At 36.6% G+C, this 72089-nt stretch overlaps 1 protein-coding gene, 1 long non-coding RNA gene and 1 other non-coding gene across 3 annotated transcripts; 1 reads left to right on the top strand and 2 right to left on the bottom strand.

Annotated features, from left to right (window-relative positions):
* Positions 1-28895: 28895 nt before the first annotated feature.
* On the bottom strand, positions 28896-31551 carry LOC133807254 (uncharacterized). The gene is made up of 3 exons (XR_009879230.1): positions 31321-31551; positions 29574-29615; positions 28896-29061 (listed from the first exon to the last, which is right to left on the bottom strand). It is a non-coding gene; the product is annotated as an uncharacterized LOC133807254 (long non-coding RNA).
* A 1460-nt stretch (positions 31552-33011) lies between these two features.
* On the bottom strand, positions 33012-33404 carry LOC133806793 (uncharacterized). The gene has a single exon (XM_062244882.1). The coding sequence runs from the start codon at positions 33402-33404 to the stop codon at positions 33012-33014; it is 393 nt and encodes a 130-aa protein (XP_062100866.1).
* A 25225-nt stretch (positions 33405-58629) lies between these two features.
* LOC133807883 (small nucleolar RNA R71) lies at positions 58630-58736 on the top strand. The gene has a single exon (XR_009879769.1). It is a non-coding gene; the product is annotated as a small nucleolar RNA R71 (small nucleolar RNA).
* Positions 58737-72089: the final 13353 nt, after the last annotated feature.

Below are 72089 nucleotides of genomic sequence, written 5' to 3' on the forward strand. Positions count from 1 at the left end.
CACTGTCCTAGGCAAACCTCCCACAAAGTCCATAGTAATATCTTCCCATTTCCACTCGGGAATGCCTAACGGCTGTAACAACCCTATTGGCCGCTGGTGTTCAGCCTTAACATGCTGACAGGTTAGACACTTTGCCACATAGTCGACCAGATCCTTCTTCATCCCAAGCCACAAATACAATGACCTTTGATCCTGATACATCTTCGTGGTTCTTGGATGTAATGAATATGGTGTGGTATGAGATTCATCAAGGACCTCTCATCTAATACCCATGTCCATTGGAACACAAATCTGATCCTTGTATCTCAGCAAACTCGTCTCTATAATGGAATAGTTCTTAGCTACTCTAGCTGGGACATCCCCTCTAAGCATCATCAAACGTGAATCACTCATCTGACCCTCGACTATTCTCTCCAAAAGAGTGGACTTCAAAGTAATATTGGCCAATTGTCCCACTACCAACTCAATCTTTTCTCTAGTCATGTCTTCTACAATTTCCTTGGATATTTTCTTCGAACTGAACAACTGTCATGGGCCCCTCCAACTCAAAGCGTCCGCCACCACATTGGCTTTCCCTGGTGATAGAGGATCTAACAGTCATAATCCTTTACCAACTCTAGACAACGTCTCTTTCTCATGTTTAGGTCCTTCTGGGTGAAGAAATACTTCAAGCTTATGATCGGTGTATATCTCACACTTCTCTCCATATAAATAGTGTTGCCACACTTTTAGTGCAAATACCACCGCCACTAACTCCAAATCTTGAGTAGGGTATCGCTGCTCATATTCCTTCAGCTATCGCGATGCATAGGCATTGACCTTCCCACTCTACATCAGCATACATCCTAACTCCAATCTCGATGTGTCACAATATACCACAAACTTATACCCATCTGAAAGGAGACTAAGCACCGGAGCAGTAATCAACCTTCGCTTCAATTCCTAGAATCTATTATCACATCTGTCTGACCATACAAACTTCTGGTTCTTCTATGTCAATTCTGTCAATGGTGTAGCGATCTTTGAGAATCCTTTCACGAATTGTCGATAATATCCTGCCAACCCAAGGAAACTCCTAACCTCCAAGGCATTCCTTGGCCTTGGCCAATCCCTAACTGCGTCAACCTTGGCCAAATCTACCTTAATCCCATCTCCACTGACGAAAGATAAGTTTAATCACTGGTTTTCTGATAGTTTTAGATTCTCTCTGAATACAAGTCCTTTTCTAAGCCTCTTTGTTATTTTCTCTTCTTCTCTCTATATCTATCTCATGTGTTGATAATTTCCCACACTAGTCTAGGTGGTTCTAAGGATACATTGGAAGATTGTGAAGAAAATAGAAGATCAGTTTAGTTTCTTGATAATACTCTACGACAGAGAGGATACAAGAGTTAGAGAAACTGAAGGAAGGACTCTTTAATTCCACTGTGTATAATGTAAGTATTATATTCATTGTTTTTCTTTGAATTCAATTTTAGAAACATGTTTTAGGCTATCTCGTATTAATTTGTTTAATATTAGATATAAATGAAAATAAATAAAGATCATGTAAAAGCTATCCCCAACAACTGGCCTTAGTGCCTTTGGTAATCTTTATTTTCATGCATGAACATGTTTAAAATTGAATTATTTGATATGTTTGAATAATTGGATGGTTTTCATGTTTTTATGAAGCATATTGATTTTATGTGAATTTTAGAAATTTTTAGGTTATTTTGTTGTGTTTTTTATGCTATTAATTTTATATATGCTTTATTTTGTGTAAAACATGTTAAAATTGAATTAGAAAATAGTTTTGGTTTGAAAAATTGCTCAAAATTTTTTTTTGCAATGGCTCCCGTGCGCGCACCCCTGCCCCGTGCGCGCGCCAGCCCAGCCACCATGCTCGGGTGAACGGGTACTGTTCATCCAGTTTTTTTTTTTTTTGAGAAATAAAAAAAATTAAAATTATGAAAATACATTATTTATTATCAAAACCAAAAATATCTTTTTTCTTGTTTTATCATTTAATTTTTTAAAAAATAAGATATTTTTGTTAGTTGGGATTTAAATAATTAGATATTTTCTACAAACATTCAAATTCAAATTTAAAAATAGACTAACAACTTAATTTTAAATCTTTTAATATATTAAAATATTAGAATTATGATATCAGATATTTAAGATATTTTCATTTAAATTCTTGATATTTTTATTAAATCTTTATTTGAAAATATAAATATATTTTTATTCTATAGTTTTTAATATTTAAATTATTTGAAATTTGAACATTGTTAGTTAGATATTTTTATAGATATTTGAATTTGTTTAACTATTTTGAGATATTTTAGGGTTGTTATAACTATTTATATTTTATTTTTTTAAATGATTAAAATATTAGCTAATAGTTGTAACAACACAATATATTTTTGGAAAATTGTTAAGATGTTGATTTTAAAATTTAAAATTGGTTAAAATTTGAAAAATATCATTTTTTTCAACCAATTAATAAAATATTTTTTAATAAATGGGATTTAAATTAACTTTGGTTAATTGTTGATAAATCCTATTTAAATTAAATTAATATTTTTTTTCAAATGAACCTAAACCAAGGTAATTGTTGATAAATGAAATTTAAATTAACTATTGTTAGTTGTTGATAAATTTCATTTAAATTGACTTATCTTTTGTACAATTTTAATTAATTTGAATTTTTTGATAAATTCTAGATAATTAATTGTGGTATTTTTGCAAATGAAATAAATTGTGGTATGTTTGCATAAATTCATAGAATTGCTCATATAGTGTAGTGCACCAAAATTTTTATTTTTTTTTAGATTATTTAAAATTTTTGTGCTTTATTTGATTTAAATGTTAAGTGTGATGAATTGTTTTATTTAAGTGTTGTTATTTTATTTAATTGTTTATTTGTTATATTTGATTGTTTGTTATTTTATTTAATTGTTAGAAATGTTTTGGTTAATTAATTTAATAAGTGAATAATTGTGTAACATGTTATTTTACTATTAGTGTTACATTTTTTTTAAGTGTGACAAATGAGGTAATTATGTGAGCTATGGTGGAATGCACTAAGGTGCATGATAGATAGTAATGCACCCTAGTGATTTAGTGTGTGCTAGTGCATGGTAGCATGGTGCACATGTGTAGATTTTCTACACATTTTATGTTTCCTTATTTTAGATTTATTTGGGTAATTTATTTATAAAAAAAAAAGGGGAAAAGAAGAGGGAAATAGGAAGTGGGCGTGTGACCTAGTGGGAAAGGAATACTTTCCTTAAGATGGTAAAAATCAAAAATTGAAGACCATGATCATTTGGGGATAGGCATGATCACATTTTATTCCTTTGTATCTTTTTGAAATAAAGAGAAATTAAGAAAAATAAAAGAGAAATGGAAACTTACCTTATTGTCTTTGGGGAGACTTTATGGGGGGATTTGTGATAAAGGGGCTATGAAAGGAGAGAAGAGCCATTGCTCTTGTGTATGTGTGTGGCTGCCGTGACCTAGAGAGAGAGAAAGAGAGAGAGTGGCGTGTAGAGAGAGAGAGAGAGAGAGAGAGAGAGAGGAAGAAAGAAAGAAAGGAAGAAGGAAGGAGAAAGTGAAGAGGAACCCCCTAGAGTATGTCTTCTTGTTTTTCTCTTTGCATAATCTTTTTTTTGATAATATGATTTTGATTTGTGTTATTTTCTTGTGTGTGTTTGGGTTCTTCCTCCTCCTCATGGTGGCTTTCCCATAAAAACCCTAGGCTTGAACAAGGGTGTGGAGTTTGGGGTATTGATCTTTTGTGTTCTTGATTTTTACAATCAAGAGAGGTAATGGTCTTTTCCTTAGCCTTATATTGTTTTTGGTGGGTTGTATATGAGGTTTTGCTAATGGTGCTAATGGTTGATTTTGGTAGGATTGATGTATAGGATTTGGATTTTGTGAGAGTATGATTTGTGTTTAAGGGTTGTGATGTTGATTTTGCTATGCATAAAAAAAAAATTGTAATAATCTATGAATACTTGTATGGTGATTTCGGCCTAGGTACACCCAAGGGTGTTCTTGATATGTTGTGTGATTTACAATATAATTGATCCATGTTTTAGGACCTATGATATGTGGGTAAGAGAATAAGTGGTAATCTTGATATTTTGATCATGAAATTTTGTTAGATGCATGTTATATTTTGAATGATTAAATTATGAGATGCATGAAAATAATGATAGAAATATGCTAGGTTAATATAAGGCATATGTGAATATGGTGCTTATAAATTTACTATATGCTATTTTATTGATAATGTTTTGTTGGTTTTCATGGAATTGCAACAAATGATTTTTAAAAGGATTCATGTGATTATGTTAGTGATATTAGAATCATGCATATTATAAGAGCATAATGAGATTTTAGGCATGAATGATTTTATGTAATTTTTAAGACAAAAATTGAGTTTTACAAAGAATTAAGCTTGCTGTTTTTTTCAAAATAATTGGGTAAAAGTTGATAAAAAGATGAGTTGCATGCATAAATAATGTTCTTGATGAATGTGTTAATTTTTATGAAATTAAAAGAGGATTTTTAAGTCTCATGTTATGATATTTTACCCAATTAATTTCCTACATAATTTTTATTGAATTTTGAGAAAAAAATGAGTTTATAAAATTGAATATGGTGATTTTAATGATAAAAAAATAGATGCTGGAATTTTGTAATAAAATATGAAGTAAGTTTCACTAAAAATGAATTTGAGTAATTTTTGGAATAAATTATTTTTCCTAAGTTATGGTAATATTGAAAAATGATATTTTAATGGTATGAATGCATATTTTGATAAATAATGATTTTTCTTTATTTTGATTGAGAAAAATATTTAGACTCTATTTATTTGTGATTTTTGAATAAAATAAATAGTGGCTGAAAGTTTGTTTTAAAAAGATTAGCAATTGTTATTAAATTGTCACATATGGGTTTTTACTACTTAAAAACTAAGTCTTAAATAAATTAAATCAAAATGTATTTTTCCACACTTAAAATATATTTTTCACATCATTTTTGTAACACAATAATAAAATATATTTTTAAAGAAACATGTTAAAATAGGTATTTTAATTAAATCCAAGCTTGTTGGTTAATTCTTGGTAAATTAATATTTATTTAATGAAAATGTCACATATTTTATTTTGAGCTAAAATAAAATAAATTTTTGAGAAATTTAATCAACTTAGAGATTTTAAAGAAACATAAAGCATGTAATATGGCTATTGATTTTCAAACAATAAAAGCAAGAAATGTAGAATTATCGTTTTTGAAAACGTCTTTATTACGCAACATTCCCACGTATGCATGTTACATGCAAATAAACTTTTACGTCCAGAATCATGATTATTATTCAACTATGTAATTTTTATAAAGCAATCATGTTAGTAAAATGAGTAGAACGAGCATTATTCTTTTTGGCGATAATTGCATGTTTAGTGTAACTGTTATCATGAGTGCATGGCCCATGCACACATGAGTTGTATGGAAGGGCAAAATAGTAATTTTATGAACCTAAGAAACGTTATTTTGATTATGATATAGGCTCGTTGAAAGATTGTGAAATTCTTAGCTTGGACCTGAGGTAAGGAAGTAAGATAGATTTTTTATGATTTTATGCTATGAATGGTAAGGCTGTTATATGAATGAACTGTTATGAAATTATGAATGCCTTAATATGATTATCTGTTGAATGTGATATGTGTATGGATGTTAGATACATCAAACAGAATGCAATGTTAGATACATCAAACAGATTTCGATGTCAGATACATCGAACGAGTTACTAAGGACATTGAGACGTGACTCTTAGGGCGGACGCGCCGAGGTTATTCAAGGACCAGTGATCTCCTGTTTACCTCATAGGGTGACATGGACAACTAGCGTTCCATGCTCATCATGTATGCAGTATGATTGTGATATGATGATATGTCACATTTGTGTTATGATATGTTGATATGTCACATTTATGTTATGATATGTTGGTATGTCACATTTATGTTATGATATAATGATATGCCACATTTATGTTATGATATGTTGATATGTCACATTTATGTTATGATATGTTGATATGTCACATTTATGTTATGATATGTTGATATGTCACATTGATGTTATGATATGATGAAATGTTACGATTATGTTATGATATACCATGATGTTTTTAGATGAACGTTAGTGTTTGGTTGTTTGTTGTTATTTCTTACTTGCTTATTTGCTTGTACTTCCTTACTGGGCTTTTATCTCACCCCCTTACTTTCCTTCCAAGTAGCAAATAGGATTTCTCTATGGCACGCGTGGTGACGTGAGGAATTCTTCATCATGGGGTGTATGGCGTGGGGCAATCCTATGGACGATAAAACGATCAACGTAGAACGCCATTTAAATTATGTTTTGTTTTTTTAAGAGACTTTCCTAAATTATCAGCGGGACTCTGTTATTTAAATTATTTGGTTTTTCTTTGAACTTTGCATAAAAACCTATGTTTTATTTTAAACTTATGGCGCCAACTTGCATGATTTTAAATAAGTCCCCCTGAGACTTTAATAATGGATGGTATTCTTTTATAAACTATGTTAAGCGAACGTTTTGTAAGTATTAGTCTAGGGCGTTCTTTACATATAGTAACATGATTAGGTCCATCCAATTATAACATGTTTGTTTGTACTATATGTGGTATTTTTGCAATTGAGCTTAGATGCATATAGTGGCCCATATGTTTGTTTGATATATGGTATTTTGCTAAATAAAATAATCATAAAATGATAGGTTTTATTTGGGCCCATTAGAAAATGTAAAGTTTAAATTCCACTCTTGTGGGTGTTTCCACTTATGAAGGTCCATTTGCTTTGCATGACTATAGTGGGCCTAATCAATTAATAACAATTAATAAAACGAAGGTTTAAATTCCTGTCTTTTGGCCCTTGTATGGAAGATAGGGGGCCTTTGTAGTGGGAATGACATACTGGATCAAGCCCTCATCCATACAAGCCCAATTGTTAAGGCCCATTTACCTGAGTTGGACTTAATTGTATAGGTTCATTATTTTAGTTAAACCTAAATATTGATTGGTAACAAATTAATTCTAAATTAATTGAATTTGTTTCAATGTGACACTTTATAATTAATAAGAAATTATAGGTCTTTGGTTTTAAAAAAAAATTATCTGTTTAATTTTTTTATTTTGGAAAACCATAGTCATTAATTTTCTAAAAATAAATAATAAAAATACTATTTTTAATTTTATAATGAGCTTATTTTAAGAATTTTATTCGATCTCCACCGTTGGTTTAACAAGTCAATAGCTTAATGGGGCCTCGAGGCGCTTTGATTCGTCCCCCTATGGAAGGTGTTCATTAGCTATTTTGACAAGGTTAGATTTCGAAAGATAGATAATTATAGGTCAAATTCTACTAGACTCACCCCTACGGTGACTACTAGGACTAAATCTATGATTATTGAAACCGGGTCTAGCTCATAAAATAAGAGATTTTTTTTTCTTATTTTGATCGAATAGTAGGTTGTTAATAATGGTGTCCATTATTAAATGAGTTTACAACTCTATTTAACTAGTGGTATTTTTTACTCTCGCCAACCGGGACAAGGATATCATAGATTAGTTAAAAACCTAAAGAAATAGAGATATGATTGTTTTTGGTATTTTTTATCATATCTTACATATTTTTGGTATATGTTGTACTATTTCTTGAAACATGTGTGAATAGAAGCTTTATTGAGCAAAGTGATTGACCAAGTCAAAAAAATGATTTCTATTCTTTTATTGATAATGAAATGAGATTACAAGGAATTTGGGTTTTAATTAGGGCATAAAACCCCAACAAACTCCAAGACGAGGGCACAAAACAACAACCCTAAGCCTGCAATGGCTGCAAAGACGAGTGCAAAACCAAGTGCACAGACGCCTAAGGGGAAGAACAAGAAAAACAAGAAAGGTAAAGGTAAGTGTTTTCACTTCAAAGAGAAGGGGCATTGGAAACGAGATTGCCCCAAGTTTCTAGCATCGAAAAACAAAGGTAATGATTATAGTTCATTTATCTTGGAAACATGTGTTTTAGAGAATGATAATCCATTTGGATTATTCATTCTGGATCTACTAACCATGTTTGTAATTCTTTATAGCTTCTTGAATCGTGGGAGGAAATGGACGAAGGCGGCTTAAAGCTTAGAGTTGCGAACGGAGCGTTTGTTAAGGTCCAAGCTAGAGGAATAGCTCGTCTGAAGTTCGGAAATTAATACTTAACTTTAAAAGATGTATTTTTTATTTCAGATTATAGTAGAAATTTAATTTCAGTTTCCATGTTGCATTTAGAACAATTTTTTATGACTTTCACAAGTTCTAATATATATATTTCCTTCAATGGATCACAATTGTGTATTGCATGTTTGGAAAACGGGCTTTATATTCTGCGACCTAATGAACCTCTCGCTCTTAACAATGATTTATTCAAAGTAGCTAAACCTAGGACCAATAAATGTCAAAAGACAGATAATGATAATATGACGTATTTATGGCACTTGAGACTAGGTCACATTGGCTATGATAAGATTCAAAGACTTACAAAGGATGGACCTTTGAGGGAACTCGCCTTAGGTGAATTACCTGTCTATGAATCTTGTCTATAAGGCAAACTTACCAAGCGTCCATTCTCTGCAAAGGGTGATAGGGCCAAAGAACCACTTGGTCTTGTGCATTCAGATGTTTGTGGACCTTTGAATGTACAAGCCAGGGGTGGTTTTGAGTATTTTGTCACTTTCATTGACGATTACTCTAGATACTCATGTCTTTCCTAATGCATAGGAAATCAGAAACATTTTCAAAGTTTCAGGAATTCCTAGCAATGGCTCAGAACCAATTAGGTAAAACGTTAAAGATCTTGTGATCTGATAGGGGTGGAGAATATTTGGATATGCAGTTCCAAGAACATTTAATTGAACTTGGGATTTTATCACAACTTACTGCCCCAGGTACTCCACAACAAAATGGTGTAGCGGAACGCCGAAACAGAACTTTATTGGAAATTGTTAGATGCATGCTTAGTTACTCAACTCTACCAACTTCGTTCTGGGGACATGCAATTGAAACCACGAACGACATTCTCAATGTCGTGCCGTCTAAATCAATCCCCAAAATACCTTTAGAACACTGGAATGGTCGTGAACCTAGTTTACGCCACTATAGAATCTGGGGGTGTCCCGCTCACGTCTTGAGGAAAAAGGAGGGAAAGCTAGAACCACGAACTAAAGTTTGCATGTTTTTTGGCTATCCTAAAGGTACTCGGGGTGGAATTTTCTATATTCATTCAGAAAAGAAAGTGTTTACTTCTACAAATGCTACTTTTCTGGAAAATGACTATGTCCAGAACATTAAACCTCGCAGCAAAGTAGTTTTAGAGGAGATGGTTAAAGAATTGACTCCAACCAATGTTCCATCGTCATCAAAGCAAGTCGATGATGAAATTCCCACTCTTCATGTACAACTGACGCAAGTCGATTTAAATGAAGAAAGTATCACTTTCTTGAGCAAACAGTCACGAAACCTCGTCGTAGTGGGAGAGTTTCTAGGAACCCAGTTCGCTATGGTTTGGATGGTGAAACCAATATGGTTGTTGGTGACACTAGTGATGATGATCTGTTGTCTTTTAAATAGGCAATGGCTAGCCCTGAAAAGGAACTATGGCTCGAAGCCATGAAACAGGAAATGGAGTCCATGTGCTCAAATTCCGTCTGGGATCTTGTGGAAGCACCTAGTTACTTTAGGGCCATTGGGTGCAAGTGTATCTACAAGAAGAAACGAGGTATTGATGGAAATATCGAGACTTATAAAGCTCGATTAGTGGCAAAGGGTTATACCCAAAGAGAAGGCGTGGACTATGAGGAAACTTTTAGTCCGGTAGCCATGCCCAAATCCATTTGCATCCTCCTATCCATAGTAGTCGCTCTCGACTATGAGATCTGGCAAATGGACGTCAAGACAACTTTTCTTAATGGAAAGCTTGACAAAGTCATTTATATGGATCAGCTAGAAGGATTTAAAGTATCTGGACAAGAAGGAAAAGTTTGCAAGTTGAATAGGTCCATCAATGGACTTAAGCAAGCTTCTCGTTCCTGGAATCTTAGGTTTGATGAAATAATCAACACCTATGGCTTTGAACAAAATATTGATGAGCCCTGTGTTTACCAACTGAAGGAAAATCAAATAGTGGTATTCCTGATTCTTTATGTAAATGATATCTTACTCATTGGAAACAATGTTAAGAAATTATCAGATGTGAAGAATTGGTTGAGCACTCAATTCCATATGAAGGATTCGGGTGAAGCAAGTTATGTTCTAGGTATCCAGATCATCAGGGATAGAAAGAACAAACTTTTAGCTCTATCTTAAGCATCTTACATTGATAAAGTGCTTGACCGTTTCTCAATGACAAATTCCAAGAAAGGGCGTCTACCGTCCCGCCATGGAATTCATCTTTCAAAGAAGCAGTCTCCCCAGACTCCTGAAGAGGAAGATGCAATGAGAAAAGTTCCTTACGCATCTGTAATTGGAAGTCTGATGTATGCCATGTTGTGTACTATACCAGATATCTGCTATGCAGGGGGAGAAGTGAGCAGGTATCAGTCAAACCCAAGACCGAAACATTGGATAGTAGTTAAGAATATCCTAAAGTATTGGAGACAGACTAGGGATTATTTGTTAGGAAGTCTACTTCTGGAATGGTGTTTACTCTTGGGGGTGGAGCTGTGATTTGGAGAAGCGTAAAGCAATCTGAAATCTCAGATTCCACCATGGAGGCTGAGTACATAGCCGCATCAGAAGCAGCTAAGGAAATAGTCTGGCTAAAGAAGTTCTATTCGGATCTTGGTGTTATTCCATAAATGGATAAACCGCTTGTGTTGTTTTGTGACAATACAGGAGCGATAGCCAACTCGAAAGAACCTCGAAGTCACAAGAGGAGTAAGCATATAGAAAGGAAGTATCACATTATTCGAGAATATGTGGCCAGGGGAGATGTGAAGGTTATGAAGATTGCATTTGAAGACAATCTTGCGGATCTGTTTACAAAGACACTACCAGAAGCTACATTTGATAAGCATATCAAGGAAATGGGATTAGTAGAATTAAGGCATTAGTTTCAATTAGTGCAAGTGGGAGTTTGTTGGGGTTTTATGCCCTAATTAAAACCCAAATTCTTTGTCATCTCATTTTATTATCAATAAAAGAATAGAAATTATTTTTTTGACTTGGTTAATCACTTTGCTCACATGTTTTATTTTCATGATTATTTGTTTAATATAAACTTCTATTAAATCCCGAGCATATAGCTAATCTTATTTATAGTGACGTAATCACAGTGGAATATAAATATGATTATATGTTCAAAATAATTTAGTCCTAAGATTAGTCAGTGCACCGGATTTACATTGACTTGCCAATCTACGATATGATCTACTTACACATTACAGTGTTATGTTCTTTCCAGAACATTAGCAAAGTAGATAAGATCTGTTGTATTTGTTACATCGGACTGGACCGATATTGACGGTTGATAAGATAAGTAAACATACCATTATTATTTGTTCTAGTCATATCATATAGTTGACCATAGGTCAATTCAATCTCAATTCTGAGTGGTTAGTATTCTAACTGATTGTATTATTTGAGTTCTTTGACTTGTTCGTTACCAGCTTACCCTATGGACTATACTTACATCTTGGGAACTCGGTAGTATAATTGAGTGGGAGTGTTAATCATAGATATGAACATCTATAGCTTTTGATGAAGAAGTGAAATGATGGTCACCTTTTAGTTTGGTTCAAAGTGTTAAATGATAGAGATCTCATTTCAGTAATTATATTAGTTTACTAAAATATCAATTACAAGGAACTAAGTGTTTTAAGGATAAAATACAATGAGGGGTAAAACGGTATTTTAGTCCTATCTCTTTGTAGATCGTCTATAGAGGATTGAGTGACAATTATGGTTGTAACAATGGATAATTAATAGAGTATCTATATTTGTTATAGAGCGTTCTTTGAATTCAAGAGTGCAATTCTGAGTCTATAGTGGAGTCACGAGGAATTAATAAGTTAGTAAATTTATTTGTTAGATTTATGATAACTTATTGGAGCTTGATTTCATAGGCCCATGGTCCCCATTGTACCTTGGATAAAATCATCTAGATAGTCTCAATTAATTGATTTAATCATCAATTAGAATTATCAAAGTTGACCAGGTCAATTTTGGATAGTTTCACAGAGTTGTGTAATTTTGAGAAGAAAAGAGGAATTATGGCAGATTTATTAATTAAGATAAATTGGTATCTAAATTAATAAATAAGTTTAAATCAAGGTTCAAATTATAAATAATTAATTTGATAAAGGATTTAACTAATTATTTAATTAATTAAATCAATAGAAAATAATACAGGCCTTGATTTTAAGTCCAATGGGCTTATAATCAAATGAGAAATTTCACGAGCCTATAGCCCGTGATAATTTCGACCTAGGGCTTCAAAATGGCTATTATTTTATTAATTTAGTAATTAAATTAAATGGCCTAATTGAGTCTATAAAAGGAGTTCTTAGAGAGAAGTAAAAACATAAGTTTAATCACTGGTTTTCTGATAGTTTCAGATTCTCTCTAAACACAAGTCATTTTCTAAGCCTCTTTGTTATTTTCTCTTCTTCTCTCTATATCTATCTCATGTGTTGAGAATTGCCCACACTAGTCTAGGTGGTTCTAAGGATACATTGGAAGATTGTGAAGAAAATAGAAGATCGGTTCAGTTTCTTGATAATACTCTGCGACAGAGAGGATACAAGAGTTAGAAAAACTGAAGGAAGGAGTCTTTAATTCCGCTGCGTATAATGTAAGTATTATATTCATTGTTTCTCTTTGAATTAAATTTTAGAAACATGTTTTAGGCTATCTCGCATTAATTTGTTTAATATTAGATATACATGAAAATAAATAAAGATCCTGTATAAGTTTTCCTAACATGGAGTGCCAGCACTAGAAAGCTGTAACGACCCAAAAATATTAATAGGATTTAGTGCCTTGATTAGCATGCCAGAAGGGCATAATTGGATATATGTGTGTTTATTTGGTTAGATGTGTGACTATGTGGCATGCATGATTTATACGATTATTTGAATATGTTATATGCATGTTTATGAGTATTAGATATGCATGTGGGCCATTTACTGTTTATAAGGGCCTATTTGTAATTTTGGCCGGCATACATGTGATTATATGTGATAAATAAATGAGACCACATTATTATTTGGATATATTGGTAGTTTATGGCTCGAGACAATCCTAGTGAGCAGATTAGTGAAATAGTCACAGTGGGGTCTAATACCCGACTTGGCGTGAGCTTAGGGGTATTTTGGAAACTTGGAATATGTTTTGGGATTTATTGAATAATGAATAAGTATTTGGTAATTAATTGGACACGACGAGATTAATTGGTGAATGGTAGGAACACTTGAGGAATTAGCGGGGTTCCAGATAAATGACCATTATGCCTTTTGAAGCAATAGGAAGGGTTGTGCTAAATAAGGGGCATTTTAGTCTTTGTTTAGATAAAGGATGAGTTTAGCTAAGGCTTTAAGAATGATCAAAACCCACTAGAATCATTAGGATGACCTCAAACACTCTCACCATTTCCTCTTACACGAATTCTCTCTCTCTCTCTCTTATGTTAAAGGCTTTGAAGTGATGAAGGAGGAGCTAGATTTTAAGCTGTGGGAAATCTGGAATTGAAGCTTAAGGATTCAGGAATTGAAGCTGGTAGAGGGTGGGAAGTCTCTGAGGATTCAAGCTACAATTGAGGTAAGTATCGTGTTTCTGTTTTATTGAGAACATTGATGATTAGGATGAATTTGGCTAGATTTTTTAGGGATACTTTGTAGCTATTTTAGGGAGGTAACTCAGTAGAATTTTGTGGTGATCTAGTGTACTTAAACTTTGTAGTTGAGAGTCCTAGACTCGATTCTGATATTGGTTGGAGCTGGGAGTATAATTGGATGGGATTTTTGAGGTTGTGGCTGGGTGAAATGCTGAGAAAACCTACGGTATTCTTGGTTCACGGAGGCGCACCGCGACCCAGCTCATGGGTGGCACGGCCTGCATGCCCAGAATGCCCTAGGAGAGCTTGCTGACTTGAGGGTGCGCCGCGACCCTAGGGGGCAAATCGCGGCCTGTCTCCCCCATATGCAAGACATCGTGCCTCTTACTTGACGCGCGCCGCGACCCCCAAGACCAAGTCGCAGCCCGCCTAGAAAAATTTGGCCTAGGCTAGTTTTTCGGCTCAGGGATTCAAACCCAAGCTTTCGGGATGAATTCTACTACCTGGTTTGGTAGAATTTGAGGTCCCGAAGGCTAATATTTGTTCCCTAAACATTTATTTTGATTAGATATTGATAGCTACCCATTGTTAATGTGACTAGGGTTATCGCTAAGGCTCAACATTGAGGATTGTGCTCAAGACCGCTCTTAATTTATTGCTCGGAATTCGAGGTAAGAAAACTGAACCCATATGGTTGTGAATGGGACTGAGGTTCCCAGTAATTGAATATATGTACTATGTGATTATATGGTTGTTAATAATTATGTGAATGTACGGCCTAAGGGTGCTAGGGCTGATAATAAGCGTACTGAACACACCTTGGCCCAAGCAAGCCGGGGTCAGCTAGATAAACAGAGGGCTTGGCCTAAGGACGCCAACCCTGAACATTTATGTTGCTGATTGAGATGTATGCTTGAGAATATATGTTTACCATTGTTTAGATTAATGCTTGTGCTCTACTGAATAATTGAACTGGTTGGATTATGGTTGATTAAATGGTCCTACTGCTATATGTGTTTGCTATTTATGGTTTTCTTGCTGGGCCTTGGCTCACGGGTGCTATGTGGTGCAGGTAAAGGCAAAGGGACGCTGGACCAACCACGAGTTGGAGAGTTCTGGGGGAAAAGTGTACATCATCATTTGCTCGACCACCACCGCCGAGGGGAAGTTACAGGAATAGAGATCTAAATTTGTATTTTTCCATTAGACTGGTTTTTGTTGTATCAGCTTTTGGGAGTGGTATTTACCACTTATACCCTGATTTTGGTATCCCATGTATCAAACATTTATTTTAATGAAAATTAATCATTTATGATCAAAATCTTTTAACCATGACCTGTTAGTTGACTTTAGAATCACATTTATGTTCAAACAACTTGATTAGCATGTCTTGCACCATTTTAAATACATAGTCTAACAGTCTTGGTTACCCAGGGCATTACAACTTGGTATCAGAACGGTCTAGGTTTAAGGGTTTCTGAAGACTGACTGGGCATGTACACTCGCCGCTAAAGACAAACTCGACTCAAGGTTTTGTAACTATATATATGTGTTTACATGCTTAAATGTTTAAATGAAATATAAAGGCTTCGTTGCATAATTAATAGGGAGCATGAGAAACTGATAGGGCCTGCCCCTTGACTACTAAGTGAATATGTTAAGGCATGCGTATTAGCATTGCTACTGTATGTGAATGAATGTTTAAATGTTTATTTGCAACCTGATTGCATGTTGTTGGTTGAGTTTTGATGATGGACCATGGAAAGAATGTTAACCTGCCATCATTGCCTGAATGCCGAGTCATTGATTGCAGATAAATTTGGATAGTTATGCATCCAAGGTGATCAATACGACTAGCCGGCATAGGGGTCAAGGCTAGAGATGATGAGCAGGGCTAGAACCTTCTGCCAGTCCTTGAGTACTGACACAATACTTGCTGATATGCAAGCCAAGTTACAAAGTCAGGAATAGCAGATTCATCTTTTGAGACAGTAGGCTCCATCAGGGAGTGCTACTCCTATTGTGCCATCGTTGTGGCACCAATTGTACAGCCACTTGAGGTTGGGAACAGGTGGGAGCCACTTTATGAACGGTTCAGCAGACAGCATCCTCCAACTTTGAGGGAGGACCAGATCCATTGAAGGACGAATAATGGATGAGTATGATCACCTCCATCTTGGATTTTATGAGGGTGGAAGGTAATGACAGGGTGGCCTGTGCCACCTATATGCTTAGAGAGGATGCCCGTATTTGGTGGGAGGTGGGAGGTGGGAGGTGGCATCACAGACTTAGGATGTTTCTACTTTGAGTTGGGATGGGTTCAGAGATCTATTCAACTAGAAGTATTACAACGTTGCCATCAGGGCAGCAAAGGTGAATAAGTTTATGGGGTTGGTACAGGGAAGTATGACGGTTACTGAGTATGTGCTGAAGTTTGATAGGCTGGCAAAGTTTGCACCAGACTTAGTGCCTACAAATACAGCCAAACAGGACAGGTTCGTTCGAGGGCTTAATGCTATGGTAGCCCGAAATGCGAGGATCACATCAGTTCCTGGACAGACGACTTATGCCCAGGCTGTTGAGAAGGCTCTTACCACTGAAGAGGCAAAGAATAAGATCTGGAAGGAGAACGCTGCGAGATGGGAAGTCCCCAAGGCAGTGCCTCCATATACAGGCTCTAGTAGGGGCAGAGGCCCCAGTGATCTGAAAAGGAAGATCCCTGACACCTGGACCACTGCTGGCCCTGATAGGATTGGTCAGGGTGCTCGGGGTGGCCGCCAAGGAGGTGGTGAAACATGGAGAAGTTATCCAGAGTGCATTAGATGCAGGAAGCACCATCCGGGTGAATGTCAAGCAAAGGCTTGTTACCTGTGCAGGGTGGTTGGACACCTCAAGAAAGATTTCCCAACATCGAAGAAAGAGGAACCAAGGAAGGTGGGCCGCTTGACTCCAGCTTGAGTGTTCACCTTGACCCAGGTAGAGGTCGAGGCTAGTCCCTTGGTAGTGACAGGTCAGCTTTCTAGCGCTGGCTCTTCATATACTATATTGATTGACTCTGGTGCTACACATTCGTTTATTTCTATTAAGGTAATTGATAGATTGTGTAGACCTAGTGAGTACTATACTGCAGGGTTTGGGACTATACTACCTACAGGGGAGATGGTAGTTTCTAGGAGATGCATTAGAGCACTGCCAGTGATGGTAGATAGTAGGGAACTATCAATATATTTGATTTAGTTGGGTATGGATTATTTTGATATGATTTTGGGGATGGATTACCTAGTCAGATATGGGGCTTCTATAGATTGCAGAAAGAAGATTGTTACCTTTGAGCCTGAGGGTGAGGATCCCCTTGTTTTTGTGGGTGCTGTGCATGGGCGTCGCATACCCATGATATCAGTATTGAGGGCTATGAATCTATTACAAGGGGGTTGTATAGGTTTTCTAGCTAGTGTAGTTTATACCACTAGAGTTTTGTCAGTGGGGTCGGGTGAGACTAGATTGGTACGCGAGTTCTTGGATGTGTTTCCTGAGGATTTACCAAGACTGTCGCCGCATAGGGAGATTCAGTTCGTCATCGAGTTAGTGCCGGGTACAGAACCAATGTCGAGGGCACCATATAGAATGGCTCTGGCAGAGTTAAAGGAATTGAAGATACAGTTGCAGGAGCTTCTGGACTTGGGGTTTATCAGACCTAGCTTCTCACCATGGGGTGCTCCAGTTTTATTTGTGAAGAAGAAGGTGGGACTCTGAGAATGTCTATATACTATAGGGAGTTGAACAAGTTGACCATCAAGAACAAGTACCCCTTACCAAGGATCGATGACCTATTCGATCAGCTACAGGGAAATACAATATTCTCGAAGATTGAACTTCGATTTGGTTATCACCAGCTGAGGATCAAGGATGAGGATATTCTGAAAACGGCCTTCCGAACGAAGTATGGGCATTATTAGTTGTTGGTCATGTCGTTTGGTTTGACCAATGCCCCAGAAGCATTTTATGGATCTAATGAACAGGGTGTTCATGGGCTTCTTAGATCAATTTGTGATTGTCTTCATCGACAACATCTTGGTTTACTCCAGTTCAGAGGCAAAGCATGAGTAGCATCTCTAACAGATATTGTAAAGATTAAGAGAGCATCGGTTGTATGACAAATTTAAAAAGTGTGAGTTCTGGTTATGAGAAGTACCATTCCTTGGACATATTGTTGGTGGAGATGGGATTAAGGTAGATCTGGCCAAGATTGAGGCAGTTAGGGATTGGCTGAGGCCAAGGAACAGCTCAAAGGTTAGCAGCATCCTTGGGTTAGTGGGATATTACAGGCGGTTCGTGGAAGGGTTTTCAAAGATTTCCGCACCAATGAAAAATTTGACACGAAAGAATCTGAAGTTCACCTGGTCAGACAAGTGTGAGAATAACTTCCAGGAATTGAAGCGACAACTGATTACCGCTCTTGTGTTGACTCTTCCTTCAGAGGGAGGAAAGTTTGTAGTGTACTATGACGCATCGAGATTGGGGCTGGGATGCGTGTTGATGCAGAGTGAGAAATTTATTGCATATGCGTCACAACAGCTGAAGGAATATGAGCAGCGGTATCCTACCCATGATCTAGAGTTGGCAGGGGTGGTATTCGCACTGAAAGTTTGGCGACATTATTTGTATGGAGAGAAGTGCAAGATATACACTGATCATACGAGTTTGAAGTATTTCTTCACCCAGAATGATTTGTATATGAGACAGAGACGTTGGCTGGAATTGGTAAAGGACTATGATTGTGATATCCTTTACCACCCAGAGAAAGCCAATGTAGTGGCAAATGTGTTGAGCCGGAGGGGCCCGGGACAGTTATTTAGCTCTAAACAGATATAAAAGGAGTTGGCAGAAGAGATGGCTAGAGCGAGGATAGAGCTGGTTGTGGGCCGGTTGGCCAATATTACCTTACAGTCGACCCTTCTAGAGAGGATAAGAGAGGGTCAGATGGATGATACACGGTTGGAGGAGGTTAGAGGGAATGTCCTAGCTTTGAGTGGCTGAGGATTATTCCATTTCAGAGATGGGTTTACTACAGTGCAAGGATCAGATCTGTGTTCCGATGGATATGGGTATTAGACGAGAGATACTTGATGAATCCCGTACTACACCATACTCACTCCATCCAAGCACCACAAAGATGTATCAGGATCTACAGACTTTATATTGGTGGCCTGGGATGAAGAAGGATGTAGTTGAGTACGTGGCCAAGTGTTTAACCTATCAGCAGGTGAAGGCTGAGCACCAGCGACCAGCGGGCTTGCTACAGCCTTTGGGTATTCCCGAGTGGAAGTGGAAAAACATTACCATGGATTTTGTGGGAGGTTTTCCCAGGACAATGGGGCTACATGACTCGGTATGGGTGATAGTAGACAGATACACCAAGTCAGCTCACTTTTTATCAGTGAGGACAACCTATACTGTAGATCAGTACGCAGAATTATAAGTCAGGGAGTTTGTGCTTCTTCCTGGGGTTCCTAAATCTATAGTATCGGACCGGGATCCCATATTTACCTCCAAGTTTTTGGGTGGTTTGCAGAAAGCTATGGTGACTCAGTTGAAGTTCAGTACAACCTTTCATCCTCAGACAGATGGACAGCCTGAGAGGACAATTCAGGTATTGGAAGACATGCTTAGAGCATGTGTACGGGACTTCGAGGGGCTTGGAGTAAGTACCTCCAGTTGATTGAGTTTTCATACAATAATAGTCATCAATCAACGATTGGAGTAGCTCCTTACGAGATGTTGTATGGGAGGAGCTGTAGATCGCCCATTCATTGGGATGAGTTGGGTGAGAGAAGGTATTTGGGGTCAGAGATGGTTCAAAAGACTAATGAGGCTATTAAGAAGATCCGAGCTCGAATGCTCTCTTCGTAGAGGTGACACAAAAGCTACGCTGATCCTAAGCATAGGGATGTGGAGTTCCAAGTAGGGGACCACATGTTTCTGTGAGTTTCACTGTTGCGAGGGGTGAGGAGATTTGGGAAAAAGGGCAAGTTGGGCCCTAGATTCATAAGACCTTTTGAGATCCTAGAGAGGATCCGGTAGGTAGCCTATAGATTGGCCTTGCCACCATCATTATCTGGAGTTCACTACGTATTCCACATCTCTATGCCTCATAAATACGTCTCAGATACGACTCATGTGTTGAGATATGAGGATCTAGAGTTACACACAGATTTATTGTATGAGGAGCGACCGATGTAGATCCTAGATAGGAAGGATAAGGTTCTGAGGAACAAGACAATTCCTCTAGTCAAAGTGTCATGGAGAAATAGCAAGGTCGAGCAAGTGACCTGGGAGCTTGAGTCAGCTACGCGGGGTCTGTACCCCTATTTTTTCAGGTAAATTTTGAGGACGAAATTCTCAATAGGAGGGGATAGTTGTAATGACCCAAAAATGCTAATAGGGTTTAGTGCCTTGATTAGCATGGCAGGAGGGCATAATTGGACATATGTGTGTTTAATTGGTTAAATGCGTGACTATGTGCCATGCATGATTGATATGATTATGTGATAATTTTATATGCATGTTTATGAGTATTAGATATGCATGTGAGCCCTTTAATGTTTATAAGGGCATATTTGTAATTTTGGCTTGTTAAGGGCATAATTGTGATTATATGTGATAAATGATTAAGACCACATTATTATGTGGATATATTGGTAGTTTATGGCTCGAGACGATCCTAGTGAGCGGATTAGCGAAATAGTCACAGCGGGGTTTAATACCCGGCTCGGGGTGAGCTTAAGGGTATTTTGGAAACTTGGAAAATATTTTAGGATTTATTGAATAATGAATAAGTATTTGGTAATTAATTGGATACGGGGGGATTAATTGGTGAATGGTAGGAATACTTGAAGAATTAGCGGGGATCGAGATAAATGACCATTATGCCCTTGGAGGCAATAGGAAGGGTTGTTCTAACTAAGGGGCATTTTAGACTTTGTTTAGATAAAGGATGAGTTCAACTGAGGCTCTAAGAATGATCATAACCCACTAGAATCATTAGGAAGACCTCAAACACTCTCTTCCTTTCCTCTTACTCGAATTCTCTTTCTCTCTCTCTTATGTTAAAGGCTTTGAAGTGCTGAAGGAGGAGCTAGATTTTAAGCTGGGGGGAATCTGGAATTGAAGCTAAAGGATTCAAGAATTGAAGCTGGTAGAGGGCAAGAAGCCTCTGAGGATTCAAACAACAATTGAGGTAAGGATCTAGTTTCTATTTTGCTAATAACTTAGATGATTAAGATGAATTTGGCTGGATTTTTTAGGGATACTTTGTAGCTGTTTTGGGGAGGTAACTTAGTAGAATTTTATGGTGACCTAGTGTACTTAAACTTTGTAGTTGAGAGTCCTAGACTCGATTCTAAAATTGGTTGGTGTTGGGAGTATAATTGGATGGGATTTTTGAGGTTGTGGCTGAGTGAAATGCTGAGAAAACCCAGGGAATTGTGGGTTCGCGGAGGTGGGTCGCAACTCTGCTCATGGGCGTCGCGGTCTGGGTGTCCAGAATGCCCTAGGAGGGCTTCCTGACTTGAGGGCGTGCTGCGACCCTTGGGGGGAAGTCGTGGCCCACCTCCCCTAGATGCAAGAGGCCGTGCTTCTGACTTTAGGCGCGCCACGACCCCCAAGAACCGATTGCAGCCTGCTTCGACAAATTTTGACTAGGCTAGTTTTTTGGCTCGGGGAGGCTCGGGTATTCAAACCCAGGCGTTCGAGAATAATTCTACTACCAAGTTTGGTAGAATTCGAGGTCCCAGAGGTTAATATTTGTTCCCTAAACATTTATTTGGATTAGAGATTGATAGTTACCCATTGTTATTGTGACTAAGGTTATCACTAAGGCTCAGGACTAAGGATCGTGCTCGGGGCCACTCTTAATTTATTGCTCGGGATTCGAGGTAAGAAAACTGCACCCATGTGGTTGTGAACGGGACTGAAGTTCCCAGTAATTGAATATATGTATTGTGTGATTGTATGGTTGTTATGCATTATATGAATGTACGACCTAAGGGTGTCGGGGCTGATAATAAGCGTACTAAACGCACCTCAGCCTAAACGAGCAGGGGTCAACTAGATAAACAGAGGGCTTGGCCTAAGGGCGCCAACCCTAAACATTTGTGTTACAGATTGAGATGTATGCTTGAGAATATATGTTTACCATTGTTTAGCTTAATGCATGTGCTCTGATGAATAATTGAACTGGTTGGATTGAGGTTGATTAAATTCTACTACTGCTACATATGTTTGTTGTTTATGGTTTTCTTGTTGGGCCTTGGCTCACGGGTGCTACGTGGTTCAGGTAATGGCAAAGGGAAACTGGACCAACCATGAGTTGGAGAGTTCTGGGGTCGAAGTGTACATCATCAGCTGCTCGACCCCCACGGCCAAGGGAAACTTACAAGAATCGGATTTTGTATTTCACCATCATACTGGCTTTTGTTGTATCAGATTTTGGGAGTTGTATTTACCACATATACCCTGATTTTGGAGTCCCATGTATCAAACATTTGTTTTAATGAAAATTAACAATTTATGATCGAAATATTTTAATCCTGACCTGTTAGTTGACTTTAGAATCACATTTATGTTCAAACGACTTGATTAGCAGGTCTTGCACCATTTTAAATACACAGTGTAACGGTGTTGGTTACCCAGGCCGTTACAAAAGTTGACCTATCACCACCCTCTACCTGGGTCAAGGCGACTCGAGCTGGAGTCAAGCTGTCTGCCTCCTTGGTTCCTTTTTCTTCAAAATCGGGTAGCCTTTCTTAAGATATCCAACCACTCCGCACAAGTAACATGCTTTCGTCCAACATTCGCCCAGATGGCACTTCATGCACCTAGCACACTCCAGGTAACTCCTCCATGTCTCATTGCCGCCCTGGACACCCTGACCCCTCCTATCAAGACCAGCAGTGGTCGAGGTGTCAGAGGTCTTCCTCTTCTGATCAATAGTGCCTCTGCCCCTACCAAACCCCACAAATGGAGGCACTACCCTCCGAATATCCCGTCGTGTAGCGCTCTCACTCCATATCTTGTTCTCTACCTCCTCAACTATGAGGGCCTTCTCAACCACCTGGGCATAAGTAGTCTCTATAACGCCCCAACTCCAGGGACCGCTACAGTGCACATTGCAAACAGTGCTAAACTCGCTAATCGAGTCATTTGGCCATAAACATGTGACTAAGCATGATTAGCGGTTTAGGGGTTAAAAACTTTGGTTAAGATATAACGTTTCACTAGAACATCTACTGTATACATTGGGATCCCAAAAATATAATTTCAGAGTTTATTACAAGAAAGTGTTTACAACAGGCCGTTCTAAGTGGCAAAACAGGGTTCAGCCCTAGTTCCACTTTCAAACCTCGCCCAAGTATTGGTCGAGCAGCTGCATATGTACACATCATCACCAAAGCTCTCCAACTCAAGGATGGCCCAGCTTCCTTTTGCCTTTACCTGCACCACAAAACACCCGTGGGCCGAAGCCCAGTAAGAAAACTCATATGCTCACAAACAGTCATATCATGATATCAAATCATATCTGGCATGCCTAGCACTCATAGCTCTATTCAGCATGCAAATGAGTTCAAATGATGCTGGGGTATCCAGGATAAGAAATCCTGGCCTTCTGATTGGAGGACTAACAAGTCAATCCTAATCAGATGAGTGTCGTAACACTTGAGGTTCTGGTAAACCATACTGAGTGACCAACAAGCAAGTCACTAATTCATGTGGAAGGGTGGCAGTTGGGTAAGCCTCTAACCTTCAATAGGTTCTGGTAAACCATGCTGAGTGACCAACAAGCAAGTCACTGGGGCCTCAGTGCCCAAGCCATGCATATGATGATCAAAATGATCATGCAGAGCTCATGGCTCTGATCAGATGAGTGAATATCACTTGAGGTTCTAGTAAACCATACTGAGTGACTCACAACCAGGTCACTAGGGGCCCAGTGCCCATTTCCTGCAATGGCTCTACATGACTAGCCTTTGGCTAGATAAATGCTTGTTTGTATTCATCGAACTTGAGGTCAGTCCTGCATTAATGCTCTTTGAGTCATTCAATGCAGAGGGTCGATTAGGTCCAATCGACATAGCTTGCACTACACACTAAGGTTGTCATGACTAGTGAGTTAGCACAATGTGACCAGTGCCCAGTGCCACTGTCGAACCTGACTAGTGAGTCACGGCTTCACAGTTGATACTAACACCTTTGCCAATTCTGACTAGTGAGTCAGCCCTGTGTGACCAGTGCCCAGTACCACTGCCGAACCTGACTAGTGAGTCACAGCTTCACAGTTGATACTAGAACCTTTGCCAAATCTGACTAATTAGCCAGTACCATGCACAGGTAAGCAATGCCATCAATGTGTATCATATGCCAATTATCCAAGAATAGGGCATTCAGCATGCTTACTAAACATTTGCTAGCATAATTATAATCATGCACAAACTCAGAGACTCAAGCTCTGGCCAATCTCATATTTATCATTCATGGCATGCCCTAATCACATGTTTCTCGTGCTTCACAATCATCACACTTAATCATCCAACATGCCTCAGTAATAATCATATGCAAATGGGCAAGATTGCCAAGCATTCATTATGCTATCAATGTTTACATTTAAACATCCAACATGCATCAATTATAGCCATGCATGTCACATATGGGGTGCAGTTTTCTTACCTTGGGTTCGAGCGAGAATTAATAAAAGAAACGACCTTTGAGAACGATCAGCTTTTAGTCCTTTAGCGGTCACCTAGTCATAACCAAACATATAGGATACCATTATCTAGCCTCCGGGACATCAATCCACACTTAACCAGGTAGTAGGACCAACCCCGAGGCCTATGGCAAGCATCCCCAGGCCAAAAACCTATTTTTGGCCAAATCTGCCTTGATGGGCCACGGCTCACCATAGCCATGCCGCGACTCATCCCCCTGACAGAGGCATAATTGCCTCAGAAACCACTTTAGGCCGTGGCACACAAAAGCCAGGCCGCGACTCATTACCCCGATCAGCCCAAAAACCAGCAACGCACCAGGAAACTCCCCTACATTTTTCCTCTCAAACCAGCCCTTCAAATCAACTCAAAACCTCTTCCAAACACTCATTTAAACCTCCAAACATCACCCATAACTCACCCACATCAAAACCCAAGTTAAACATCAATTAAACTCCCATTAATTCCCAACTAACACATCCAAAATCACAAGCTGAAACTTAAAAGAAAACAGAGTATAATCAGACTTTCATGGCTGAGTTTCCTTACCTCAAGCTCAGTTTTCAATCCCCTTCAATGGCTGAATCAAGTCCCTAAGCCCAAACCTTGATTTCCTAGCTTGTTCCTTCAAATTGGCTCTCAAAATTCCAAAGGAAGAAAGAAGGGAAATGGTGTACGGCAAAGAGAGAAGGATGAGGAGGTTGATGCTCTGTTTTGGTTCTGTTTTTCTACAGCCTTCTAATTGATACATATCCCTTGCCAAATGAGCTAAATGCCCCTAGGTCACTTAAAAGCTTCTAAACACTTCCAAGGGTAAAATCGTCATTTCCAACCTAAACCGTTAATTATAATTAACGCTCTCCAATTCCCACTATTCTCAATATTCTCAAATACCAATAAATCATGCCCCATTACCCTTTAATTCCCAGTAATGTTCTAATCATCGAAGTGACCCCGAGACTCACTCCGAGCCCCGAACTTAGACCCGTTATGACTAGACCGAACACTTACATTCCCATGATCGTCTCATGTTGAATAGCTCGAACCAAACCACATATGATGTGGTAAAATTATAATTCACCCATATGCATAAAATTACACAATCACGCCCCCAACGGCCAAATTACCAAAATGCCCTTGCATTTAAAATATGAGCCCATATGCATGCATTCACCATCATATAATAATATAATTCACATAAACATGCATATAATCATTAAATACCATAATAAATCAATTATGGCCCTCCCAGCCTCCTAATCAAGGTCCTAAACCTTATTAGGAAATTTGGGGCATTACAGTCTCCCAAGGTACTGATGTAATCTGCACATCCCGAGCTATCATAGCATTTAGCCTTTGAACAAATCTGTCTTGCCTAGCTACATCAATAGGCACTAGATCAGGTACAAACTATGCCAGTCTATCAAATTTTAGGGCATACTCGGTGATTGTCATACTGTCCTGTACCCAACTGGTAAACTCGTTCACCTTCGCCATCCTAACAGCATTATTGTAGTACTTCTAGTTGAACAAGTCTTTGAACACATCCTAGCTCATAGTAGAAATCTCCCGAGTCTGGGATGCCATCTCCCACCATATACCAGCGTCTCACAACAAATGGCAAGTTTGGTGCAGCATTCCATGGCGGAACCTGCAATCTGATAAGGAGAATCTCTTCCTCTTGACTCTGAAGTCTAGCTTGCATATTAGCAAGCATCTACTCCCATTTCTCAGGGACTGGCGGAGGGTTCTGACCCTAATTATCATCTCTAGCCTCGATCTCAGCGCTGGCTAGTCGAACTGATCGCCTTGGAGGCATAACTCTCCAAGCATATCTGCAATCAACGACTCGGCTGATCAGGCAATGATAATTGGTTCTTAAAAGTCACCCCATGGTCTAATGCCAACAATCAAGCAACAATATGTAATCATAATGCTACAGCCATTCCAATAGTACTATCATACAGTATCGATGCAATTAAACATGCCTTTTTATGTACACATAGCAGTCAAGGGCCTCGCCCTATTAGTATATCTCATGCTTCCTATTAAACAGGCAGTAGGGCATTTATATTTTATTTAAGAAATTAGACATATATATCATTACCAAACCCTGAGTCGAGCTTGTCTTTAGCGGTGAGTGTACATGCCTAGCCAGTCTTCAATAACACTTAAACCTAGACCACTCTGATACCAAGTTGTAACGCCCTGGATAGCCAAGACCATTACACTGTGTATTTTAAATGGTGTTGGACTTGCTAATCAAGTCATTTGGATATAAGCGTGTAACTAAGGTTAATTATTGGATTTGGGACTAATGACTTTAATCATAGGAAAAGTTGTTTTCATTAAAAAGTTTGAGTCTGTACGTGGCAGTTGAGCTACTGCAAATGTACACGTCGCCCCTAAAGCTCTCCAACTCATGCTAGTCCAGCTTTCCCTTTCCCTTACCTGCACCACATAGCACCCGTGAGCCAAGGCACAACAAGAAAACTTAAATTAGCAAACTCAGTAAACAACAAAATATAAACAATAAGCATAGCAGTAAAAACCAGCTCAAACAAGCACATGATCCAAGTTAACTATCAATAAGTTAAACAAGTGCAATCGACACTTTAGATTGTTTAGGTGACGTTCGGGCCCGGCTCTCTTAGGTCGAGCCCTCAAATCTTATTGTCGATCCTGACTCTCTTTGGATGAGCTACGTTCCACATGCTTGATGTCGGCTCTGGCGCCCTTAGGCCGAGCTTTTAGATTAGATATAAACAAGTATATAGATTGCATAGCACAATCTGATGCAGCATATACAAACATGCCTAATCAAATAATCACAATTATAATCACATTCATATCCATTTATAGGGGTCCAAGCCCCAACCATAACCAGGGTGCAATTTTCTTACCTCGAGTTCTGTGCAATAGACAATACGGCCTCAAGTACGATCCTGATCTCGAGTCTTGCGATAATCTAGTCATAACATAAACATACTCTTATTAGGGATTAATTTCAAATCCTGAGCCTCACTCTAAACCATATCCTTAAAATTACTATTCCCATATTTTAGGACATTAGGAATGTCCCCCGAGGCCCCAAGTAGGCTACCAAATGGATTCCCGAGCTCCTCGAGCCCAAATCTTAAAATCAACAAAACCAAATTTCAGGACACTTGGCACAGTAGCGCCTGTCCCTGGCACGATCATGTCTGTAGAAAGTTTGGGCTTTCTGGGGTCTTGGCGCGATTGCGCCCTAGCCCAGCGTGGCTGCGCCCTTAGACTCGTTACCTCTCCCAACCAAATTTCTTTGTTTATGGGACACTAGCGTGGTCACGCCACAACCTATCGCGATCGCCCTAGGTCATCAGAAACCCAAAAATTGCCCATAAACTTAGTGTTCTTACCCAATTAAAACTTATGAATTCTCCCTGAATATCAGACCAAAAATTCGACCCCAAATTAGTATTTCAGCAGATTTACGACCTTAAAAAATCGTTAGTAGCCTAAACAAACAACAACCCATAACAAGGTACCCAAAATACACACTTAAACCCCAAAATTCAAAGATTCTACCTTGTGGGAGTTTGAGTTTAGTAGCTTACCCCAAATCTGACAATTTCAAGTCTGAAATGCAAATCGAAACTGAATCCCAAGCTTGCTAGAGCCTCCCCCACATGCTTCTTCAAGCAAAAATCTATACTAAAGCCTCCTAGAAACCTCAAATCATTAGAACTTGCCTTAACCTCATCTCAATCATGAACACCAAAATCTAAGATGAAAAATAGAGCGATAAATTCTTACTTCCTTGATTCTGAATTCCTTAGCTGGAAATAGCCATCCTTGGCAACTTTAGGTCTCTAGAAATCTCTAATTTCTTCTAAGGATCCTTTAAATTCGTTGACCTAACTAGGGTGTCCCTCAAATTTGGTGCCCTTGGGTGTGTTCTTGAGAGTGACCAAGAATAGGCTTTAGTGTCCAAAACGTGAATTACAGTTTACTTTAGACTTAGCCATATGCCTCACCAATTGGTCAAAGGAACACCTTACCCGTAGCCTTACTTAGTCTCAAGGTGTAAAGAACGCCCTAAACTAATACTTATAAAACATTCGCATAACATAGTTTATAAAAGAATAACACTCATTATCAAAGTCTCAGTGGGGACTTGCTTAAGACCATGCAAGTTGGCGCCATTAGTTTTAAAGGAAAACATAAATTTTTATAGCAAAGTTCAAAAGAAACAATAATTAAATAACTGAGTCCCACTGATAATTAGGAAAGTCTCTTAAAACAAAACATAATTTAAATGGCGTTCTAAGATGATCGTTTTTCCGTCCATAGGATTACCCCAGGCCATACACCCCACGATGATAGAACTCCTCACGTCACCACGCGTGCCATAAAGAAATCCTATTTGCTACCTGGAAGGAAAGTAAGGGGGTGAGCTAAAAGCCCAGTAAGGAAGTACAAAGAATAAGCAAGTAAGGATACATCAAACACAAACACTAACGTTCAACTAAAACATCATGGCATATTATAACATTTTCGTAACATATCATCATAGCATATCATAACGTAATCGTAACATATCATCATATCACATTCATACAGCATACATGATGAGCATGGCCCGCTAGTTGTCCATGTCACCCTAATCATATTCATACAGCATACATGATGAGCATGGCTCGCTAGTTGTCCATGTCACCGTATGAGGTAAACAAGAGTCTCTGGTCCTTGAATAACCTCGGCGCGTCCGCCCTATGAGTTACGTCTCTATATCTTTAGTAACTCGTTTGATGTGTCTAACATCCATAAACATATCATATTCAACATATCATCGCATTATGGCATTCATAATTCATAACAATTCATTCATACAACAATCTTACCATTCATAGCATAAAATCATAGAATCTACTAACTTCCTTACCTCAGGTCCGAGCTAAGAAATTTTCACAATCTTTCCACGAGCCTATATCATAATCAAAACAACATTTCTTAGGTTCATAAAATTACTATTTTGCCCTCACATACAACTCATGTGTGCATGGGCCATGCACACATAATAACAGTTACACATGACATGTAATTATTCTTAACTACACATAAAGCCATAAAAGAATAATGCTCATTTTACCTATTTTACATGCATGATCTTTTTATAAAAACCACAGAGTTGAATAATAAACATAATTTTTGACGTAAAAGTGGATTTGCATGTATCATGCATATGTGGGAACATTACGTAATTGCGACGTTTTAAAAACGATAATTTCTACATTTCTTACTTTTATTGTTTTAAAATTAATAGACATATAACATGCTTTATTTTTCTTAAAATTTCTAAGTTGATTAAATTTCTCAAAACATTATTTTATTTTATAAAATAATTTGATTTAGCTTAAAAATAAAATATGTGACAATTTCATTTATTAATCTCAAATTACAAAGAATTAACCAAAAAACTTGGAATTAATTAAAAATACCTATGTTTAATATGTTTCCTTAGAAAAATAAATTTTAACATTGGTTAATTGTGTTATATAAATGATATGAGAAAAATATATTTTTAAGTGTGGGAAAAATATATTTTTATGTAAATTATTTAAGACTTAGTTTTATGTAACATAAATCCATATGTGACAATTTAAATAATCATTTTTTAAACCTTTTAAACCAAACTTTCAGCCACTATTTAATTTCTTTAAAAATCACAAATAAATAGAATCTAAATATTTTTCTCAATCAAAATAAAGAAAATCATAACTTATCAAAATATGCATTCATACCATATTAAAATACCATTTTTAATATTACCATAACTTAGGATAATAATTTTATTTCAAAAACTCATCAAATTTATTTTAGTGAAACACGCTTCCCATTTTCTTACAAAAATTCCAGCAACCACTTTATCTTTAAAAATCACCATATTCAATATAAAAACCTCATATTTTTCTAAAAATTCAATAAAAATTATGTAGGTAATTATTTACACACAATATAATTTCAAAGCATAATTAAACTTCACATTAAATTTCTTAAAACATCAAAACATTTGCAAACTTTATTTGAGCACTCAAACATTAATCTCATCATGAACAACATCATTTTTGTACAAAAATCAGCAAACACATTAAATCATAAAATTTATTCCTTTCATTATATTCACAAAATTCATGCTCAATTATGCACAATATCTCAACACAAACCCTAGCATGCTTCTAACCTCTTTATCCATTTTAATCACATCATGAGTATACAATAATTCATCATTCACCTTAGAACTTATTCACAAGTCATGAACAACAACCACCATTGATCTTGTGTTACATATATTCTCAATACATTATTACCATGCAATTATTCCAAAAATCACAACCATCATAACTTCATACAAGATCTTGCCACAACCTATCATGTTTCTAAAATTTTCATTGACATAAAACATAATAAAAATAACCATCATGCTTTTGAATATCCCTTTAGGCCGAAACACATCCAATAAAAAAAAAATCTATTCTTTTCATGTATTTCAAATATTCATCATCACTACACTTATTCTCATTAAACAACCATAAAAATCAAACCCAACCACATAAACCCACGCATAAAATTATAAGAAAACACTCCATCAATCCATGAACATCATATCATTAGGGTTATAGATTTGATACCTCTCTTGATTGTAAAATCAAGAATACAAAATGATCAACACCCAAACTTCACCACCCCTTGTTCAAGCCCAGGGTTTTTTGAAAACCACCATGAGGAGGAAAAAGAATTCAATCACACACAACAAATAAACAAAGTCAATATCATATAATCAAGAAAAAGAGATTAGACAAACAAAAATACAAGAAAAACATACTCTAGACTTGGTTCCTCTTCTCCTTCTTCTTCTTTCTTCCTTTCTTTCTTCTTCTCCCTCTCTCTCTAACATGCCACCCTCTCTCTCTCACTCTCTCTTTAGGTCACGGCAGCCACACAAGAAATTCCCTCCTCTTCCTTTCCTTTCCCCTTTATTCAACTCTCTCAATAAAGCCTCACCAACATAAAATGGTAAGTTTCCTTTTTCCATTTTATTTTCTCTTAATTTCTTATTATTTTCTTTTATGATAATAGATATAAAAGAATAAAGGGTGGTCACATTCCTATCCTAAAATAGCTAGTTTCTTAAAATATTTGATTGTATTTCCTTAGAAAAATAAATGGAAAATCAATCCCTTTCCCACTACACTACACACACTACACGCCTAAGCACTTGCCCCTTTTGAATTTTATTTATTTATTTTCCTACTTATTAAAATAAAACTACCCAAAAATATCAAATAAATGGCAATTATAAAATGTGTAGAAAATCCACACATGTGCACCCTATTACCATATACTTGCACACACTAAAACACTAGGGTGCATCACTATCTACCATGCACCTTAGTGCATTCAACCAAAAGTCACATAATTTCCTCAATTGTCACACTTATTTAAAATGTAACACTAATAGTAAAATAAACATGTTACACAATTATTCACTTATTAAATTAATTAACCAAACAAACAATTAACAAATTTAAATTCAAAAGATTGTACCAAACAATTCTAACAATTAAATAAAATAAAAAACAATCAAATAAAACAAACAACAACTAAATAAAATAAACAACATTTAAATAAAACAATTCATCACACTTAACATTTAAATAAAATAAATCACAAAATTTAAATAATCCAAAAAAAAATTTTGGTGCACTACACAAGGTTAAACCCCCAAGGGTAATTTGGTCATTATGCCTCTAATCCCACTAAACCTCAATTTACATTCCTAATTTCCCAATTAAATTACCAATCCTCTAAATATGAATGTTTCCTCCAATAATGCTCCATTAATTCCTAACATACACAAAATTACGAAAATACCCCTTGGCTCACCCCGAGCCGAGTATTAATCCCAGTTGTGACTTTTCCGCCAAATCGCTCTAAAGGATCGACTTAAGCCAGTTATCGCAAATATATCCACATAATAATGTGGTTCCAACCACATAACACATATAATTACAATTATACCCTTAAGTGGTCAAAATTACGAAAATGCCTATTTTTAAAAAGAATGGGCCCACATTTATATTTAATACACATAAACATGCACATTTATTCATATTACCATATAAATCTCGTATGCCACTTAATCACACATATATATATATATCAATTTAATTCCACATATAATTTCAATTATACTCTCCTGGCACACTAATCAAGGCACTAAGCCTTATTAGAAATTTGGGACGTTACATTTCTCTTCTTATTTTTCCCTTTTGAAGAGGAAGGTTTAAAATCAACAACATTTTCTTCTTCTACTTTTGAATTACTCTTGAGCCCTCTTGTCAATGGTTTCTCCATGAACTTCTACATCATGCATTGTATTGATCATATTTAGAACATGTTCTCTGACAGAAACTCCTTTCTTCATTCTCATGTTCGTATAGGCTCTAGTAGCCTCATGTCTGCATTGATCGGACTGTTGTCCAAACATGGCTTGAAGAGACTCCCACATTTCATATGGAGTCTCCATGTCTTCATGCTTCTTTCTGAGTACATCACTCATACTAGCAAGCATGTAGCATTTAGCCTTATTGTTGGATAAAATCCTAGCATCATATTTCTCTCTAGAAGTTTTGGGAACAGTGGCAGCAGGGACCTCAAGACATTCATCAGTAAAGACAAACGTATGGTTCTCACAAATCAACACAATGTTCATGTTTGATTTTCATTTCCCATTTCATGAAATTATCACTAATAAGCTTCTCATTTACAAGTAAAACAGTAATATGGTTTGTGTTATTCATCATTGTTGAAATAAATAAATAAATAAATGAATTTAGCACATATTATGAATATCAATAATTTTTTGAAAAGTAAATATGATGCATGAATGCAAAAAATTTAAATAACACATAAAAATAATTATTACTAATTCCATGATTAATTAATGGACCAGCCTTTGGATAGGTCAAACTAATCTCAAATTAATTTTGAGACATTTCTCAAATGCATAAGTGAAAACTTAAAATCAACTATTTTCTCTTTTGACTTACGAACAACTGCTTGTTTGGTCAAGATTAACTAATTCGCTCGAAAGCCTAGTTAACCTTTGTGAGAGTAACCCATTATTTTATATTAATGACTTAACTTAAGAGTGTGCCTTAAGGTCAGTCAAACTTGAAATACATCATTCAATCTTATTCTTTAAAGAAGTTAACCTTGAATAATAACACAGTCAGAAACCTTCCTTTGGGGGACGCAAACAAAGGCGCCTCAAGGCCTATTCCATGAAACATCAGTGTTAACAAATAATGGAGACCATAGGAGTTATTGTTATATCTCCTTCTCTCACTCACTATTTTATAATATATTTTCCCTCAAAGCTTCCTATTCTTTTTAATTAAATCAATCCAATTAGTTTACCAAATGATATTCTAATAATTACTAATCTCATTAAACATTTAAACATTAAACAAGATTTAATCAATCTACCAAAAAGGCCCTTAAACTATCTAGTCAAAAAATGCTATAATTATTAAGAATATCATTTGCCTATCTAATAAAATTAATTATCAAATAGGTTTTGAAATTAACACATAAAATCAATTTACTTCTTTGTTCTAGATTAATTATATGATTCATTAAATGCATATAATCAAATAGGACGTTCCTAATAAAAACATGTTGCTACTCATTATGAAATGCATGCTTTAATTAGATACTGTTTGGGTAATATGTTTAGCATGTTTACAATGCATGACAATGTTATTAAACATATTTAATACATTAAAATATTTAAATAAATAAATATAGTAAATAAATAAATGTAAGCTGGGTGTTTTCGGTATTTCTATAAAAAAATTACAACATTTGCAATAAATTACAAAATAAAATAAAAAATAAAACCAATGCTTAATGTAGAATCTTCATCTCCATCTTTAAGGCCTTCTATTATTTTTATGCCATCAAGCACGATTTTGAATTATAAATTACTTCAATAATTTTTAAACAATCTTTTAAAAAATATTGAACTTGGCTAATTAACCCCAATTGGTCATTTAGGTCCATTTTGAACTTGGGCCACTTATTTCAAAATTTAATTAGAATTTTAAATTTTCAATTAACAATTTGGGCCAAGCCCACAAATTCAAGGAAACCATAACCACCCTAGGGCTCGGGTAAGGAGCCAGGGGCAGAGGTTTGCGATTTTGGGCTCGGGTTGGTGCGGGCGGCTTGAAAGCCACAAGTGCACCAACACTTTTTAAGAAGGGTGTGGCTGACAGGCGTGTAAGGCGCATAAGGCGCTACTGGTAGGTGCGCAGGGCGCAACTAGGCACGACTAGGGTACTCGGATGCATGGGCATGCGCACTAGAGGTTGTGCAAATAGTGTCTGAGGCGCTGGGCAGCCGCGAGGATGGTGTGCCTGGTGCGCGGGTAGCAGGTGCTGAGAAGGCACCTTGGGGCTTGGGGCTCAGGATACATCTTTTGCAAATAATTTTACTAACTCAGAAAATTACTAATTCACAACATAAGTGACCAAGCTCAATCACTCTTCTAGTCACTTGGGGGGCATAAGGGGTGCCATGCACATGGAACAAAGCAGCGGTAATGCAATGTTCGGGGTAGTGCGTATGGAGCAAAGCAACACGCGCATAAAACAGAGTAGCAGACATGAAAGTTTGTGTAAGTCATGTGGAGCAAAGCAACAAATATGAAAAGATCATGCAGAGTTCATGTAAAGTATGTACAAAATGAATCATCCAAGCAAACGACAGTCGAAAAGGAAAAATTCATAAACTTTTCCGAAGCAACATCAAGCACAGATGCAAAAAGCGAGTAGAAGTTATCATCAATATACAACAAAAAGCGGCCAAGCTAAGGCCAATGTTCATATATACGAGAGCATAGCTCAATGTAAAGAACAATAAAGATAAATAAAAACAGCGATGAGAAGCCTATGTAGGGTCGGCGAAGCGATCACCCTCGCTAGTGGGGTCGCGCAAACGGTGCCCACGCCAGTGGCACCTTCGACAATGACGCCTTCGCTAGCACCACCCTCGCCAGTGGCCACCTCGCTGACAGAAGCCTCAACAGTTACAACTCCCATGGAATCGATTCACTCTAGGGCAACCTTATCATGGCCATCCTCATCAACGAACTCAACAACGTTGTTCCCCAAATCCTCGGCGACGTCATCATCAATCTCCTCCTCGCCTTTCTCCTCGGCTAGGTGAGCCCGACAGTATGAAAAAATGCTAGTGGCAGCTGGCTCACCCATGAAACTGAAATCAATTCCACGGTTGAAGTTCCAAAGAGAAAACAACATGTTGTTAGTCTTCTCACTGCCACTTCTACGAGCAGACTCAACCTCACAATGAGACTTGTCCCGCTCAGCCATAAGAAGCACATTGATGGAATCATGTTGAATCTTCCATGCCTCAGCATCTTGCTGAGTGGTGTCGTAGCTCTAGTGGCGTCCTCGCGAGCAGTATGGGCCCTTACGAGCTCCTACTCCGAGGCATCGAGAGCAGTACGAGAGCTCTCAGGTCAAAAATGGCGCACTCAAGATTTGAGCGGGACTTCTGGAGATCTTCAGCCTCCCACTCAAGCTGGCGATGAAGATTCACCACAGCCAGTACCACCTTCAACATAAGGGTCTGCTGAAGTTACCCTTGGACATAGCTGATCCCCGAGGCCCATCGTCGATCGCCGGTCAGCGAGGCCCCTCGCTACTTGCTGGTGGCCCTTGCCACCCGAGCTTCCTTCAACCATTAAATGAACAGGGCACGTCGGACTTCCATTTTTGCTAAGACACAAGTCTATCTCCAAGCCAAGTGTACCAAGATTTAGCCTGATCGGGAAACAAGGTACGGCCATCAGCCCTACCCATCTCCGCGACTATAAATAGTTCAACCCGCATAGTAGCAAGGGGGGATCTGGAACAAGGGGAACAATCAAGAGAAAAACAAGTCAATACCTGTTCATTTTCGGAGAGAGCTTCTACACTCCATCATTGTACTGCCCCAAGAGCAAGATCAAACTCAACTTGCTCTTAATGATTCAAAGTTAATAAATAATACTAACTAAAGTGGACGTAGGTCATCTTTTTTTGGGCCGAACCACTATAAATATATATCTCATTCATTTATTACCGCATGTATTTCTCTTTTCTTTAGCTCACTGTTCATCATTAAAGATCTGCTCTAGGATATTACACATAAACGACTCTTCATTTATTACTCCGTTTGAGTTGACGAAAAAACGAGTAAACAAATACTAATTCAAACAACACGGGAATTTTTTTTACAAATAATGTATTTAATTAATGTGTGTATTTGAGTCAAATAAAAAGACAAATATTAAATAAAAATGTATATGTTTGAAGTAAAAAATTATGTTGTGGCTATGGTGGGATTTACGTCACCTCCTTTAAATGCGGGATGGAATCTATGATCAATTAATAACACATTGTCATAAATATGTACTATATGAAGATCAAAAGAAATTCATATGTATATATACTTTTAACTTTTAAAATTAAATGGGATAAGAAAGATATATTATAATTTGTGGAGTAAAGGGAATGACATTCCTCTAATCTTATGGGATCGTCAATCTCATTCTTCAATCATAAATTGATGTAGGACTCACATATTTTACTCTCACTCCTTAAAAAAAATGAAGAAGCACATTGTTGCGCATATGGCCAATTATAATTGGCTATAATATTTTTACATCAAAAATATATTAATATGTGTGTTTGATGCGTCGTATTATATAGTATTGTATTATAATAAATTTTCTTTTATAACATATTTGTATATAATACTATGTTTGGTATAGGGGTGTGTATAGTTTAGTTTGATGAGATCTAGAAGAATTTTGAAACCAAACCGCTAATGCAGTTTTCTCAAAATGAAAAATCAAACCAAACTATTAAAAATAAAAAACCAAACCATAAATAAACGATTTGGTGCGGTTTGATTCAGTTATAACCATATAACCAAAATATTAAAATTTTAAACTTTTTATATACTATAAAATAATTAACTTAATAATTATATTTAAAAATAATAATAATTTTAGCTTTACTTTTAAGACCATAAAAATTCTACAAGAAGCTTAGTATATTTGTTGTTAGAAGTGTAAGAATTTTGAATCATTTTATAAAAGAGGGAAAGATAAAATTTTACTTTCTAAACAATGTAGGACTTTACCGTTCTCTTTTTCAGATTGGAAACTTGTGCATGTATTAAATACAACTGAAAATATATTCTTTACAATAAAATTTATTGGCTTAGATGGTTGAATATACTTTCCATTAACTGAATGATAAGGGTTCAAACTCTTACAACCTCATTTTTAAAAATTTATTTTTAGAAAAACTCACGGTTCGGTTTGGTTTAATTGGTCTTGGAAAGTTAGAAACCATAACTGAACCATTTAAAGTTGATATGTCCGATTAAACTGAACCATTAGAAATGGTTTCACCAGTCACAATTTGGTGCGGTGCAGTTTTGGTGCGAAACCGCGATTTGCAGTTTATATGAACACCCCTAGTTTGGTATTTACTTGTATTTACATATAAATATATAATATTTAAGTAAAAGTCAATACTAAACATATTACTATATAAAAAAATATGTTATAAAACATTCATTATAATACAATACAATACGACATAATATGTAGTACCAATCGTACCTTGAATAAGTTGACGGGACCAACCAAAGATATAATTCAAGTGAGCTATTTAGGGTTTTTGAAAAAAGAAATGAAAATAAATTATAGTAATGATACCTATTCTTTAATCATATAATTAAACATACATAGAAGTGTTTCAAGATTAGCCAATAATGTTTTCATGATATTTTTATTTTACAAGTTGCCCTTATCCTCAAGAACAAATTAGAATTTTTTTTTACCTTCACATGTATTGTTGGTATTGACTTTTCGAAAGTTTACAAAATAAAAAGTAATTATATATTAAAAAGAGTAAAATATTTAGAAGTTTTTTCTTAAATACAAATTTTTTTAGTTTTTTTTTTTTACCTTTTTACGGTTCTTTTTTTTCTTTTAAAAAAGAGGTACTCAAGTTTTCAAAAATACGGTCTTAAGAAACACAATTAAAAAGCAACTTGAAAACAATTCACTGCATCAACCCGAAATAAACTTTTAAAAAAATACAAAAAATAATATATATCAAAAAAACTAAACATCAACAAAAAAAAAACCTTAAAACAACTTAAAAACAACACACAAAAAAAGACAAAACCGTAAAAAAAAAAAGTAAAAATTTCCTTAAAACCGTAAAATTGAAAGAAAAGAAAGTTGACCGTAAAAATTTAATTTTTTTTAGGAAATTTAAGTATTTTATGTAAAAATCTACTTTTTATGAAAATCCAATTGAATAAAGCCAACCAAGATCTGTTAAAAAATTTAATCGGGAAACATGATTTTTCCATCTCCACTCCAAATTCGTTATTATAGATTTGATTGATTCTGTACAACTATAAAATTCTCTTAATAAAAAAATAATAGAAAAAGTTCATCCTAAATAAACTTGTAAATATTAGGTGAAAACAACGTTCATAGTACGTTTGCTTAGTTTTATTTAGAAAATATATTAATTTATTTTTATTATGTTTTTTTTAATTGTCATATACATTTGAAATAAATAGACAATGTCATATATTATAAAATAATGACATAAACATTTTTTTTTAAATTAAACCAACAATATTGTCTATAATTTCTTTTTCTTTTTTTTAAATATGATCACTTATTGAATCACAAATTGTCCTACTTACCACTATTCAAAGTACAAAACATTCATGTTGTACCACAAAAATACGAGCTGAATTACTTACGATAACTAGATAGTCTCTGTAACACCCTGGTTAGCCAAGACTGTCACACTGTACTTTAAATAGTGCTTAACTCACTAAACGAGTCATTAGACCATAAACGTGCATCTAAGTATTATTAATGGGCCAGGGTGAAAATCTCGGTCAAAGGATTGGATATATTTTATTAAAAACACTAAACTGTACATGGGTTCCCATAAAAGTGTTTACAAAGTTGTTTACAATCCAAAATGGTCATTACAGTTCAAAAGTTACAATTCGCCGACCTAAGTGGCAAAAATAGGGTTAAACCCTAGTTCTCCTGAGAAACAGCTTGGCCGTGGTAGTCAAGAGGCTGCATATGTACACATCACCACCTAAGCTCTCCACTCAAGGCTGGGTAAGCTTTTCTTTCCCTTTACCTGCACCACATAGCACCCGTGAGCCAAGGCTCAGCAAGAAAACTTATTACTGCATGTATACAATATAAATAAATGATCATGAAATCGTTATGGGGTCTTGCGCCCTGGATTGTAGACTATTAAGTCGTTCTAGGGACCTACGCCCTAAATACATGACTAGTAAGTCATTCTGGGTCCTACGCCCTAAATAGATGACTAATGAGGCATCCTAGGGTCATGCGCCCTGAATTGAAGAATAATAAGTCTTTCTGGGGTCCTGCACCCTAAATATATGACTAATAAGTCTCTCGGGGGTCCTGCGTCCTAAGCCATGTGACTATCAAGTCACCGGAGCCTTTTAGCCCTTGCTCTTATTAACTAGTCATAGACTAGCCAAGCGCTTTAGTTTTCTTCGACCAATAGGTCGGTCAAGCATTTAATGCTCATGTTGATTATATATAATCATTTAGGCCTGCGTTAAACACGTAATGCCGCTCTTGACTCATAAGTCAATTCCATACGACCAGCACTTAGTACTATTGTCGATCATGACTGATAAGTCAGAGCTTCACGACCAATACTAATGCCATTGTCATTTCTGACTAATAAGTCAGTGTCATTCATAAGTAAGCGATACTGCCAGGCATTTACAATGCAACCAATGTCCATATATAGAGCACTCAACTTGACTCATCAATAATCATGTATGTTACATACTGGGTGCAGTTTTCTTACCTCAGACTTGAGAGAAAAATAGGTTAAGAACAACCCTTGAGAACGATCTTGTCCTTAGGCCCTTAGCGGTCACCTAATCATAACCAAATATGAAATCCCATCAATAAAATGAGTAATAAAAGGTTCCTGGACCTAGTCCTAGCCTCCGGGACATCGAATCCTACTAAACCGGGTAGTAGAAATGATCCTGAGGCCTTAGGTTTGAGTTCCCCTGATAAAAACACAACTTTGCCCAAATCTACCCTTAAGCGTCGCGACCCCATACCCCTGAGCTGCGGCCGCCTCCAAATAGAGGCTCTAGCCCCATTCTTTCTACACCTCGCGCTGCAGCCCGCCTCCCAGGCATCGCGGCCCTAACGCCCATCAGCCTCTCCTCTCTTCTTCGTTAAGCTTGGGTTGCGGCCCGATTGGGAACTCAGCCAAAAACCTTCATTTTTCTCATTTTAAATCACTCTATAACCCTATCCAAACATATCCAAATCCTAAAAATAATGTTCCCAATCATCTCAGAGACCCAAAACCATCAAAACCCAAGCTTCAAACAACTCAAAAACTCATCAACACATAGAATCCAATTCAAAACTTAGAAACTCAAAAGCTCAAAACATAAAGCTTGGATTACCTATGATTGATTCACTTCTCGCTAAATCCTCCAGTTAATACGCTTCTAATCTTCCCTAGAATCGCTATAACACAATCCTTGCTTCAATCCAAGTCCTGAAAACTCAAATTTCCTTCGAAAATGCGATGAACAGTAAAAAGGAATAACAGGAGAAAGAGAGAAAATGTTTTGAACGTATTTTCTTTCTGACAGGTTACTTCAAGCTTATGTAACCTCAAGTAAATCCTAATGCTCGGGGTCCTAAAAATGCCCCCGATGGTAAAATAGTCAAAATTCCCAGAAATCCCTCCTGATCTCACAAACTCCCAATTTATCATCAAATAACCATTCTCATTACCCAATATCCCAGTAATTGACCCCGTTATGACAAAACCGCTAACTTGCTTCCTAGGATCATCTCATGCCGAATAGCTCAAACATATCCACGTAATAATGTGATCTCACCCATTTATCACATACATTCACATAAATATACAAATATGCTCTTAACAGGCCAAAATTATGAAAACGCTCTTCTTATAAGAAGTGGGCCCACATGCATGCAATTATCATCATATAATAATATAACTCACATAATCACATATTAAATCAATTATGGTCCTCATGTCCCCTAATCTAGTTACTAAACTACATTAGGGGATTTGGGACATTACAGTCTCAAGATTGCTTCTTGCGCCAACAACTTAGTTCGTGATGTGTGTCATCCAGATTGCCTTCGTGAAGCTCTGAACATGACCTGTGTTAGTTCAGATTATTCATACGACACCTAGCTCGAAGGAAGGGTTCAGGTAGTGGAAGTCGGGTCATTACGCACAGTAAAGGATCCCAAAAGACTCGAAGATTCTTTATACGCCTCATAAAGGCTTATATTTTATTATGCAGTTATTATCCATGATAATAGGTGTAAATTCAATAGGTGATCATATATTTATGTAAATGGGAAGTTACTCAACATTTTCAATTACCATATTAATGTACGGTTACCCAAAACAGTTCATGAGAATCTCTTATAAATACCAGGGGAATGGGCAATTAAAGGAGGGACTTTCTGTATGCAAAAAGTCTGTTGAAATTTTCATAAACAATTTCCTCTGGAGTCCTAAACAGATAAATAAGAGTGACTCGTGGAGTAGGTGGATTTTAACCACTAAACCACGTAAAATCGTGTGAGCATTTTGCCTTCTAGTTTTTTGCTACCTTTTATACGTTCGGTTTACAAAAAGCATAATATCTCTATTCTCGGATTTCTAAATCCCCTATTGCCAAAAAAAACGCATCAACAGATTGGTGCTTTCATTGAGAGCATATTAGGCTTAATTCTCCACGCAAGTTTCACCCAATAGACACCATGGTGGTCACCTGATCTATGCGCGACAATGAGATGGAGCAACCCGATGATCAGGAGGTTCACCATGTGGCCATCCCCACTAGAGAGGCACACCAGCACAATGCCATCTTGGAAAACATCATGTGGACCAATACGATGCTGAGAGCTCAACCTCACGCCCACCAAATCCCCATCCTGCGCACCTGACAGCCATCAAGATGGAAAACGCCCAGTTAAGGAACCATCTTGCCTAGGCTAACAATCAGATTGTGGAGATTTTGGCTCAATTATCCCCTCCTACAACTGATGCTACTGTTGGAAAGAGACAAAGTGGGTCCCACAGATCCCACAGGAATAATCGACCCAATATTAGTCTCTCTATCAGAACTGCAACTCCGAGTTTCATACCTTCTAAATGGATTTCGCGATAACACTTAACCTGAAATCCCCACAGGAATCATCGACCTCATGTCAGTCGTTTTGTTCGAAGTGCAACCTCGAGTTCCATACCTTCTGAATGGATTCCACGGAATGCTCAACCTGTCAACCCTCGCAAGAATAATAATTCAACTCTCACTCCGAGGAATCAGTCTGGCCAAACAATGCGAGCTGAGACCGATTCAAGGAGAAGAGACATCCCATCATATCCATCTGTGCCTTGGCCAGAAGCTCCGACACAGAGAGGGGAACCTGCACTAACTCCAACCCGGGGAATTGGAGTAGACCAAGGGTGATCCAATTTAGTGTGTTCCGATGGAATAAGAATAGCTTCACCAATAAAGCATCCTACATCGCCAATTCGACATCCAATGCCACCTCACCCATAGAGGAATGCTTCAACCCGAGGGGATAGTAGAAGAAATCCTCCCCCCTCAAAAGACGTTTATATCCCACGGTCTCGAGCTAATAATCCAGGTCCTCGACCCCAGCCACGAGTTGTAAGCTTCACGAATGGAAGCTTCTGGATAGAGATCTAGCATAGAGGCAGGCACGAGAGCAACCTAAGGAATTATTTAAGCTCTGCACAAAGCCTTCACTCCGACCCACATTCTGACCTGCGTGATCATCTGAACTCACAAAGAGGACATCACGCTCGCCACGATGATTTGAGTTACACTTAGGCTAGGGAAGATTCATCTATTGTACGTGACAATTGGAATGTCTCATCTGACCGAGCTCAAGCGTGGAGGGATAATAACCCATCTAACACATACAAAAGGATGGGAGCTGATAATCAGCTCCCAAATAACCTAGAGACCAAGGATCCAACCCTCAAGCAGCTGGCCTTAATGGAAGAGAAAATGAAGACTCATGTCTGGAAAAGGCATTGATAACTGTGATTCTGATGAGGAGCTCAAGCCTTTCGCTCCCCATACTGTGGCAGCTCTTTATCCTATTGGCTTCAGGATGCTGACCATACCCACATATAATGGGATCACTGATCCATCCAATCACTTAGGGACCTTCAACACGCTAATGATGGCCCACAACATAAATTTTGACCTAAGGTATATTCTGTTCCCTGCAACGTTGACTGGACTAGCCAAACTGTGGTTCATCAAATATAAAAAATATTCAATCACCTCCTAGAAAAAAACTATCTTCTAAGTTAAAAAGACAGTTTTGGGCTGCAAAAGAGACCCGAGTAGAGGTCGATTCATTGGCTAACATCAAATAGCAACCCGATGAATCCCTGAAGGCATATCTCAACTGATTCACAAATGCAGCGACCCGAGCTAGAGATGATGATGAAAGCTCTAAGCTCATGGGTATGAGAATGGGAATTACCGTTGGAGGAGATTTGTGGAAAGAAGTCCAAAGAAAAGGAGTGAAGAATGTAGATGAGATCTTGGCTCAAGCTCAAGAATGGATAAATTTAGAAGAGGCAGAGTCTGCTGTCGATGGAACTAGCCAGACCCTCATTTAGCCTACTGGAGTGGTAAAGGATGCTGCAACTATGGCTCAGCCCATTACCCAGAATAACCAATCGAGGGGTAATAAACGGAAAAGGAATGGTGAGGGCGACCAGAATGGCTCCAAGAAAAATAAGCAAGGGTTAAATATACCTTCATCTACACTGCCTATACATATTTAACAGATACACGAGAATGTATTTATTTAGCTAACTGTACTTTCCTTCCATCAAAGAAGCCTAAGCCCATGAAGTATCAAAGGGCGAAGAGAGACCCAGCTAAATTCTGTTGATATCATAATGACATTGGTCACAACATCGACGATTGCCATCAACTAAAAGATGATATTGAGACGCTCATCCTGGCTGGACCATTAGCACAATACGCTCAAAACAAGGTAGCCCCTAGTCAACCGGTGGGGCAGAACTCACAACCTGCTCAGGCAAGTCAGGCCAACCCTCAACCACCTCAAGGGAATCAGGTTATCTCTCCTCTTGTTGAATGAAGGGAAATAGCCACTATCGCTAGGGGGCCCCATTTTCCAGGGACGTGCAGTGGAGCCCATAAAAGGTATATTCAGGAGCTTAAGATGCATAATGGTGCCGAGTTTATACCGGAGCAGAGGTTATCAAAGCAACAACGGTTGGAGAAATAACTAATCATTTTTACGAAAGAGGACACTAGCCACGTCCAATTCTCGCATAATGACCCACAGGTGATAACCATCCAGCTTACAAATTGAAGAATACGAAGGATACTGATCAACAATGGGAGCTCCGTAAACGTGTTTTTTCAAGTCCACCCTTGAAAAGATGGGGCTATTTGTAGCCAATCTGAAAGCAAGTTTAATGACTCTCTATGGATTTTCAGAAGAAGAAATGGCAGCCATATGAACAATCAAGCTTGTAGTTACATTGGGCGAGGAGACATGAGTTGTCGCCAAGATGCTCGAGTTCATAGTAATTGATTGTCCGGCCACCTACAATGCAATTTTAGGAAGGCCTGTGTTTATAGCGTTGGAAGCTATAACTTTGGTTCTCCATCTGGCCATGAAATTTCCCTTGTTCTCGGGGATATGCATAGTGAGGAGAGATCAACTCGATGCCAGGGAATGCTATAGCATTACCATGAGTGGAAAATCACAACATGGGCAGCAGGCCATGGTAATAACTGAAGAAAATGAGGAGCCTCAGACAGTGGTAGTTGTTGAAGTGGGGGAAGACCTCAGGAAATCAGAAATGAGGTCGCACAACCCGAAGAGATTGATCTGAGATTAGTCAAAGAGATACATGAGCTCCAGGCTTTAGAGGAGCTAGAGGAAATCATCCTCGACCTAAAAATACCTACGAGGAAAATCTAGAAAAGATCAGGTCGCTATTATAAATTCCCTCACCAAGGTCGCGAAAAGATGTAAAGAGCTTAACTGGAAAGGTCACTGCCTTAGACCAATTCGTATCAAAGTCCACAGACAAATGTCTCCCTTTTTACATCTTGCTTAGAGGGCATGGACAGTTTGAGTGGACAACAGAATGTGAACATGAATTTCAAGATCTAAAGACTCATTTAGCTAAGCCCCCTGTGTTATCAAAACCAACTGCTGGGGAAAGTCAATACTTATACCTAGATGTAACTTAAAATGCGGTTAGCACTGTGTTAGTTCGAGAGGAAAATTGAACACAGAAGTCGATGTATTATGTGAGCAAGAGGCTTCTGGGAGCTAAATATAGATACCGTCTAATCGAAAAACTCTGATCCTATTTGATCCTGGCTTCGAGAAAACTCAGGCCTTATTTCCAGTCCCACACTATACACGTATTAACCAGTCAACCTTTAAGGTAGGTTTTAAAAAACCTGAGACATCAGGACGTCTACTTAAGTGGGCAATAAAACTTAGGTAGTTTGAGATACTATACAAACCACGAATAGCAATCAAAGGTCAAGCTCTCCCTGACATCGTGGCTGAATGTACGGGATTCCAAGACAAACCAATGAGAGAACCTATACAAGAATTATGGAAAACTCTTCGTTGACGGATCGTCAAACGAGAACAGGTCTAGAGCTGGAACAATTTTAATTTTTCCTGAAGGACATCGTTTCCATACGGTTTTCAGAATTGGTTTCGGTGCCTCCATCAATGAAGCAGAGTACAAGGTATTATTGACTGGAGTTATAATAGCAAAAGGGCTGAAAGCAAGATCAATTCAATGCTTTAGCGATTCTCAGCTCGTGGTCAATCAAGTATTAGGGGAGTACCAAGCTCGAGGAATCAAAATGGAAGTTTATCTAGCTAAGGTTAACGGTTAATTGTCTGAATTCGAGTTATATTCTGTCGAACAGGTCCCCCGCAACAGAACACTAATGCTGACGCTCTAGCTCGACTCACCACCACCAAGGAAGCAAACACATTAAATGTTGTCCCCGTATAATTCTTAGAACAGCCAAGTATCGATAAAGAGTCAATATTAATCAGAGTACTTTGCACAAAACTGACCTGGATGACTTCTATTTTCGAGTACCTCACGACTGGTAAGCAACCAGAAGATGGAAAGAATGCAAGGAAATTATTGTATTAGGTCCCACAGTATGTAATGGTATAAGGGATTCTCTACAGTCAAGGACATTCATTGCCCCTACTGAGATGTGTTCTACTCGAGGAAGCACCCATCCTTCGTGAAATACACGAAGGGTTTTGTGGAGACCATGCTGGGGGGCAAAACTTGGCTTTGAAGGTATTAAGGCAAGACTATTTTTGGCCTACACTTAGAAAGGACTCGACCTCATATGTCCTAAAGTGCGATAAATGTCAGCGTTTTGCCACTATTACTTGAGCAACACCCATGGAGATGACCATGATATCGTCCCCTTGGCTGTTTGCTGTATGGGGGATCTGCTTAATCGGCTTATGGCCAACTGGAAGGGAGGAGTTCGCTATGCGTTTGTTGCCATCGACTACTTTACTAAGTGGGTTGAGGCCGAGCCCCTGGCGACTATAACCTCAAAGAGAGTCTTAGATTTTGTTGTGAAGAACATCATATGTCATTTTGGACTCCCAAAAAAGATTGTGCCTGACAATGGGACTCAGTTTGATAGCGACCTATTCACAACCTTTTGTGAGAAATATGGCATAATGAACAATTTCTACTCAATAACATACCTTCAAGCTAATGGACGGGTTGAGGCAGTAAAAAAAGCCTTGAAGGTGAGCTTAAAGAAACAACTAGAAGATGCTAAGAGGATATGGCCATACCAGCTCCGAAAGTGCTCTGGGCCTATAGGACCTCACATCGCACATTTACTGGGCACACACCCTTCTTTCTGACCTTTGGAAGCAAGGCTATACTCCCAGTGGAGGCTTTAGTGACATCATATAGGAAAAGAACCTACAACCAGGATCATAATCATGACCTGCTTAATGCATCCTTGGATTTTATCGAAGAGCAGTGAGAGGATTCTCAACTACAGCTCGCCCATTACCAGTAAAAGGGTTACTCGCTATTTTAACTCAAAATTCAAAGGATGAAGACTCGAACTGCGTGACTTAGTGCTCCAAAGGGTATTTTTAGTGAATAAAGATCCTAAAGATGGTGTATTGGGACCAAACTGGGAAGGATCCTACCAAATTGTAGAAATCTTACGTGAAGGAACCTTCAAACTAGCTCGGCTAAGTGGAGAATTGGTCCCACAGACCTAGAACGCTCTACATCTCAAAAAATACTATGAATAATAGGACGATTTTGTTAGTTTTTAGTATTTTTCCATGTATGAATTATTTATAAAAGTCATTCTATTTTAATAACACAAGATTACTACATAATTCTAACGTGAAATCGATATTTTATCTTATTCTTGTGATGTATCACGAGCTTATTTTGTAAAAGCGATCTAGAATAGTCATAACTTTTGATCGCTTGGGGGGCATATAACCTCGAAGAGTCTTTGAAGTATTCAACAAATTTAGATAAAATTTGCACAACTTAGAATTTGGAAAATTGATTATTCTACAACATTTTAAAGCTCGAATTTTCAAAGAAATTATGAATATGAAGTAAGTTAAGAAAATTCAAAGTAAAACAAAACCTAGAAATCAACTACGGAAACTCTTGGATATAATTAGGTCTGAGGTCTGATTCCTAACAGGTATAACGCTATTAGGCAAGCAAACTTCTGGATATAACCAGGTCATCGACCAGAATTAACTGGTTGAGCCATAAATCGTTATCTTGATCTAAAGATAACCCATATGACTGCATATGTACAAGGACAAAAAAATAAAGAGGTTCATAAACATGGCAAGATAATAGGTTAAGGGGGAAAAATAGATCAGAAACTAATGAACATGTACTAACGCAAGTATATGAATAACTCGAGGAAAAATAACCTCGAACTAAACCTAAACATGCGCCCACTACAGACTGACACGTCTCCCGTACTCGCGTGAATGGGTGAGCACGTCTTCTCATAACAGAAGTCAAAATCCCCTACTGTGCATGTCAAAAGTGACGTCATGCACGAGCTAGAGCTTGGGGGTGCAAATGTGTTGTGAAAATTAAAGCTACGTAAGTGCACGTATCGCAATTTAGTAATAATCTTCGTAAAACCAAGTATCATCCTCAATGACAGAATCATCAATTACCAGTCAATTAATCTTTTTGTTTCTATTTGGTCAATTAAACTTTGATTTTTTTTTATAAAAAAAAAAACAGAAGAAAATATAAATTGCAGGAACAATAATTAAGAACTCAATAAAAACAATAAGTAATACTAAGCCTTGAATTTAAATAATGAAAGAGTAATTAGGGCATTTAATCTCATCAACTGTCCTCCTTATTAATCCCTAATACACATTACCAATTTCTTCTCTTTTTCTTCCTTTTTCAATTAACAAGTTGACAAAAGTAGTTTATAATCATACTATGATTTATAAACTCAACCTAAGTGAAAATTTCCTATATTTCTATGGTAAATTTAATCACAAAGATAGCATTAATCACAACAACTCAAAAGATAGTTACACAATTAATCTGGATACTCTCGTTCCAAATTAGAATTGTGTCCTAAACAACCAAAGAAAATTCAAATCTCACTTCTCAAATTTTGATTCAAAAACATAAAGATAATGACCATAGATGGCCAATCAATAATCAATCAATAAGTACAGCTTGTAAGGAATTGAAAAGAGATGAAGAAGAAATGATCATTGCATTAGTTCATAATAAGGATTCAAGTGATTCAACTAATAGCCCTAAATGGAAAATTAGTTCATAATTGTCATTCTAATCACAAAGAAATTCAAAAACAACATAAAGAAATAGATCCATAACAAACAATTGAGAATCCTCCTTGAGTGTTCTCCAAGCTTTTCACGCACCAAAACTCTCTCACTATTCCTCTCTAGTTGTCCTCTCGTTTCCCCTCTTTTTTTCTTCTATAAAAACTTTTTTTTTTTGTTTTTAAGAGAGTCAGGTCGTGGCTCTACTTGCACTATGCCGCGGCCCGTGTCCATAATTCATGAGAATCTGCACCCCTATACTGCGGCTCTCCCAAAGCCATGTCGTGGCCCGAGTCTTTAATTTCTGGGATTTATCTCTGCAAACACGCAACCTTCCTTAGCCATACCGCGACCCGAGTCTCAACACCGAAACATTGATTCTGTTAAGAGGCTAGCCGCGGCTCAACTTTATCCATGTCGTAGCCCTTAAGAAATTCTTCAACTTATGCATTTTTAAGCCCGAAAAATCGCCAATGCCTTCAAATCATGCCGAGATCCATCCTTTGTTAAAAACAACACCGAAACTTGGGTATTTCTTCTCTTTTCGAACCAATTTCCTCCAAGTATTCAAATCTTCCATTTTATTCACTAAAACTGTAAAACAAACAAAAGCGTAAAATCACACTAAATGAAATAAAAATGACATAAAAGACTACCTAAAACACCATATAACCATGACATAAACTAGACTCAACAAACTCCCCCAAACTTAACCTTTACTCACCCTCGAGTAAAGATTGACTTTAAACTTAAAACATAACACATCACACACAATTAAGCCTCCATAATATTAACATCGCATTGTCATCATTCACAAAATATCAACTACATTTTACAACAAGAATATCAGTCTGATCACTCTAACAATTAACCTGAATGCCTCAATTGGAAATTAGAATATGATTTGCAAATTACAAATGAACAATTAGAATGACTCAAACATGTCTCACTCATACCAAAAATCCACTAACCAATATTCAATATGCTTGCATACTTGTCTTTCTCCACTAATGTCAACAATACATGTTTTGGAATCAACAGGACTTTTAAGGTTCATAACATGGCTTAGGTAACGGTAGTTGAAAAGATATTTAAGCTTCATTATACCCTAAGCACATCAAAATCCAATCAAACCAACCTTCTTGCCTTTAATAATCATTCCCCAATTCACCAATTTTCCAACAATTGAGAAATCACAAAACAATGCTTCAACATCACTTTACTTGATTATTTATCACTCTTTTAGTCTTCTTTTCCTTTTTTTACTTTTCTCTTTTTTTTTTCTTTTTTTTTTGAATGGTATACATAACTTAGTGATGTTGTAAGAACTTTTACATTTCTCTCAATCATTAAAATACATCATTTATCCACATCTTGATAGTTTCACCCAATACAATCCTTTCCCCCAAACTTATTTCTAAGCTTATGGCATAATTCAAGGACAAGGGAAAATAATAATGGGTACATTTTTGGCTTAATCGTGTGGTTAAACAATTAACCAAGCAAGTCAAGGCACAAAGGGGCAAACTAAGGATAAAATAATATCGGTAAGCTTGAAAGGCTCAAACGTTCCAAAAAAATTGCCTAGATCATTTTCCAACACACATGTCATCAAGGATTTCGTCTCAAAAGACAAGCAATGCAAGTTCTATCCTATTCCACAATTCATTCCTCATACCCAAGTAAAACATGTATAACATATGCTAATTACTCACATTTACACAGCATATTCAAATTTCCAAGAAGGATTAAAATTAATCCAAAGAGTAATCAAACCAAGCACACGGTTATTCACACAATCTCTATTTCACAAGTGATGACAAACGACATTATTAAAGAAATTTTATCGACTTAACTTTTCGACAATAAAGACAAAACTAAAATAAAAACATTAAACTAAAAGAAAAATAAAAACAAAGTAAATTTATGATAAGCCCCTCCCCCAAACTTAAATTGTACATTGTCCCCAAAGTGACACGAAGACCATGGAGAGAAAGCTTACCTCAAAAAACACGCCACATTAGTATGGCGGTGGTGGTGGTGGTGGGTTGTATGGGTGAAACTGTGGTGGAGGGGTGAAATAGTGTTCATCTGCAGAACTCATCGTCCACCTAGTGACCAAAGCATTCAATTCTTCCACATGAACACGCCCATACTCATTATGTTGTACCATGTAATCATTGTAATGCTGATTTTTCACTTGATGTGACTGGATTAAATACTGATTTTGGCGGATGATATAATCCATTCGATCATGCGTACGCTGAGTGTGCTCATCAATAGGCCCACCAAGTGCCAAATGTGATGCACTACAACTGGGTCCCCCCTCATCAGTTGCCCCCATACAAATTGGATCAAGCTCCTCCTCGTCTCCACCTTGCAGACATTTAGGGGCTTGGCCAGGTTGTGGAGGCTCAAGAGTGGCTGAAGGAAAAACATGAACCATAGAATGAGTGATAGGCTTCATGGGCTTCCAAATTATGTCTTTGTCAAGAACTGGAACCTCATAAGTCTCACACAACTGAGTTATGAACGTGCCATGCGTCAAGCCAGCAGTGGTGTTGAATTTACTAATGTTGTGAATGCTATACCGGATTATTCGTCCCACATCAATTGTTTTTTTCGTCATGATAGCGTAAACAAAATGACAATGCTATCGATCAATAGAAGATACATAAGAGCCGAGCAGCAGACGAGCACTCACGAAATAAGCCCAAGCACGGGCAATTCGATTCAACTGCCAGCGAAATAAATGCTTAGGCTCACCACCATGATAATGAAATCTAGCCCCTGGCAAACTCAATGTTTCTGCTACCTCAACATAATCAACCTCGCTAAAATGAGCCAACTGCCAATGTTCATCTTCAGTGGCTAGAATAGTAGGAAGATGGAGCAAAGCATTAAACGAATCAATGTCGGAAGGCATTGCCTTGCCTCGAACCAAAACTTTTTGCTCATCATCTTGACTGGGGAAATTTGCATAAAACTCATACAGCTGAGAGTAATTAGCAGTATCCACTTACAATTGCTTACAAACTATGCCCCAATTACTACAGTAATTTCAGCTCGGATTGACTCATAGGGGGAGTCATTCAAGTATGGTTCCAATTGATACTCCATCCCCCTTTCTGGAACAACAGATTTCCCATTCACTCTCTTAAAAAAATATGCAGCCTCCTTATTTTTAAATTTTTCTGTGTTAAAATCAGTGGGTGGTGGCGGTGTTTGTTGAGCTCAGGATGAGGAGGCTTTCTTTGCAGGATTTCTCTTAGGACCCATCACACACAAGTACAAAAACAATGAATATCCCCAAATTTTCTGAGAAAAATTGAGCAGACCCTCCCCTTGTTTCCCCACTCCCCAAAATCACCAAATCAAATGAACAAGGAACCCAGTCCAAAATAGTCCAAATCACCAAAAAAAATTCTAAGTTTCCAATAAGAAATCACTAAAAAGGATATGTGACACTTAATTGAATGTGAAAACTCTTCTACTCTTTGTCTCCTTGGCAAATGAACACTCAAAATGAGAGAATGAGCTATGAGAATGAAGGGAATGGAGGTTAGGGCTGGTGTTTATGGTGAGAATGAGGAGAGAATGAAGAAAAAGGGTAAAAAAATTGGGGTTTTGAACTTTGTCAGTGCAACACGGGCCGCGGCCCTAGTCTTTCAATGTCGCGGCCCGCCTCATAAATCTGGAACTTCTAAGGAGCCATGGCTGCGGCATTACTTACACCATTCTGTAGCCCGCATCAATTTTCTGGGCAACATTGAGTCCTCATGCCGCGACTCTCCAAGGCCATGCCACGGCCTGCCTATTCCTTAAGAAAATCCATGTGCCTCTGTAAGGAGTCATGCCGCGACCCTTAAGGAAATTCTTCATTTTCTCTTTTTTTTTTTTCTTTTTTTTTCATTTTCACGCTTTCCATGATTCCATAAGTACAATAATAAACCAAATACTCATAATTTACAAGTGCAAAAATTTAAACCTAAACTTTTGTTCCAACAAGACTAAAAAGTAAAGAAAACAATAAAAATATATGGGATGCCTCCCACGAGCGCTGTCGTTAACGTCATTTAGCCGAACGCTGAACTCCTCTTCAAAAGGGCTTCAAGAGGATAATGGACTTTGCTTAATGAAACGCACCACCCAAATATAGCTTCAACCGTTGCCCATTCACCTTGAAAGGAGTTCCATTCTTTCCTTGCACTTCCACTGAGCCATATGGAAACACTCTCACAATAGTAAAAGGACCTGACCACCTTGATTTCAATTTTCCAGGAAATAGTCTCAACCTTGAATTAAAAAGAAGTACCTGTTGTCCAGGTTGAAATTCTTTTCTGACTAGGTTCTTGTCATGCCAAGCTTTGGTGCACTCCTTATAGGTGTTTGCATTTTCGTATGCCTCATTACAGAATTCATCAAGCTCATTCAGTTGCAAAATTATATTCTCACTAGCAACATTCCAATCAAAGTTTAACTTTTTCATTGCCCAGTATGCCTTATGCTCTAACTCAACTGAAAGATGACAAGCTTTTCCAAAATCTAAGCAATATGGAGACATACCTATCGGTGTTTTAAATGTCGTTTTGTAAGCCCATAGAGCATCATCCAACTTCTTTGACCAGGTTTTTCCTTGAACTATCCACAGTCTTTTCAAGGATACTTTTCACCTCCCTGTTTGAAATTTCAGCTTGGCCATTTGATTGGGGGTGATATGGCAATGCAGTGCGGTGGTAGACACCGTAGCGAGCTAAAAGTGCAACAAGTTGTTTATTGACAAAATGACTCCCTTCATCGCTAATGAGAGCTCGGGGTGTACCAAAACAAGTGAAAATGTGTTTATGGAGAAAGTTCAATAAAGTTTTACCTTCGTTGGTCTTCTTTGCAGCAGCTTCCACCCATTTTGACACATAATCAGCTGCTAGCAGGATATAGTCATTATTGTAAGATGGTGGAAATGGACCCATGAAGTCAATGCCCCAAACATCAAACAGCTCAACTTCCAAAATCACATTGAGGGGAATCTTATTTCTCCTTGAGATATTACTAGTGCGCTGACACCGATCACAAGCCTTCACAAAAGAATTAGCATCTTTAAATAGGGTTGGCCAATAAAAACTATTTGCAATACCTTAGCTACTGTTCTTGTGGCTCCAAAATGCCCACCACATTGTAAATTGTGGCAGTGGGAAAGAATAGAATGCATTTCATCCTCAGGTACACAACATCAAATGATTTGATCAACACAATGCTTATAGAGAATAGGCTCCTCCCAGTAGTATTGCTTCACCTCAGAGTAAAAAATTTTCAATTGTTGCCTTGTCATCTCAGGAGGCACAACCTTTGCAACAAGGAAATTCACAATATCAGCAAACCAAGGCACAATAGGATTTTCACTCACCCTAAATAATTGTTCATCTAGAAAGAAATCATTAATCTACACAACTTTCTCATTCTGACTCTCTTCTATTTCAAGTCTCGACAAGTGATCAACGACCAGGTTTTCAGTACCCTTTTTGTGACGAATCTCCATATCAAACTCTTGTAGCAATAGAACCCATCTGATTAAGTGAGGCTTTGCGTCTTTCTTAGTCATCAAGTACTCGATAGCAGAGTGATCAGTATACACAATCACCTTATTACTAATCATATAAGGTCTGAACTTGTCAAAAGTAAATACTATGGCTAGCAACTCTTTTTCTATTGTGGCGAAATTCAACTGTGCATCATTGAGAGTTCTACTAGCGTCGTAAATGGAGCAAAATACCTTGTCAATACGCTGCCCCAAAACTGCATCCACAACATAATCACTAGAGTCACTCATCAATTCGAATGGTAAGTCCCAGTTTGGAGCCACAACTATAGGTGCAGATATCAACTTCTCCTTGAGTACCTTGAAAGCATGAAGGCACTCCTCATTGAAATCAAAAACCACACAATTCATCAACAGTGAAGAGAGAGGCTTAGACACTTTAGAAAATCTTTGATGAATCGTCGATAAAACCCTGCGTGGCCAAGGAAACTTCTTACACCTTTCACTGACACCAAAGGTGGTAATTTCTCAATTGTTGCAATTTTTGCTTTATCCACCTTGATACCATCTCTAGAGATCTTGTGCCCCAGAACAATTCCTTCTTTTACCATAAAATGGCATTTTTCCCAATTTAGCACCAGATTTTCTTTTTCACAACGATTCAATACATTTTCCAAGTTACCCAAACACATATCGAACGAAGAGCCAAAAACAGAAAAGTCATCCATGAAAATCTCAATACTCCTTTCCACCATATCTGAAAAGATAGCCATCATGCACTGTTGAAATGTTGCTGGAGCATTACATAGTCCAAATGGCATTCTTCTGAAAGCAAATGTGCCATAGGGACATGTGAATGTTTTTTTCTCTTGGTCCTATGGTGCAATAGCAATCTAATGGTACCCTGAATACCCATCCAAGAAACAGTAGTAGTTGTGGCCTGCTAATCTGTCAAGCATTTGATCAAGGAAAGGCAAAGGAAAATGATCCTTCCTCGTAGCCTTGTTGAGCTTGCGATAATCAATACAAATCCTCCACCTAGTCACAGTTCTAGTTGGAATGAGTTCATTGTTTTCATTCTTCACCACGGTCATACCATCCTTCTTAGGTACCACTTTCACTGGGCTAACCCATGCACTATCAGAAATTAGGCAGATCACCCCGACGTCCAACCATTTAAGGATCTGCTCAAGTACAACCTCCTTCATAGCTGGATTGAGTCTTCTCTAAGCCTCTATAGATGGCTTGCTATCTTCGTCAAATAAAATTTTATGCATTACTATTGAAGGAATTATTCCTCTAATATCAACCAATGTCCACCCAATGGCCAATTTATGATCCCGTAAAACCCTCAACAATTTCTCCAATTCAGTTTTTGAGAGGTGAGCTGAAACAATTACAGGTAAAGTCTCCTTCTCCCCCAAGTATGCATAACACAAATGATTCGAAAGAGCCTTCAATTCCAATTGCGGTGGCTGCTGTATGGATGTTAATGGTCGTTCTGGTCCCTCCGCCAACTCTTCAAACTTTTTCCTGTACGGTTGGTAAGAGTTGATCCAATTTACATACTCTCTCATCTCAGCACCATCATCATCTACCTCACCACCTATCAACACCGCCTCTAAAGCATCACTACTCACCCTTCTCTCTGACACTGCTTTATCTATCACATCCACACTATAGCAACTGTCACTAGCCACCAGTTACATCGTTGCCTTGAAGACATTGAATACCACCTCATCTCCTTGAACTCTGAGTTTAAGCTCTCCCTTTTGAACATCAATGAGAGCTTGGCCTGTGGCTAGAAATGGTCTTCCAAGAATAATAGGTACATCCATATCCTCCTCCGTGTCAAGAACGATACAGTCAGGAGGAAAAATAAACTTATCCACCTTCACAAGAACATCTTCTATGATACCCCGTGGATGCTTCACCGATCGATCTGCTAATTGTAGAGTGACTGTTGTTGGTCTTGCCTCACCCAAACCAAGTCTTCTGAACACAAATAAGGGCATCAGAATAACACTCGCCCCCAGATCACACAAGGCATGCTTACATTCAAATTTTCCAATTGTGCAAGGTATAGTAAAGCTCCTCGAATCTCTCAACTTCTGGGGCAGCTTCCTTTGCAATATAGCACTACATTCTTCAGTGAGCGCCACAGTTTCATAGTCTTCCATTTTTCTTTTCTTAGACAGAATCTCTTTCATGAAATTTACATATCTGGGCATCTGCTCCAATGCCTCATCAGAAGGAATATTGATATGCAGCTTTTTGAACACCTCTAAAAACTTAGAAAATGTTTATCAATAGTAGTCTTTCTAAGCCTATGAGGATATGGAACTCGGGCTGGCTGGTCAACAACAACTGGAGGAATCTTCTCTGTACTCTTTTGATTTTTAGTGACTCTTTTCTTTTTTCTGTATCAGACTTTTCACCCAAATCTTCATTATGAACCACTGATTGTTGTATACTAGATTGCTCAATTTGTTTGCCACTCCTCAGAGTAATTTCTTGAACTTGCTCCTTAGGATTAACTTCAGTGTTGCTATGCAAGTTTCCTTGTGGCCTATTATTAAGCATATTAGCCAACTGCCCCACTTGTGTTTCAAGATTTCTGATAGAAGATCTGGTCTCTGTCATGAACTGAGTTTGAGTGCTGGTGAGAGTCAACAATGCAGCTTGTAATTCATTAGGCCTGTCTGGTGGAGCTTGTGGCCTAGGTTGTTGTGATGAAGAGGCTTGATTCATTGGTTATTGAGGCACATTCTCCTGAAACTGACCCTGAAATTGAGGTTGCTAGCCCTAATTGTTTCTCCAAGAAAAATTGGGATAATTTCTCCACCCAAGATTGTAAGTGTTGGAGAATGGATTGTTGAATGGCATCTAAAAATTTCCCACAGCTTGAACCTGAGCTAGGTCCATAGGAATGTTATTATTACTACTAGCAGGACACTGATCAAAAGAGTGAGAACCACCAAACATTGCACACCTAGCTGCCATTTGAATCGCATTAGCGGATACAGTATTCTGCTGCAATTGTTTTGTCAACGAGGCCACTTGTGCTGTCAAAGCAGTTTTTGCATCAAGTTCATGAACTCCAGCTACCTTTCTAACCCCAGATGACCTCTCAAGGACCACTGATGATTATTTATGGCCATGTCCTCTAGCAGTTCATAAGCTTTGTTGGCACTCTTACTCATGAATGCCCCATCAGCTGCAGCATCAATAATTGTTCTTGTTGTACCACACAGCCCGTTATAAAAATTGTGAACCATCATCCACTTTTCTATACCATGGTGGGGACATTTCCTCAGTAGCTCCTTGAAACACTCCCAAGCATCATATAATGACTCCCCATCCATCTAATAGATGTTATTAATTTCTCCCCTCAATTTAGCAGCCTTCGAGGGAGGGAAAAACTTAGCCAAGAATTTTTTAGCAAGGTCTTGCCATGTATTAATAGAGTTTGCCTGCAGCGAATTAAGCCAGCTCTTAGCTCTCTCCTGCAGAGAAAATGGGAAGAGTCTCAACCTTATAGCATCATCATTGACCCCATTGTATTTGAAAGTGTCACACAACTCCAAGAAATTCGCCAAGTGCATAAAGGAGTCTTCAGAAGGAAAACCACCAAATTGGACAGTGGATTGCACCATTTTCAAGATTGTCGGCTTAACCTCAAAATTATTGGCCTCCACAGCTGGCGGTCTTATATAGTTCTGCACTCCCATTACAGTGGGCAGTACATCGTCTCTCAGTCTCCTTGCAGCAAGATTTTTAGCCTGTTTTTTAATAACCTCGGGAACCTCATTATTCCCATCATTTTGTGCCTTCTCCACAGTCTGACGAGCCAACCTCATGTTTCTTTTGTTTTGTTTGCAAGCCTTCTCAATCTCAGGATTAATAGGAACAAGACTACCTGCCCCTCATCTGCTACGCATATAACAAAATTACCTGAAATTGACAAAGAAACGCGGCTTAAACAAATTAGAAATAAGACAAAAAATAACTAAATTAGAAATAAAATTAATTAGACTGATATTGATAGTTTTCAGTCCCCGGCAACAGCGCCAAAACTTGTTGCGAAAATTAAAGCTACGCAAGTGCATGTATCGCAATTTAGCAATAATCTTGGTAAAACCAAGTATCGTCCTCAAGGACTGAATCACCAATTACAAGTCAATTTATCTTTTTGTTTCTATTTGGTCAATTAAACTTTGATTTTTTTTTAAAATAACAGAAGAAAATATAAATTGCAGGAACAATAATTAAGAACTCAATAAAAACAATAAGTAATAGCAAGCCTGGAATTTAAATAATGAATGAATAATTAGGGCATTTAATCTCATCAACTATCCTCCCTATGAATCCATAATACAGATTACCAATTTCTTCTCTTTCTCTTCCTTTTTCAATTAACGAGTTGACAAAAGTAGTTTATAATCATACTATGAATTATAAACTCAACCTAAGTGAAGATTTCCTATATTTCTATGGTAAATTTAATCACAAAGACAGCATTAATCACAACAACTCAAAAGATAGTTACACAATTAATCTAGATACTCTCGTTCCAAATTAGAATTGTGTCCTAAACAACCAAAGCAAATTCAAATCACACTTCTCAGATTTTGATTCAAAAACATAAAGATAATGACTATAGATGGCCAATCAATAATCAATCAATAAGTACAGCTTGTAAGGAATTAAAAAGAGATGAAGAAGAAATGATAATTGCATTAGTTCATAATAAGGATTCAAGTGATTCAACTAATAGCCCTAAATGGAAAATTAGTTCATAATTTTCATTCTAATCACAAAGAAATTCAAGAACAACATAAACAAATAGATGAATAACAAACAATTGAGAATCCTCCTTGAGTGTTCTCCAAGCTTTTTAGCCACCAAAATTCTCTCACTATTCCTCTCTAGCTGTCCTCTCGTTTCCCCTCTTTTTTTCTTCTATAAAATCTAATTTTTTTCGTTTTTAAGAGAGGCGGGTCGCTGCTCTACTTACACCATGCCGCAGCCCGTGTCCTTAATTCCTCAAAATCTGCACCCCTATGTCGCAGCTCTCCCAAAGCCATGTCGCGGCCCGAGTCTTTAATTTCTGGGATTTATCTCTGCAAACCACAACCCTCCTTAGCCATGTCGCGGCCCGAGTCTCAACTCCAAAACATTGATTCTGTTAAGAGGCTGGCCACGCCTCAACTCTATCCATGTCGTGACCCTTAAGAAATTCTTCAAATTATGCATTTTTAAGCCTGAAAAATCACCAATGCCTTCAAATCATGCCGAGATCCATCCTTTGTTGAAAACAACACCGAAACTTGGGTATTTCTTCTCTTTTTGAACCAATATCCTCCAAGTATTCAAATCTTCCATTTTATTCACTAAAACTTAAAAACAAACAAACAAAAGCGTAAAACCGCACTAAATGAAATTAAAATGACATAAAAGACTACCTAAAACACCACATAACCATGACATAAACTAGACTCAACAAAATGTTATACTCCAAAAATACGAGCTGAATTACTTAGCTTAGGATACAGCTGGCAGACGGGCGTATGAAGAAAGCGAGACGCTAATTCTGGAGAGAGCATTTCGAGTCAAACTTGACAGTTTACGACAACCAGATAGTCTCCAGTTCGCTTCTTGCGCCAACAACTTAGTTTAAGATGTGTGTCATCCAGATTGCCTTCGTAAAGCTCTAAACATGACCCGTGTCAATTCAGATTAGTCCAACAACACCTAGCTCGAAGGAAGGGTTCAGCTCACGGAAGTCGGGTCATGACGCATAGTGAAGGAACCCAAAAGACTCGGAGATTCTTTATGCGCCTCATAAAGGCCCATATTTTATTATGTATTTATTACCCGATATAATAAGTGTAAATTCAATAGGCGATCATATATTTATGTAAATGGTAAGTTACCCAATTTTTTCAATTACCATATTAATGCAAGGTTACCCAAAACTGTCCATAAGAGTCTCCTATAAATACCAGGGGAATGGGCAGTTAAAGGAGGGACTTTTTGTATGCAAAAACTCTGCTAAAATTGTCATAAAAAATTTCCTTTAGAGTCCTAAACAAATCAATAAGAGTGACTTGTGGACTAGGTAGATTTTAACTACTAAACCACGTAAAATTGTGTGAGCATTTTGCCTTCTTGTTTTTTGCTACTTTTTATACATTCGGTTTACAAAAAGTGTAATATCTCTATTTTCGGATTTCTAAATCCCTTGTTGTCGAAAAACCGCGTCAACAATTCGTCTATGATATTCTTCAAAGCACACCTCAATGATTGGAGAAAAAAATATGTTTATTCTTGATAAAAGAGGAATGTAATTCTACTTTCTTATGTAGTTATAGAAGAAGGATGTTATTCTTCTTTTTTATGTAGTTACACAATCACATTCTTTATACACATGAAACATATATATAATGTATTTATAGTGTTTGTTATTATTTAATTATATGAATATATATATGTATCTATATAAGTTAGATTAAAAATAATAATAGAAAAGAGTAATGTGTTTTTTAAAAAATAATAAAAATTATGATCGTGTATTAAATATTATTATAATAATGATATTTTTGTTATAAAATATTATATATGAATGTCCATAATAATGAAGAATCACTAGGTTGCCCAATGTAAAATAGCAGCATTAATTCTTAATTGTATTCAGAGTAGTTACACGATTTCCTTAGGGCTTATTTATCTGTATAAATAGGGGTCCTTCCCCCATTGAAATAACACATACAAGTGGTTCACTCTCTCTTTACATCTCTCTCTATTACTCTATCTATTTCTTTATACTTTATATTTCAGTATTCTTAATAATTTTATAACACGTTATCAGCATGATTCTCTAACTACCATTGTTTGTAGGTTCAAAATATTTTCACGGGTCTCTAGCCATAATCATTCCTTGAATCTGAACTTGATGATTTAATCTTCAGCCGCCATCATATGTTGATATCAAAAATCATCATCAAAACTCTAGTCATCATATTTCATTGAGGTAAAAATATTTTGTTGCGAAGGTATGTTTATATCATTACCATATTGTATATTTTGATAAGACTTGCATATATATGAGTTGTTATTTCACCATTGTGATTGTATGAGATGGTTTAATAACTTATTATCATAAATGTGGTTATATTTATATATGTGTTAATATTATCTCAAATGTTTGATATTGATTTCACTATAGTATTTATTTTATAATTATGTTTCAATTAGAAATTGTAAACTCCCATGGCATATTGAGAAGAAAAAAAATTATTTATTATAGATCCCTAATAAGATCTTACATATATCCTGAAGATTATACAAATTGAAAAGTGATATTCATCATTATAATTGATTGAGATATATTAAAGAAATATATAATTATATATATTCATGTATTCTATGAAAAAGAATTATAATCACTAAATATATGTGAACATTCTTAGAAGTGAATGTTTCATCTTTACCAAGAATACAATTAAAGAACATTTAAAATGTTTTATGAATGATGCAATTGGAGACTAATTTTTTATGTCCCAAAAGTATTTTTAGAAAATTGCATCAAAGCATCAATATATGAAATAATGAGAATATAATTGAAGAAAAATGCATATAAATTTAGTGAAAATACCTTCGATTATTGAATTGAATATTTATGAATTTTACAATGAAGAAGTTAACATGTATTCCAATTTTATTGTATATTTAAAATATTTAAACATCATTCCCTGAAGAGAATAATAGAAAATGAAATTTTATTTTAAAGAGTATCGATATTCCATATTAGTCATATTATCATATATGTAATTTTTCTTGCCAGAAGCAAGTAATGTCTTTTTAATATTATTTCCTGAAGTGAATGACACTTAAATCATTATTGGTGAAAAGAAAAATATATAGTCACTACTTATGTCAATTATTATTTTTACACACTCCCAAAAGTGAACTAAATTATTAGTATTATAGTAAACTTTGTCATTGATCAAAATGTAATTTATAATTACATTCCACAAAGTGTTATAAAGTCACAAAGAGTATTTGAAAAGGTTCTTGATAAAACCTTAACACAATATATTGCTAGCTAAAATTAAACATATTTTATGTACCAATTGTACAATTTCTATATAATTATGAATGTGGAAAAAATGACTTATAATATGTACCAGTTGTACATTTAATTATATAATTTATCAAGTCATAAGAATAAGGAATAATTTATTTCATTATTAAATTTGACCACTTGTTGGAAAGAAATGAGAAAGAAAAATAAATGATATATTCATATTATGATTATATCTATTTGGCTACAACAAACATGATTATTATCATAGTGTATTAACTTGAATGAATGATAAGTTTATATTTGAAAAATAATTGTGTTTTTAAACAAGCACACCATTGAATAGATAAAATTGTTAAATATAATGTTGTTGAACATAATCTATTACAAAAATCAAATGGAGAAATCTGATTCTTGAAGAATCAATGCTATTATATATTTTGAAGGATATTAAAATTATTTTATTCTCTAGTATATAAACAAAAATGGAATTTTTATAGTGGTTATGTATATGTTGAAAATTTAGTGAAATACAATGTATAGTGAACCTAAAGTTCATTAATTGAATGATCAATCATATGCAATGAAATGTATAAATTTTCTTAAATTTAGATGAAGAACCAGAAGATTCTTTTTATTTTTAATTCTTATATGGTGTTCAAGAAAATATGTATATATATTTTGTATATGGGAAGTGAAAATAAATTTGAATATCTTGCATTTTTAAAAGCAAAATATATATATTTCAACTAGTTTTCAAATGTTCTGTTTATAAATATTTTAACTAGTGCAAATTTATTGTTAAATTTTTTACTACATATATATCATTTATAAAAGTGTCACTCATTAGAATGTTAGTGCATTCATTTCTCAAAATTTTCATAATTATTTATAAATTTAAATTTTTATATCTTTTGAAAATTATTTTGCCTATGTAAATTATTTTGATCTATAGTTATTTATTTTGTCCAAGATGTACGAGAAAAAATTATATTATTTTGATAATGAGTGTTTAATTATATTATCTTTGCATTCTTGAATCATTATTGGATTTTTATTGCATAATTTTTTTTATCGATGTGATAAGATCGTATGATCACGAACTTACAAGAATTATAAGCTTGTATATTTTCAACTATACATACTCATTCTTGAAAATGAAATAAGTTCATAATCGTGATTTATTGAACCAGAAGTTCAATGACCCAATAATATATATGAGTTTGAAATCCCTACAGGTTAAATTATTTTTTTAAATATTCTCTCGATCAGGGAGAGAGAAATGCAGTTGGATCGATGAATATTTTGAAAAATGATCCTTGCACAAAATAAGAACTAGAAGTTCAAAATGATAAAATCATACATATATGTATGTCAACTTCAAATCAATATTATTTAAATTGAGTCAAAATGAGTCTAATAACACTTAAAGCGTAAGTAAACAAAGTATAAATTATGAAAACAAATGTTCATTTGGTTTTTCCTGAAGATGTTGTAAGTAAGAGGCGCTCATGAAGATACATTAATGTTATAAAGTATTGATAATTTGAACTTTAAATAAATATGGTGCTCCTGAAGAGACTCGTTAAAGAAGTTATAGACATAACAAAGTTGATAATAATTAAAGCCATTGAAGTGGTTATACAGGTACCTATAAATAATATACATGTTTGAGAAGTATGTTGAAAATAATGAGATCTCTTTAAGTTATGTCAATATGGGAGCAAAATATCATATTATGAATTATTGTCGACAATACAAAATGTTTGCATATGCAATAAACTAATGTGAGATAGCAAGGATCATGATATTAAACGAGTCGAGAATTATCGATGTATATATAATTTTGGCCAAAATCATATGATGCAATCCATGCAGTATAAATTTACTCACATAAAGTGAAGTAAATCCTGGAGGGGTACAAATAAATATTTGTACAAGAAAATGTTATTCTAATGAGAATTTTGTATATTTGTACACAAATGAATTATTGTACAAAATTTGCATAGACAAGAGAATGATTAAATAAATGCATATACATATTGTCATGAGAAAATATAATCAATATTTGATTATAGCCTAGAGTATATATGTTTTATGAGAATTGATATGTGTCATATAAACGTTGTAGCACAAATTATTTATTTAGAGCTCCTAGTAATATGAGAATTTAAAATATGCCTTACCAAAAAAATTCCAGAAGAATTTAACATGTCTTAAGAGATATAAATTCAAAGTCGCGTGCATTATACAATAAAGATATTTCTCTGGATTAAAGAAATGTAGGCGAATAATTATTTGAAATTACAAGTATGATTGTCTATGCAATGTGAATTCGTAAATAATACGTTGTAAAAGGCTCTTGAAGACTTCTGATTATTTTATAAACTATTGAAGAAGGATTTCTCATTTAATCTTATAGATTGAGAATTATTAAATATATTCTTTGTTTATAGATTAAATTATGAGTAGAGAAGTCCCGAAGAACTTCGTATGCATGAAGAATCATAGTGTATATGATCATATGATGTAGAAATTAAAGAACATGAAACGAGAATGCAACGAATATATGGACCCTAAGTACCATCTTTATTGCAAATGAAAATTGATATTATCGAAGATAGTCATTCATGTGATCATATTTAAATTTCAAATTTTGGATTGAACATAGTCATAGATAATGAATATCCATAAATATGATGCATATTATAACATTGTTGATATGATCTGATAATGAACAAGGTTATATACATGATTGATTTAATATGTTGGATAAATATTAATATTCCATTCTACACATATGCTCTAGAAGAGTTATAGTAAATTTGTGATCATAGAAAATTTATGGTTATTTATATTACGATGAAAATCATATGAGATATTTGATCACGAAAGTTACCATGGATATATGCATGAGGGGGAGATATATACGTGTTGCACTCTTTTACCCTTAGTTCAGGTTTTGTGCCACTGGGTTTTCCTGACAAGGTTTTTAACGAGGCAACTTTAAATCATGTTGAGATACTTGCAATTCATGAGGCAAGGGAAAAATATGTGATTGAGATCAACAAAACAGCATATTTGAGGAACATGTGGATTATCACCCGATAAAGAAATACCAACAATTCTCTACAAAGATAATGATTCATGCACTGCTCAACTAAAAGGATAATACCTTAAAGGAGATAGATCTAAATACATTTCACCACAGTTCTTCACACATGATCTTCAAAAGAGTGGTGATTTGATGTTTATCAAATTCGATCAAGCGACATTCTTGCAAACTTATTTACAAAGCCATTACAAACATCAACGTTGAAGAAGGCGGTACATAAGAATGGAATACGTCGATTAAAGGATCTTCAAGAGCGTCAAAATGAGGGGGAGTAAATATACACTGCACTCTTTTTCCCTTAGCTGAGTTTTTGTCCTACTGGGTTTTTCTGGCAAGGTGTTTAATAAGACAGTTTTCATGGACATCCAAGGGGAGTGTTATAAAATATTATATATGGATGTCCATAATAATGAAGAATCACTAAGTTACTCAAAGTAAAATATCAGCATTAATTCTTGATTATATTCAGAGTAGTTACCCGATTTCCTTAGGGATTATTTATCTGTATAAATAGGGGTCATTCCCCCATTGAAATAACACATACAAGAGTTTCACTCTCTCTTTACATCTCTCTCTATTACTCTATCTATTTCTTTATACTTTATATTTCAGTATTCTTAATAGTTTTATAACAATTTTATAATATTTTAATTTATATTAATACAATTATTAAATATCTAGTCTATCGTATTTTTTAATTGGTTTTAAAAGTATAATATTTCGTTAAATATTTATAGGATTCCATTAAAGTTTACTAAAAAAATAATCATTAAACCAATAATTTGTTAGATACACACTTTTTATATATATAAAGATATGATAATTTACTCACATAATGATTTTTTATTAATTAAAAAATTCAATCAAATTATTATTAATCTTTAAAGGACCACGATAATGAAAAATATTGTGCAAACATAGAGTGAAGAGAATCTCACAAAAATTTTACAATAATTAAATAATTTATTTTGTATAAATTGCCTTATGTTGTTATTTTGTATTGTGTTGGCATAATGCATAATCTTTATATTCTTTATTTTCTCAGTAGTTAATACAAATACACATTTTAAAATAATAATCCTAAAATATTGTGAGTGTTTCTTAGTATGCTATTTCACAAAGAATTTTTTAACTTGCGGTTTTTCTCCTTTTCCAAAACACACTTTGATAAGATGTTAATAGGCAAAAGTTTTTCTTTTATCTATTTATTTATTTATTTATGGGTTTATGTATATTTGGACTCTGTGTTTTGTCCAATTACATGTTTGGACCATGTGTTTTGATAAATGATTTTTTGCACCCTATGTTTTGTAAAATGGTTCAAATAGAAGCCTAAACTCGATTTTGGTCAAAGTTTTCTAAGCTAAAATTACAAATAATTCAACAAACTAACAACTTAAAACAAAAATAAAATCATTTTGTCTAACAACTGTGTTGTTATATTCAATTTTTTTCTTCATTAAAATTGGGTTTAGGGGCCTATTTGAACTATTTTACAAAACACAAGGTCCAAAAAGAAATTTGTCAAAACACAAGGTCCAAACAGGTAATGAGACAAAACACAGGGTCCAAAAAGGAATTTGTCAAAACACAGGATCCAAACAGGTAATGAGACAAAACACAGGGTCCAAAAAAATATAAACTCTTTATTTATTTATTTATTTATCTATTTATTATTATTATTATTATTATTATTATTTTGTAAAGAGTAATTGTCCGCAAAAGCCTTTTATCTTTATATTTTCTACACTTAACCCCTCAATCTTTATTTTTTGTGGCAATACCTCCCAAACCACCATTCATTTAGCAAATCTACATTCTCGTTAGTTCCAAATTGTTATCTACCAACATGGAATGTCCACGTCATAATTTGTGGTCCACGTCAATATAAAAATATATTTTAATTGAGTTTAAATAAAAAATAATTAAACATATATTTTAATAAAAAAAATAACCGCTTTTAATTAATTAAAATTTATTTTTACATTTGACCTAACATTAAACTAAAAAATTAAATCTAAAAAGACCCTAATCCTAACTATTCAAGACAATTCTTATTTTTCCTCCTCCTCCTCCTCTCTCTCTCTCTCTTCTAGGTTGGCAGCTATGGAAATCTACTCAAGGTCCAGCCAGGCGAGTTAGCAATACTTGAGCGATATTTGAGTGGAGGAGTCGGACGGGATCGTGGCTGGCATCGTGGGAGAGATCTAGGTGGCAGATATGTGCAAGCAAAGGACTCCGAGAGCTCCGTCGATATATGCTTCGGCCATGGGAGGAGGGATGGCGATGGTGGGTTTTTGTTCCTAGTGTTCTTCACCATTCATAGGTGGCCTTCGTAGTGTTCTTTACCATCCAACTTTCTTGATTTTCTGGGTTCATATTGTTTCATACGCCATTTTCATATTGTTGCATAGGCCATTTTCTGGGTTTCATATTGTTCTAGAAAGACCATTTTCTGGTTTTGAACAAGAGAAGTAGAAAGAAGAAACAAGGAAAGAGGTGAAGGATTTTGGGTTTGATTTTTTTCCACCAGTTTTAGATTTTTAGGTTTTCTTTGCTTTGTTACGTATTTTATCGATCAAAGATTTAGGTTTAAAAAAATTGCAAAAAAATAAGGTTTAAAATTGTTAAACCCAAATTTTGAGATTAACTAGACAACCTCGAAATGTAGGCTCGAAAAGGTTAAGCTCGAGACCTACAAGTGTTAGCAGTACACTTATACGAATTGTCAAATGGTTCTAGATCTGTTATTAGCACTCGAGCATGAGTCGCAGTGTTCGAGTCTGAGCTACAGGCTCGAAGACATCAACCTTCTCCGGGGAATGAGTTCGACCAAGTTAGTGGATGACGAGGAGGCTACTGGAATAATGAGCTTGAAGCTTGGCCAGTCTCAAAAGCATGTCTGCACAACAATCAAGATCAATCACACGTTTGTCACATGGACCTACTGTTAGGAAATCCCTATTTCGTAGGGATTCGTTATTACCATGTATTAAATCCATTTTATCATGGGATATTACTTAATTAGTGCAATTGATTAATATTATTAATGCGGATGTTTGAATTTGAATGCTTGATTGTAACTTCATTGATTTGGGGGAATATATTCTCACGGCCAGGTATATAAAGATCCTGGTCTAATTCATTTGTATGGAGGAAAAAAATTGTACTGGAGAAAACTCTGCCAAATTGCTTTCATTCAAAGCTTTGAGAGAGTAGTGATAATAATAGTGACTCGTGGACTAAGCAGATTTTAACTGCTGAACTACGTAAAAAAACCTCTGAATTCTTCTATTTTTTCTACATTCTTGTTTAGTGCTCTTCATAATTAAGTTGACGAAAAAAGGCATCAACAGTTTGGTGCTTTCATTGAGAGCATTAAGCAAATCATTGTATTGTTTAATCAAAACCTCATGCACATCATCGATGGCCGGTGTGAATATCGCCGGAACTAGTGGGCGACCATTACCCCAAATCCCCAAAGAGCATACTCCATAGACTGAGAATCATCCACAGAGCCCAAGGAAGCAGCCCATGGTGGATCAGAACCCTGGTGAGGGGAGTGCATCATCGGCCTCCATGGGGCAACATGTTCAAACCCCCAGACCCGACAAGGATTTGTATTATAATCCTAAAAGATACATACCAATCGTGTAACAGGAGAATCGCAGATTGCGTGAACAGTTGGCCGAGGCTACACGGCGAAATGAAGAATTAGCTAGGCAAGCCGCTGAAGTACAGGCACCGCCCCGAAGGACCAGAGGACAACCCCGAGGGAGTACGACTACCAGAATGGCTGAGCAAAGGGCTCAGGAGGCTCAATCGAGGCCCAAGACAAATACCGGCAATAATGAAACACTCAAAACGCGACTAGGGAAATCCTAAGGAAAATGTACGTGGTGGAATTGGGAATAACCGAGCTCCTCTGGTAGCTCGAAATGATAACCCTGAACCTGTCAGGAACAACCCAAAACCTGTGCGAGCTAATTCTGGACCTTCCATACCCAATAACAAAAGGCCACCGCGATCACCAATAACGCATCGCCCCTCTCCGAAAAGACATCCATCTTTAGCTCAAGAGGCACCCCAGCCAACTCCCAATGGGAACCGGACAAGGGATCGGGAACTACAGAGGCCTTCTTAGAGTGCTCGAAGTGGGAGCCGAGATAGAAACCATAAAGCTCAACCTGAACAAGTGGGTGAACGTGAGGCCCTGTGAGAGGCTCATTGAGGACATAGAGCACCTCAGCTAACGGGAAGTCATATGTTGAGATCACAAACAACTGGGGCGAGGGGGCAAGCAGAAAACCCACCTCATAACAATCGAGCCATGCAACAACTATTAGATAGGAATTCTAGCTTCCTTAGTTGTAACGCCCTGGTTACCCTAGAACAGTTACGGTGAACCAAAAATTTGACCCGCTACTCGAGTCCTTTGGTTAAAAAAAACGTGCTCTAAGTGTTATTAACAGGCTAAGGTGGAAAACCAACAAAAAGGAAAGGATACATTTTATTAAATACATAAAACTGTTCATGGGCCCACAAAATCTTTTACAAGTTATTTACAAGTCAAAAAGGTCATTACTGTCTCAAAATTACAAACCCGCCAACCTAAGCAGCAAAAATAAGGTAAACCCCGTAGTTCCTCTGAGAACTCCTTGGCCGTGGTGGTCAAGCGGCCGCATATGTACACATCACAACCTAAGCTCTCCACTCAAGGTTGGGTGAGATTTTCTTTCCCTTTACCTTCCCCAAATAGCACCCATGAGCCAAGGCCCAGCAAGAAAATACAATATAGCATGATATAATATCAACAATGATCATAATAATCATTCAGGACTTTCAATCCAAAACAGATAAGTGTCAGTCGCAAAAGTCACTAAGATGGGTACTGCTCCCTTAAGCCATGTGACGATAGGGTCACCGGAGCTTAACAGATAAGTGAACCTTTCACTAGCTTAAACAGGATAGGTGCATGGTGACTAGTCACCAACATAACCTTCCTCATGACCATAGAGTCATAATCCTGGAACATCGTTCCCTAGCCATGTGACAAACGGTCACTTGGGCCTTAGGCCCTGGCTCTGAGTAACTAGCTTAGACTAGTCAAGCGCTTATGAGATTCATCGACCTTAGGGTCGGTCCAGCGTTAATGCCTTAGAGTCATTCAACGCTGATATCGATTAGATCTAATCTTTATTCGGCCCTGCGTTCAGGACGCTTATGCCGTTTCTGACTCTTAGGTTAGTGTCCCTGACTAGTCAGTGCCATAAACAAGTAAACAATATTCGCTAGCATTTAATATGCAATCAATGTCCGCATTTATCAACCAACATGCCTCAACAACAATCATGCATGTCTCATACACAAGGTGCAGTTTTCTTACCTCAGGTTCGAGCGAGAAATATAATAAGAACGACTCCTGAGAATGATCAACCTTTTGGTTCTTTAGCGGTTACCTAATCACAACCAATTATAACCTCCATTAATGAAAATCAACATTGAAAGGGTCTTAACCTAAGCACCACTCTCGGGACCTCGAAACATGCC

The sequence above is a fragment of the Humulus lupulus genome, chromosome X, assembly GCF_963169125.1.
Source record: "Humulus lupulus chromosome X, drHumLupu1.1, whole genome shotgun sequence".
Taxonomy (NCBI): Eukaryota; Viridiplantae; Streptophyta; class Magnoliopsida; order Rosales; family Cannabaceae; genus Humulus; species Humulus lupulus.

What these genes read in the sequence shown, in the direction of transcription:
- LOC133806793 (XM_062244882.1), bottom strand. Translation starts at nt 33,404, where the DNA reads ATGAACATTGTGTTGATTTGTGAGAACCATACGTTTGTCTTTACTGAT.